The sequence below is a fragment of the Bombus vancouverensis genome, chromosome 17, assembly GCF_051014615.1.
Source record: "Bombus vancouverensis nearcticus chromosome 17, iyBomVanc1_principal, whole genome shotgun sequence".
NCBI lineage: Eukaryota > Metazoa > Arthropoda > Insecta > Hymenoptera > Apidae > Bombus > Bombus vancouverensis.
Window position 1 is genome coordinate 3156441 of NC_134927.1, and position 72089 is coordinate 3228529.

Consider the following 72089-nt stretch of genomic DNA (forward strand, 5'->3'; position numbering starts at 1 on the left):
CGCTCGCGTTCGCGATACCACCGACGTTCGCGCTCGCGAGATCGGCCACGGCAAGACGATCTGTGTTTCTATCATGCAAAGTTCGGAGAACGCGCGAGGAGCTGTCGTTTCCCATGCACGTGGAAGTCGGGAAACGAGACCAGCCGTCCGTAGACGCGGCAGACGACGACGGCCTGAGATCCCGCCGCATCTTCGTTACGGACAAAGGAACGAAGATCTCTTTCCTCGTAGACACCGGCGCCGACATCAGCGTATACCCCCGCAGTAAAATCCATAGGCACGTCAAGAAAAACACGTACGAACTATTCGCGGCCAACGGGACGCGCATCGCAACGTATGGTACCACTGCGATTGGCCTTAACCTGTCCCTAAGACGAGCCTTCAAGTGGAACTTCGTAATTGCTGACGTTCAAACGCCTATCATAGGCGTAGATTTTTTAAGCCATTATGGGTTGCTCGTGGACCCGCGAAACAAACGACTCCTCGACACGACAACCCAATTATCATCAAGGGGATATGCTGCCACGACGGAAGAAATATCCATCAAAACCGTAATCGGCGAATCGGTCTACCATCGACTTTTGGCGGAGTTTCCGGATCTAACTCGCCCACCGGCCTTCGGACGAGAGAAAATCCGACACAGTGTGGTACACCATATTGAAACCACACCCGGGCCACCCGTCTACAGTAAACCTCGACGTCTCGCACCGGATCGTCTCAAGCAAGTCAAGGCGGATTTTGCAGCAATGATCGAGCAAGGAGTGATGCGGCCATCGAAGAGTCCATGGGCATCACCCCTGCATGTCGTCCCAAAGAAGGACGGAAGTCTACGACCATGCGGCGACTATCGTGCGTTGAACGCTCGCACCATACCCGACAGGTACTCCCCACCACACATCGAAGATATCGCGCAACATCTGTACGGTAAGCGTGTCTACTCAAAAATCGACCTTGTCCGCGCTTACCACCAAATCCCGATCGCGCCAGAAGACGTTAAGAAAACCGCGATCACGACACCTTTCGGACTTTTCGAAGCAACCAACATGATGTTTGGGCTTCGAAACACCGCGCAAACGTGTCAAAGATTCGTTGACGAAATTACCCGTGGTCTGGACTTCGTGTTCGCTTACATAGACGATTTCTTAATCGCATCCGAAACCGAAGAACAAGATCGCGAACACCTTCGGATTTTGTTTGAACGCTTAAACGAGTATGGCGTAGTCATCAACCCAGTAAAGTGCGAATTCGGTATGAACGAAATCACATTCTCGGGACACACCGTAAACGCCGACGGGATAAAGCCGCTAGCCGAACGCGTTGACGCTATTGTAGAAGTACCGCTCCCCGGGACCGTTAAAGCACTACGCAGGTACCTCGGTATGATTAATTTCTATCGACGTTTCATACCGGGGGCCGCAAAAATTTTTCAACCCCTAAACGACCTATTAAAAGGAGGAAAAAAGGGCAACGCGCCCATCAAATGGACAGAGCAATCCGAAGCCAGCTTCCGCGAGTCGAAACGCGCCCTCGCTAACGCCACGATGTTAGCGCATTCGATACCTGGCGCACCTGTTAGCCTCGCGGTAGACGCATCCGACTATGCAATAGGAGCGGTCCTCCAGCAACGCGTCAACGACTCTTGGCAGCCGTTAGGTTTCCTTACCAAACCGTTGAACTCCGCGCAGCGAAAGTACAGCGCGTACGACCGCGAATTACTCGCTATGTACACTGCGGTAAAGCGATTTCGACACGCCATTGAAGGGAGAAATTTTATAATTTACACCGATCATAAACCCCTTACATATGCGTTCAACCAAGATCCTGATAAGTGTTCGCCGCGACAATTCCGGCAACTAGATTGCATCGGACAATTCACTACCGACATAAGATATATCAAGGGGTTAGACAATAATGTTGCCGACGCTCTGTCACGCATCGAAGCGATAGGAAAGTCTGTGGACCATCGAGCTCTCGCCGCCGCGCAAGAAGCCGACAAAGAACTAAGCAACATCGTCAACTCCGGTACATCCGCGCTACGGTTAAAGAAAATACGTTTCCCCGATCACGACGTAGAAATATATTGCGACGTATCGGGTGACTTTGTACGACCGTACGTACCGAAATCCTTGCGGCGCGACGTATTTAATTCGCTCCATGGACTTTCCCATCCAGGGATACGTGCCACTCAAAACCTGGTGACGACGCGTTTCGTCTGGCCGTCCATAAACAAGGACTCCCGAAATTGGACACGACAATGTATCCCGTGTCAACAATGTAAAGTCACCAGGCACGTATCCTCACCCGTCGGAACATTCGGAGAATTAGCGGGCCGTTTCGAACACTTACACATAGACATTATCGCGATGCCATATTCAAAAGGCTACCGATATTGTCTAACGTGTATCGACCGTTTTTCGCGTTGGCCCGAAGCCATTCCCATCGCCGACATGGAGGCGGCAACCGTCGCTTCGGCTCTCCTTTCCACGTGGATATCTCGTTTCGGCGTGCCTTTAAAAATAACGACCGATCAAGGACGCCAGTTCGAGTCGAACCTATTTAACGAACTATGCCGGTTGCTCGGCATCAGACATTTGCGCACGACAGCCTATCACCCCGCCTCCAACGGGATGGTAGGGCGCCTGCACCGACAACTAAAAGCAGCAATCAAATGCCACGATACGAGCAACTGGGTGGATATCTTGCCGATAGTTCTATTAGGCATACGAACGGCTATTAAAGAGGACCTAAACGCGACGGCAGCCGAAATGGTTTATGGCACCGGCATACGATTGCCGGCAGAATTTTTTGTACCGACTAAACAACAGGCCAATTCGGAATTCGCAAGTCGCCTAAAAGACCGAATAGGAAAAATCAGGCCTCATCCAATTACGCGACACGGCGAAAGGAGAACCTTCGTGTTCCGCGACCTCGAAACATCGCCTTATGTATTTCTGCGTCGCGACGCCATCGGAGACCCCTTACAACCACCCTACGACGGGCCGTATCAGGTTATAGAGCGAGGAAAAAAGACCTTCACTATTAAAATAAATAATAAAAACGTAATAGTGTCCATAGACCGATTGAAACCCGCATTTCTATTTAACGATAATATTGAACACCATAGCACGGAAAAGCGCAATGGAACGATACCGCCTGGTGCCCGAAACGAACAAAGCGAAGGGTACTCAAGAGTTCATCACACCACACGCGCGGGCAGGAGAGTTCGATTTCCTGATTGGTTTCAGGCGGGTCTCGGATAGGCGTTAGGAGCCTATTAGACACTTTAAAAGATTCTGCACCATCAAGGATTGTAAATGTTTCAAGTAGTGCACACAAGCGTGGCAAAATTACATTCGACGATTTGAATAATGAGAAAACCTATGAGCCTGGCGAAGCATATGCACAGAGCAAATTAGCTAACATTCTATTTACAAAGGAATTGGCAAATAAATTGAAAGGTTTTGTCATTTTAACAGAAAATAAAATTTATTTTTGAATAAATAATACAATCGATAAAGCATTATTTTTTATGTCATATAGGAACTGGTGTTACAGTGAATGCCGTCCATCCTGGTATAGTACGAACAGAAATAACGCGATATATGGGAATTTATCAAAACTTTTTAGGTAGATTGGCTGTAGATACTCTTTATTAAAACCAATAGTACATTAAAGTATGACATTCGAAGAATATTGTATAAAATTTTCACGGAGAAATATTAAAAAATACGGCAATGGCAGTAATTATTCGGACGTGTCTCGGAAAAAAGTAGAATTGCTCATAACTTGGTGCTGAATCATCTGAAATCAAAAACTCAAAGTTCATTCGTTAGGTAACAGTTTTCCCCAGGTAACGCTGGGAGGGTTTTTCGAAATTTCAATTTTTCACTTTTTTGGAACACTTTGAAGGGAAAATTAGCCGCAAATTTTTCAACAAATTTTCGCAAAATCGGCTAATGACAATAAATCATTCTTTCAAGCAGAAGGAAAACGGGAACTATTAATGCTTTTGAATTATATAGCTACCTCTTGTCCTCTCCCTGAACCTACCTAGAAGGAGTTTACCACTCGTCATCGTAACCCTCCGCCAAATACCGACAATAAGAAGCTGTCCCTTGATGATAAAATATATTCAAAGCCAACGATATTTACAATATAATCATCGGGATAGCTCAAGCGACCGACTACTATATCGATCAAATATTTCTCTGCTGTACTTACTATATACTTAATACGACGACTGTGTAATTAATGCATAAGAAATAATAAGGCGATGGTAGATGTATCGTTCAATGTTTCAATATGTCGGAGACGAAACGACGCCGGGGCCCCTCCTAACCTCCTAACATTGTAATCTAGAGTCTACTATAGCCGTAATGAAACAATCGCAGTTATCCAAGCCGATGGTAACTGTTCGGGATTAGTGACGGTGAGCTTTGGCTCGGGGCGACAGCCTGCCGCCCAACGTAGCCACGGTCAACGGGACGGGTGCTCCGCCTAACAAAGGTGCGGACCGGTGTTATGACCCTCATTAAAGGGGTAATAATAAATTAGAATCGCACTTTCCTCCAACTCTGTTGTCATTGTATATTCTCAGAAGCATTCTCGGACTTTCCGTAATTAAGAAGGTTTCGCAAACCTGGAGCACAATCCGTCTGTCCTTTAAACCGTGTTTCATACACCAAACAAATGAACAACTGTTTAGGCTTTACCTGCCTGTTAATTAGGGGGCCCCCTTAAAAGTCTTAACCCACGCAGTGGGGGCAAACATGAAGGGAAGTGGCGTCTATGTAAGCTCGACAACTAGCTTGGAGATCACATTCCCAATTCGACTATCGAACAGAACGTTTGAAAGTTCTTGACGCTTCGAAGTTCTTGACGTTTGAAAATTCTCGACGTTCGAAAGTTCTTCGTGTTTGGAAGCGCTTCGCGATTGAAAGAGTCCTTATACATCTTCACCACACTTGGAGCAGTAAGTATTTTATTTCCTTCAAATCGTTTCTTCCACTGATTTTTCAAACAATTTGTTTGAAATTATTTATTTTATTTCTTTATTTATTATTTATTTATTTTTTATTTATCTATCTTAATTTTATTTTTCCAGATTCTTCTTCGCATTTGGAAGTACTTCGAGTTCGAAAGTTCTTCACGTTTGGAAGCGCTTCGCGATTGAAAGCGTCCTTATACATCTTCACCACACTTGGAGCAGTAAGTATTTTATTTCCTTCAAATCGTTTCTTCCACTGATTTTTCAAACAATTTGTTTGAAATTATTTATTTTATTTCTTTATTTATTATTTATTTATTTTTTATTTATCTATCTTAATTTTATTTTTCCAGATTCTTCTTCGCATTTGGAAGTACTTCGATTTCGAAAGTTCTTCACGTTTGGAAGCGCTTCGCGATTGAAAGCGTCCTTATACATCTTCACCACACTTGGAGCAGTAAGTATTTTATTTCCTTCAAATCGTTTCTTCCACTGATTTTTCAAACAATTTGTTTGAAATTATTTATTTTATTTCTTTATTTATTATTTATTTATCTTTTATTTACCTATCTTAATTTTATTTTTCCAGATCGTGCCTTATAGCAAAACGATGGGAGAGTGCCCGCTTGGTTACAATAGCTTGCACATCAGAACACAATCTCGAGACAGTTTACCACCGAATTACGTTATGGTGAGCTTTATTTGTCCATGTGGTGAATTCATCTCGGAATTTGGCCTGCATCGCTACCTTTTATACCATCTGACGGGAAGTACGGGACGAAGATCAGGCAACCCAGCAATGCGTCCATATCTCCAGTTGCTCACCAGGTTGCAAGCAGAAGCAATTCTGCGGCGTCGCAGGAATACGAATGAAGATGAACAAGAAAAAGAAGAAGAAGAAGAAGAAGAAGAAGAATACTCTCCTGATCGCTAAACTAATTAGACTTGGGAACTACTTTATATGGGAACTACTACTTACTTTACTTGGGAACTGTAAATAGATGTTGTGTATAACAGGCTCATCACACATAAGTTGTATTGTACATTATAGTAAATAAATTTTATACTTCTACTTAAAAGATAGATTCTAAATTTTTCTTTATCCCTTCTATCCCTTCAATTCCAATTTATCATATAATAGATTATAACTTCTGTCCAGTTTGTTAAAATTTCTTTAACAACTTCTGCGCTTCCTGTTTAGCATCTCGATCATCTTCGTTCTTTGCAGGATAATCAAGGGCCATTTTTAAATATTTCGTAGCTAGCTCTTTTTGATTTAATTTTAAGTAGGTTTTTCCCAACATTAATAAATTTTGACTATAGAAATTGGGATCAATTTCCTCTGCAGTTTCAAAATATTTTAGAGCTTCCTCGAATGATGAAGATGGCGGTTCTCCAAATATTACAGATGCAATTTTTCTTTGATACCATGTTAAATCAGCAACTTGATAGCACCAAGTACCAAGCATGTACGTAAGTGTTGGTTCTTTTGGATTTAGTTCCATTGCTCTCTGCGACATTAAACATATTCGATACAATTTCTTGACATTGTGTCAGGGAATGAAATATTTATAAGTATATATATATATATATTAATATATTATCATGAAATATACCTGCATATGTTTCTTAATATTATATAACTCTTTTATTTGTGCTTTTACTCCTTCATAAAGAGTCTTAGAATTAAGAAGAATCGATGCCCATTTGTGTGCAGCCCAATTATCCTCTTTTATCTCAAGTGCTTCAAGTATTAAATCATAAGCTTCGAAAATTAATTTCTTTCCATCCACTTCACTCACAATTTTAGACAATTTATACATTGCTCTACACAAACGCCATATAATTTCAATATCACCGCTATCCTATAAAAATATTCAATTTTATTATCTACATTTATAAGTGATATACATAATGTCATTACTTATTAATTTATTAGAAGGTCATGTATTTCCTGGTATTGTTCTTGCTCGTATAATGCATCGGCTTTTGCTATTAGAACTTCTTTTGTAGTTATGATTGCTTCGTTGTCACCTCTCTTTTTTGTAAGACCCCAAATACCCATAGCAGTGAACGACGATATGGTACATAATTTTGTTGTTAACATGTACTGATTGGTCTAACAAAGGTGCGGACCGGTGTTATGACACTCATTAAAGGGGTAATAATAAATTAGAATCGCACTTTCCTCCAACTCTGTTGTCATTGTATATTCTCAGAAGCATTCGCGGACTTTCCGTAATTAAGAAGGTTTCGCATACCTGAAGCACAATCCGTCTGTCCTTTAAACCGTGTTTCATACACCAAACAAATGAACAACTGCTTAGGCTTTACCTGCCTGTTTATTAGGGGGCCCCCTTAAAAGTCTTAACCCACGCAGTGGGGGCAAACATGAAGGGAAGTGGCGTCTATATAAGCTCGACAACTAGCTTGGAGATCACATTCCCAATTCGACTATCGAACAGAACGTTTGAAAGTTCTTGACGCTTCGAAGTTCTTGACGTTTGAAAATTCTCGACGTTCGAAAGTTCTTCGTGTTTGGAAGCGCTTCGCGATTGAAAGAGTCCTTATACATCTTCACCACACTTGGAGCAGTAAGTATTTTATTTCCTTCAAATCGTTTCTTCCACTGATTTTTCAAACAATTTGTTTGAAATTATTTATTTTATTTCTTTATTTATTATTTATTTATTTTTTATTTATCTATCTTAATTTTATTTTTCCAGATTCTTCTTCGCATTTGGAAGTACTTCGAGTTCGAAAGTTCTTCACGTTTGGAAGCGCTTCGCGATTGAAAGCGTCCTTATACATCTTCACCACACTTGGAGCAGTAAGTATTTTATTTCCTTCAAATCGTTTCTTCCACTGATTTTTCAAACAATTTGTTTGAAATTATTTATTTTATTTCTTTATTTATTATTTATTTATTTTTTATTTATCTATCTTAATTTTATTTTTCCAGATTCTTCTTCGCATTTGGAAGTACTTCGATTTCGAAAGTTCTTCACGTTTGGAAGCGCTTCGCGATTGAAAGCGTCCTTATACATCTTCACCACACTTGGAGCAGTAAGTATTTTATTTCCTTCAAATCGTTTCTTCCACTGATTTTTCAAACAATTTGTTTGAAATTATTTATTTTATTTCTTTATTTATTATTTATTTATCTTTTATTTACCTATCTTAATTTTATTTTTCCAGATCGTGCCTTATAGCAAAACGATGGGAGAGTGCCCGCTTGGTTACAATAGCTTGCACATCAGAACACAATCTCGAGACAGTTTACCACCGAATTACGTTATGGTGAGCTTTATTTGCCCATGTGGTGAATTCATCTCGGAATTTGGCCTGCATCGCTACCTTTTATACCATCTGACGGGAAGTACGGGACGAAGATCAGGCAACCCAGCAATGCGTCCATATCTCCAGTTGCTCACCAGGTTGCAAGCAGAAGCAATTCTGCGGTGTCGCAGGAATACGAATGAAGATGAACAAGAAAAAGAAGAAGAAGAAGAAGAAGAAGAAGAATACTCTCCTGATCGCTAAACTAATTAGACTTGGGAACTACTTTATATGGGAACTACTACTTACTTTACTTGGGAACTGTAAATAGATGTTGTGTATAACAGGCTCATCACACATAAGTTGTATTGTACATTATAGTAAATAAATTTTATACTTCTACTTAAAAGATAGATTCTAAATTTTTCTTTATCCCTTCTATCCCTTCAATTCCAATTTATCATATAATAGATTATAACTTCTGTCCAGTTTGTTAAAATTTCTTTAACAACTTCTGCGCTTCCTGTTTAGCATCTCGATCATCTTCGTTCTTCGCAGGATGATCAAGGGCCATTTTTAAATATTTCGTAGCTAGCTCTTTTTGATTTAATTTTAAGTAGGTTTTTCCCAACATTAATAAATTTTGACTATAGAAATTGGGATCAATTTCCTCTGCAGTTTCAAAATATTTTAGAGCTTCCTCGAATGATGAAGATGGCGGTTCTCCAAATATTACAGATGCAATTTTTCTTTGATACTATGTTAAATCAGCAACTTGATAGCACCAAGTACCAAGCATGTACGTAAGTGTTGGTTCTTTTGGATTTAGTTCCATTGCTCTCTGCGACATTAAACATATTCGATACAATTTCTTGACATTGTGTCAGGGAATGAAATATTTATAAGTATATATATATATATATTAATATATTATCATGAAATATACCTGCATATGTTTCTTAATATTATATGACTCTTTTATTTGTGCTTTTACTCCTTCATAAAGAGTCTTAGAATTAAGAAGAATCGATGCCCATTTGTGTGCAGCCCAATTATCCTCTTTTATCTCAAGTGCTTCAAGTATTAAATCATAAGCTTCGAAAATTAATTTCTTTCCATCCACTTCACTCACAATTTTAGACAATTTATACATTGCTCTACACAAACGCCATATAATTTCAATATCACCGCTATCCTATAAAAATATTCAATTTTATTATCTACATTTATAAGTGATATACATAATGTCATTACTTATTAATTTATTAGAAGGTCATGTATTTCCTGGTATTGTTCTTGCTCGTATAATGCATCGGCTTTTGCTATTAGAACTTCTTTTGTAGTTATGATTGCTTCGTTGTCACCTCTCTTTTTTGTAAGACCCCAAATACCCATAGCAGTGAACGACGATATGGTACATAATTTTGTTGTTAACATGTACTGATTGGTCTAACAAAGGTGCGGACCGGTGTTATGACACTCATTAAAGGGGTAATAATAAATTAGAATCGCACTTTCCTCCAACTCTGTTGTCATTGTATATTCTCAGAAGCATTCTCGGACTTTCCGTAATTAAGAAGGTTTCGCATACCTGAAGCACAATCCGTCTGTCCTTTAAACCGTGTTTCATACACCAAACAAATGAACAACTGCTTAGGCTTTACCTGCCTGTTTATTAGGGGGCCCCCTTAAAAGTCTTAACCCACGCAGTGGGGGCAAACATGAAGGGAAGTGGCGTCTATATAAGCTCGACAACTAGCTTGGAGATCACATTCCCAATTCGACTATCGAACAGAACGTTTGAAAGTTCTTGACGCTTCGAAGTTCTTGACGTTTGAAAATTCTCGACGTTCGAAAGTTCTTCGTGTTTGGAAGCGCTTCGCGATTGAAAGAGTCCTTATACATCTTCACCACACTTGGAGCAGTAAGTATTTTATTTCCTTCAAATCGTTTCTTCCACTGATTTTTCAAACAATTTGTTTGAAATTATTTATTTTATTTCTTTATTTATTATTTATTTATTTTTTATTTATCTATCTTAATTTTATTTTTCCAGATTCTTCTTCGCATTTGGAAGTACTTCGAGTTCGAAAGTTCTTCACGTTTGGAAGCGCTTCGCGATTGAAAGCGTCCTTATACATCTTCACCACACTTGGAGCAGTAAGTATTTTATTTCCTTCAAATCGTTTCTTCCACTGATTTTTCAAACAATTTGTTTGAAATTATTTATTTTATTTCTTTATTTATTATTTATTTATTTTTTATTTATCTATCTTAATTTTATTTTTCCAGATTCTTCTTCGCATTTGGAAGTACTTCGATTTCGAAAGTTCTTCACGTTTGGAAGCGCTTCGCGATTGAAAGCGTCCTTATACATCTTCACCACACTTGGAGCAGTAAGTATTTTATTTCCTTCAAATCGTTTCTTCCACTGATTTTTCAAACAATTTGTTTGAAATTATTTATTTTATTTCTTTATTTATTATTTATTTATCTTTTATTTACCTATCTTAATTTTATTTTTCCAGATCGTGCCTTATAGCAAAACGATGGGAGAGTGCCCGCTTGGTTACAATAGCTTGCACATCAGAACACAATCTCGAGACAGTTTACCACCGAATTACGTTATGGTGAGCTTTATTTGCCCATGTGGTGAATTCATCTCGGAATTTGGCCTGCATCGCTACCTTTTATACCATCTGACGGGAAGTACGGGACGAAGATCAGGCAACCCAGCAATGCGTCCATATCTCCAGTTGCTCACCAGGTTGCAAGCAGAAGCAATTCTGCGGCGTCGCAGGAATACGAATGAAGATGAACAAGAAAAAGAAGAAGAAGAAGAAGAAGAAGAAGAAGAAGAAGAAGAAGAATACTCTCCTGATCGCTAAACTAATTAGACTTGGGAACTACTTTATATGGGAACTACTACTTACTTTACTTGGGAACTGTAAATAGATGTTGTGTATAACAGGCTCATCACACATAAGTTGTATTGTACATTATAGTAAATAAATTTTATACTTCTACTTAAAAGATAGATTCTAAATTTTTCTTTATCCCTTCTATCCCTTCAATTCCAATTTATCATATAATAGATTATAACTTCTGTCCAGTTTGTTAAAATTTCTTTAACAACTTCTGCGCTTCCTGTTTAGCATCTCGATCATCTTCGTTCTTTGCAGGATAATCAAGGGCCATTTTTAAATATTTCGTAGCTAGCTCTTTTTGATTTAATTTTAAGTAGGTTTTTCCCAACATTAATAAATTTTGACTATAGAAATTGGGATCAATTTCCTCTGCAGTTTCAAAATATTTTAGAGCTTCCTCGAATGATGAAGATGGCGGTTCTCCAAATATTACAGATGCAATTTTTCTTTGATACCATGTTAAATCAGCAACTTGATAGCACCAAGTACCAAGCATGTACGTAAGTGTTGGTTCTTTTGGATTTAGTTCCATTGCTCTCTGCGACATTAAACATATTCGATACAATTGCTTGACATTGTGTCAGGGAATGAAATATTTATAAGTATATATATATATATATATATATATATATATATATATATATATATATATATATATATATATATATTAATATATTATCATGAAATATACCAGCATATGTTTCTTAATATTATATGACTCTTTTATTTGTGCTTTTACTCCTTCATAAAGAGTCTTAGAATTAAGAAGAATCGATGCCCATTTGTGTGCAGCCCAATTATCCTCTTTTATCTCAAGTGCTTCAAGTATTAAATCATAAGCTTCGAAAATTAATTTCTTTCCATCCACTTCACTCACAATTTTAGACAATTTATACATTGCTCTACACAAACGCCATATAATTTCAATATCACCGCTATCCTATAAAAATATTCAATTTTATTATCTACATTTATAAGTGATATACATAATGTCATTACTTTATAATTTATTAGAAGGTCATGTATTTCCTGGTATTGTTCTTGCTCGTATAATGCATCGGCTTTTGCTATTAGAACTTCTTTTGTAGTTATGATTGCTTCGTTGTCACCTCTCTTTTTTGTAAGACCCCAAATACCCATAGCAGTGAACGACTATATGGTACATAATTTTGTTGTTAACATGTACTGATTGCTGCTCTAATAGTGAAAACTAATTGAATAATTTTGTATAATATATTAAAATTTATAGATCTGTGGCGGCACGGGCCACGGAACTTTCCAACGGCTCCGGATGCAAAGCGCGACGCCGCCAAAGCGCAACACCGACGTGCCCAATGTACCATCGATATCTTCACACTCTTTCCGCCGAATTCTCGGAAGAGCATACACGTGCCAGCACTGGCGGCACATCTAATGAATGCACGCTAGTGGGGGATATCGATGGGCTACGAAGGGAAGAATCTGCGCGATCCGAAACAAAAGCAGAGTCAGTCTGTCTTGCGCTATTAAATGTGTAACTCCTCGGTACTATTTGCATAGCAACGCGTCGAATGATCTCTCGGTGTCTATCGTTATTTGTTAGTTGTTACCTGTTGTCTGTTAAGTGTAATTGTTAGTTGTTAATTGTTAACTCTGATTGTTGATTATTTCTAATTAAACTATTGTTCGTTAAAAACACCAAGAGTAGTTCCTTACGCACCTATCACCATACCACCTCAAACTGGTGACCCCGACGTGATTTAACGTGACATTTTGTGAAAGAGGTGACCGTGATAGTGCTATCGTTTTTAACCACCGATTTTGAGTGCACCGCGACGATGGAAAGTAATACACAGGGAACCATAGCCAGCCAGGTGATCAGCATGTCTCCACTGCTGCCCACGAACACGGCGGCATGGTTTGCCCTTCTGGAGAGACAATTCGAGGCAGCGCGAATTACGGAAGACACCATTAAGTACGTTACGCTGGTAAAATGCCTCAACGATCAACAGCTCCAGGACGTCGAAGACCTGATGACGAACCTTCCAGACATCGGACGCTACGAGAAATTAAAACATGCGCTCATTCGCAAATTATCCGATACGGACGCGACCCGGATAAAGAAGTTGGTGGAAAGCGAGGAGATGGGAGATAGAAAACCATCCCAGTTTTATCAACATTTAAAAAAACTCTCCAGCCCCTCCACGCCCGATGATTTTACCCTCACGCTGTGGAGGAACCGATTACCCGCCCGCATCAGGCGTATCCTCGCGGCAGTCGACGATTCGGACCCAGAAAGGTTATTGCGGCAGGCGGACCTGATCGCTGAAGAATTCACGGAGGATTTTCAGCGCACCGCCCGAGTAACGGCAGTAATGGACCCACCAGCGCAAAACGCTGGAGTATACGAACCAATGGCCGCCGCAATCAACGTGTTGAGTGAGCGAATATCACAGTTGCAGGCACAGATGAACGCGTTGAGCATCATTAATCATCGTCGACCACGATCACGATCACGCTCGCGTTCGCGATACCACCGACGTTCGCGCTCGCGAGATCGGCCACGGCAAGACGATCTGTGTTTCTATCATGCAAAGTTCGGAGAACGCGCGAGGAGCTGTCGTTTCCCATGCACGTGGAAGTCGGGAAACGAGACCAGCCGTCCGTAGACGCGGCAGACGACGACGGCCTGAGATCCCGCCGCATCTTCGTTACGGACAAAGGAACGAAGATCTCTTTCCTCGTAGACACCGGCGCCGACATCAGCGTATACCCCCGCAGTAAAATCCATAGGCACGTCAAGAAAAACACGTACGAACTATTCGCGGCCAACGGGACGCGCATCGCAACGTATGGTACCACTGCGATTGGCCTTAACCTGTCCCTAAGACGAGCCTTCAAGTGGAACTTCGTAATTGCTGACGTTCAAACGCCTATCATAGGCGTAGATTTTTTAAGCCATTATGGGTTGCTCGTGGACCCGCGAAACAAACGACTCCTCGACACGACAACCCAATTATCATCAAGGGGATATGCTGCCACGACGGAAGAAATATCCATCAAAACCGTAATCGGCGAATCGGTCTACCATCGACTTTTGGCGGAGTTTCCGGATCTAACTCGCCCACCGGCCTTCGGACGAGAGAAAATCCGACACAGTGTGGTACACCATATTGAAACTACACCCGGGCCACCCGTCTACAGTAAACCTCGACGTCTCGCACCGGATCGTCTCAAGCAAGTCAAGGCGGATTTTGCAGCAATGATCGAGCAAGGAGTGATGCGGCCATCGAAGAGTCCATGGGCATCACCCCTGCATGTCGTCCCAAAGAAGGACGGAAGTCTACGACCATGCGGCGACTATCGTGCGTTGAACGCTCGCACCATACCCGACAGGTACTCCCCACCACACATCGAAGATATCGCGCAACATCTGTACGGTAAGCGTGTCTACTCAAAAATCGACCTTGTCCGCGCTTACCACCAAATCCCGATCGCGCCAGAAGACGTTAAGAAAACCGCGATCACGACACCTTTCGGACTTTTCGAAGCAACCAACATGATGTTTGGGCTTCGAAACACCGCGCAAACGTGTCAAAGATTCGTTGACGAAATTACCCGTGGTCTGGACTTCGTGTTCGCTTACATAGACGATTTCTTAATCGCATCCGAAACCGAAGAACAAGATCGCGAACACCTTCGGATTTTGTTTGAACGCTTAAACGAGTATGGCGTAGTCATCAACCCAGTAAAGTGCGAATTCGGTATGAACGAAATCACATTCTCGGGACACACCGTAAACGCCGACGGGATAAAGCCGCTAGCCGAACGCGTTGACGCTATTGTAGAAGTACCGCTCCCCGGGACCGTTAAAGCACTACGCAGGTACCTCGGTATGATTAATTTCTATCGACGTTTCATACCGGGGGCCGCAAAAATTTTTCAACCCCTAAACGACCTATTAAAAGGAGGAAAAAAGGGCAACGCGCCCATCAAATGGACAGAGCAATCCGAAGCCAGCTTCCGCGAGTCGAAACGCGCCCTCGCTAACGCCACGATGTTAGCGCATTCGATACCTGGCGCACCTGTTAGCCTCGCGGTAGACGCATCCGACTATGCAATAGGAGCGGTCCTCCAGCAACGCGTCAACGACTCTTGGCAGCCGTTAGGTTTCCTTACCAAACCGTTGAACTCCGCGCAGCGAAAGTACAGCGCGTACGACCGCGAATTACTCGCTATGTACACTGCGGTAAAGCGATTTCGACACGCCATTGAAGGGAGAAATTTTATAATTTACACCGATCATAAACCCCTTACATATGCGTTCAACCAAGATCCTGATAAGTGTTCGCCGCGACAATTCCGGCAACTAGATTGCATCGGACAATTCACTACCGACATAAGATATATCAAGGGGTTAGACAATAATGTTGCCGACGCTCTGTCACGCATCGAAGCGATAGGAAAGTCTGTGGACCATCGAGCTCTCGCCGCCGCGCAAGAAGCCGACAAAGAACTAAGCAACATCGTCAACTCCGGTACATCCGCGCTACGGTTAAAGAAAATACGTTTCCCCGATCACGACGTAGAAATATATTGCGACGTATCGGGTGACTTTGTACGACCGTACGTACCGAAATCCTTGCGGCGCGACGTATTTAATTCGCTCCATGGACTTTCCCATCCAGGGATACGTGCCACTCAAAACCTGGTGACGACGCGTTTCGTCTGGCCGTCCATAAACAAGGACTCCCGAAATTGGACACGACAATGTATCCCGTGTCAACAATGTAAAGTCACCAGGCACGTATCCTCACCCGTCGGAACATTCGGAGAATTAGCGGGCCGTTTCGAACACTTACACATAGACATTATCGCGATGCCATATTCAAAAGGCTACCGATATTGTCTAACGTGTATCGACCGTTTTTCGCGTTGGCCCGAAGCCATTCCCATCGCCGACATGGAGGCGGCAACCGTCGCTTCGGCTCTCCTTTCCACGTGGATATCTCGTTTCGGCGTGCCTTTAAAAATAACGACCGATCAAGGACGCCAGTTCGAGTCGAACCTATTTAACGAACTATGCCGGTTGCTCGGCATCAGACATTTGCGCACGACAGCCTATCACCCCGCCTCCAACGGGATGGTAGGGCGCCTGCACCGACAACTAAAAGCAGCAATCAAATGCCACGATACGAGCAACTGGGTGGATATCTTGCCGATAGTTCTATTAGGCATACGAACGGCTATTAAAGAGGACCTAAACGCGACGGCAGCCGAAATGGTTTATGGCACCGGCATACGATTGCCGGCAGAATTTTTTGTACCGACTAAACAACAGGCCAATTCGGAATTCGCAAGTCGCCTAAAAGACCGAATAGGAAAAATCAGGCCTCATCCAATTACGCGACACGGCGAAAGGAGAACCTTCGTGTTCCGCGACCTCGAAACATCGCCTTATGTATTTCTGCGTCGCGACGCCATCGGAGACCCCTTACAACCACCCTACGACGGGCCGTATCAGGTTATAGAGCGAGGAAAAAAGACCTTCACTATTAAAATAAATAATAAAAACGTAATAGTGTCCATAGACCGATTGAAACCCGCATTTCTATTTAACGATAATATTGAACACCATAGCACGGAAAAGCGCAATGGAACGATACCGCCTGGTGCCCGAAACGAACAAAGCGAAGGGTACTCAAGAGTTCATCACACCACACGCGCGGGCAGGAGAGTTCGATTTCCTGATTGGTTTCAGGCGGGTCTCGGATAGGCGTTAGGAGCCTATTAGACACTTTAAAAGATTCTGCACCATCAAGGATTGTAAATGTTTCAAGTAGTGCACACAAGCGTGGCAAAATTACATTCGACGATTTGAATAATGAGAAAACCTATGAGCCTGGCGAAGCATATGCACAGAGCAAATTAGCTAACATTCTATTTACAAAGGAATTGGCAAATAAATTGAAAGGTTTTGTCATTTTAACAGAAAATAAAATTTATTTTTGAATAAATAATACAATCGATAAAGCATTATTTTTTATGTCATATAGGAACTGGTGTTACAGTGAATGCCGTCCATCCTGGTATAGTACGAACAGAAATAACGCGATATATGGGAATTTATCAAAACTTTTTAGGTAGATTGGCTGTAGATACTCTTTATTAAAACCAATAGTACATTAAAGTATGACATTCGAAGAATATTGTATAAAATTTTCACGGAGAAATATTAAAAAATACGGCAATGGCAGTAATTATTCGGACGTGTCTCGGAAAAAAGTAGAATTGCTCATAACTTGGTGCTGAATCATCTGAAATCAAAAACTCAAAGTTCATTCGTTAGGTAACAGTTTTCCCCAGGTAACGCTGGGAGGGTTTTTCGAAATTTCAATTTTTCACTTTTTTGGAACACTTTGAAGGTAAAATTAGCCGCAAATTTTTCAACAAATTTTCGCAAAATCGGCTAATGACAATAAATCATTCTTTCAAGCAGAAGGAAAACGGGAACTATTAATGCTTTTGAATTATATAGCTACCTCTTGTCCTCTCCCTGAACCTACCTAGAAGGAGTTTACCACTCGTCATCGTAACCCTCCGCCAAATACCGACAATAAGAAGCTGTCCCTTGATGATAAAATATATTCAAAGCCAACGATATTTACAATATAATCATCGGGATAGCTCAAGCGACCGACTACTATATCGATCAAATATTTCTCTGCTGTACTTACTATATACTTAATACGACGACTGTGTAATTAATGCATAAGAAATAATAAGGCGATGGTAGATGTATCGTTCAATGTTTCAATATGTCGGAGACGAAAGGACGCCGGGGCCCCTCCTAACCTCCTAACATTGTAATCTAGAGTCTACTATAGCCGTAATGAAACAATCGCAGTTATCCAAGCCGATGGTAACTGTTCGGGATTAGTGACGGTGAGCTTTGGCTCGGGGCGACAGCCTGCCGCCCAACGTAGCCACGGTCAACGGGACGGGTGCTCCGTCTAACAAAGGTGCGGACCGGTGTTATGACCCTCATTAAAGGGGTAATAATAAATTAGAATCGCACTTTCCTCCAACTCTGTTGTCATTGTATATTCTCAGAAGCATTCGCGGACTTTCCGTAATTAAGAAGGTTTCGCATACCTGAAGCACAATCCGTCTGTCCTTTAAACCGTGTTTCATACACCAAACAAATGAACAACTGTTTAGGCTTTACCTGCCTGTTAATTAGGGGGCCCCCTTAAAAGTCTTAACCCACGCAGTGGGGGCAAACATGAAGGGAAGTGGCGTCTATGTAAGCTCGACAACTAGCTTGGAGATCACATTCCCAATTCGACTATCGAACAGAACGTTTGAAAGTTCTTGACGCTTCGAAGTTCTTGACGTTTGAAAATTCTCGACGTTCGAAAGTTCTTCGTGTTTGGAAGCGCTTCGCGATTGAAAGAGTCCTTATACATCTTCACCACACTTGGAGCAGTAAGTATTTTATTTCCTTCAAATCGTTTCTTCCACTGATTTTTCAAACAATTTGTTTGAAATTATTTATTTTATTTCTTTATTTATTATTTATTTATTTTTTATTTATCTATCTTAATTTTATTTTTCCAGATTCTTCTTCGCATTTGGAAGTACTTCGAGTTCGAAAGTTCTTCACGTTTGGAAGCGCTTCGCGATTGAAAGCGTCCTTATACATCTTCACCACACTTGGAGCAGTAAGTATTTTATTTCCTTCAAATCGTTTCTTCCACTGATTTTTCAAACAATTTGTTTGAAATTATTTATTTTATTTCTTTATTTATTATTTATTTATTTTTTATTTATCTATCTTAATTTTATTTTTCCAGATTCTTCTTCGCATTTGGAAGTACTTCGATTTCGAAAGTTCTTCACGTTTGGAAGCGCTTCGCGATTGAAAGCGTCCTTATACATCTTCACCACACTTGGAGCAGTAAGTATTTTATTTCCTTCAAATCGTTTCTTCCACTGATTTTTCAAACAATTTGTTTGAAATTATTTATTTTATTTCTTTATTTATTATTTATTTATCTTTTATTTACCTATCTTAATTTTATTTTTCCAGATCGTGCCTTATAACAAAACGATGGGAGAGTGCCCGCTTGGTTACAATAGCTTGCACATCAGAACGCAATCTCGAGACAGTTTACCACCGAATTACGTTATGGTGAGCTTTATTTGCCCATGTGGTGAATTCATCTCGCTATTTGGCCTGCATCGCTACCTTTTATACCATCTGACGGGAAGGACGGGACGAAGATCAGGCAGCCCAGCAGCGCGTCCATATCTCCTGTTGCTCACCAGGTTGCAAGCAGAAGCAATTCTGGGGCGTCGCAGGAATACGAATGAAGATGAACAAGAAAAAGAAGAAGAAGAAGAAGAAGTAGAATACTCTCCTGATCGCTAAACTAATTAGACTTGGGAACTACTTTATATGGGAACTACTACTTACTTTACTTGGGAACTGTAAATAGATGTTGTGTATAACAGGCTCATCACACATAAGTTGTATTGTACATTATAGTAAATAAATTTTATACTTCTACTTAAAAGATAGATTCTAAATTTTTCTTTATCCCTTCTATCCCTTCAATTCCAATTTATCATATAATAGATTATAACTTCTGTCCAGTTTGTTAAAATTTCTTTAACAACTTCTGCGCTTCCTGTTTAGCATCTCGATCATCTTCGTTCTTTGCAGGATAATCAAGGGCCATTTTTAAATATTTCGTAGCTAGCTCTTTTTGATTTAATTTTAAGTAGGTTTTTCCCAACATTAATAAATTTTGACTATAGAAATTGGGATCAATTTCCTCTGCAGTTTCAAAATATTTTAGAGCTTCCTCGAATGATGAAGATGGCGGTTCTCCAAATATTACAGATGCAATTTTTCTTTGATACCATGTTAAATCAGCAACTTGATAGCACCAAGTACCAAGCATGTACGTAAGTGTTGGTTCTTTTGGATTTAGTTCCATTGCTCTCTGCGACATTAAACATATTCGATACAATTGCTTGACATTGTGTCAGGGAATGAAATATTTATAAGTATATATATATATGTCGGAGATGAAAGGAAAGCCGAAGCCCTTCCTTGGAAATTTTGGGAACATCCTCTAGTACCTTGGCCTAGATTTTATTATAGTTGTAATTGTTTAAGATTTGTAATAAGCGAGATTGGGTTCGAGGTGACAATCGGTCGCTGAACGTAGCCACGGTCACGGGATGGATGTTTTATCTAACGGAGGTCTGGAGTGGTTGTATGTGTTTTCCGAGAAGTGTGGTTGTGGCGGCATGCGGCCTCGAGAGCGGGCCGAGCCACGTGTGATGTTGCCTCGGAGGTGCCGATGCAATGGGACATACATTGTATTTAGTAATCAAAACTCCAGGCGGAAACTGCCTAGCAACGGCGTTTGGAACTTCCTCGATGCTTCCAACGAGTGTGCCTAGCAACGGCGTTTGGAACCTTCTCGATGCTTCCAAACGGGTATAGAAACAAAATGCAATCGTACAGGGAGAAAAATCTCCACGAGGCTGGCATTCTTGCGATTGCCCTGGAGAGTGATACATCGAGCGTTTTCGAGGATCGCATTTGCGTCTAAGTTAGTTTCGCTTAGTAAGGAGTTATCCCGGTGACCGTGGATTCGTTTGAACTCAAACATTGCTAATAGTATTATTTAATTTAATTATTCGTAGATCGTATTATTCATTAGGCTTAGTGTTTGTTAGACTTATTATTAGTTGTACTTATTATTTGTTAAGCTTAGTGATAGACCTGTATATACGTGTAAATAAAATCTCGGCTTTGTGAAACGATGGCTAGTCCACATGAAGAGTCGTCGCGCGCCCAAAATTCGAATCCTGATCCGACATCAGAAGTGGGATCAGAACCGTTTAAAGTGCTACAAGGGCAAATGGACCTTATACGCGAGTTAATTCAGACGCTAGCGCACAAAACGGGGGAGCAACGACCGAGTACGGAATCTAAGGATGCAACGTTACCACGTTTTGACCCCGAAGGCGCGGGCGCCGATCCATCCGCGTGGTGCTCTCATGCTGATCTGATTTTGAAAGACCACCCGATGCAAGAGAGTGCGTTACTTTCCGCTCTAAATCGCGCCCTAAGGGGTTCTGCTGCGCATTGGCTTTCACAAATGGTGCGCGGTGGAAAGCTTACCTGGCCAACGTTTAAGGAACAATTTCTTTCGCGTTTTGGTGGCAGAGAGACAGCCGCTTCGGCGTTAATAAGGATATCCAGAGAACGACCGTCGGAGACTGAATCTCCGGGAGCGTACGGTAGTCGCCTCCGCTCCATGCTGCAGATGAAGTTGCAAGATCTAACGATGCCCGAAGTGATCAATGCCCTCGCCCTTTATATGCTGAGTTCACAAGATCGACGCTTTCGGCGACTAACGCTCGCGAATAATATCAGGACGGAGGACCAATTTCATGATGAAATGAGGATTCTCCCTTACAACGATCAGCCGACATTTTCGCCAAGAAATTCACTAACGGAACCTGAAGCTAAACGCAGCAGGCTATCAGTTCCTCGGATTAAGTGCTACCGCTGTGGTGCTCACGGACATAGGAGAACGGAGTGTCGCCTGCAAACACAAACGGGGAAGGAGCAGGATATACGAAACCCGAAGGAAAAACGACCAGCCGCATCGTCGAAGGTGACCTGCTTCAAATGCCACGAGGAGGGACATATCGCGCCTAATTGCCCATCATCGCGGAAAAGAAACTACGATTCCATTGACGAACGCCGGATCGACTCCTGTGTAGTAGAAGCTCCGGCTGGTAGATTAAGCCATCTGGGTGAGTCGTATCCATTTTACTTTGATTCTGGGGCCGAGTGTTCGTTAATCAAAGAGTCCCTAGCCTCGAAATTTTCGGGCAAAAGAATAACCGATGTGGTAGTGATGCGGGGGATCGGGAATACTTGTATTAAGAGTACACTTCAGATTTTGTCCACTGTTCGTATTAACGATCTTACATTGGAGATAGTTTTTCATGTCCTTGCTGACGATTACCTAAAATACGACATCATGATTGGTCGCGAGATTTTGAGCCAGGGATTCGACGTAAATATCGCGCAAGATAGCCTCGTTATTTGTAAAACAAAGGTCGTTAACGCTTGTGGTAAAGTCGCAGAAGATGCGGTCAACATTAACGAGGTTGACACTGATGTGATCGGTAACTATAAAGATCGATTAATCTCTGTTCTCGAAAAATTCAAAGAATCATTCATTACGGGTTTCCCGCGTACTCGCGTCAGTACGGGCCAGTTGGAAATACGGCTAATCGATCCCAACGTCACCGTGCAGAGAAGCCCTTACAGGCTTAGCGTGGAAGAGCGAAGAATAGTACGCGAGAGGATAGACGAGTTAATTAAAGCACAAATTGTAAAACCTAGTAATTCGCCGTTCGCGAGCCCTATAATACTCGTGAAGAAGAAGGACGGCTCAGACAGATTGTGCGTAGACTTTCGAGCGCTGAATAAAAATACGGTCGCGGATCGGTATCCCTTACCCCTTATTGCTGACCAAATCGCGAGATTGCAGAGTGCGAGATACTTCATTAGCCTGGACATGGCTAGCGGATTTCACCAGATCCCCATTCACCCTAACTCGACGGAATATACTGCGTTCGTTACCCCCGACGGTCAATACGAATACGTGACGATGCCGTTTGGGTTGAAAAATGCACCAGCCGTTTTCCAGAGAGCCATTTTCAAGGCCTTAGGCGACCTCGCTTATTCGTATGTCGTTGTTTATTTGGACGACGTTCTAATAATCGCCGACTCAATAGATCAAGCTCTAGAAAGGTTGCACACTGTACTAAACACTCTCGTAAACGCCGGATTTTCTTTCAATTTCGCTAAATGTTCTTTTCTGAAGACGTCGGTACTTTATTTGGGATATGTAATTCGTAACGGAGAAGTTCGTCCAAACCCGGGAAAAATACAAGCTTTGAATTCTTTACCTGCACCGTCGACCGTCACACAGCTTAGGCAGTTTATAGGTTTGGCCTCTTACTTCCGAAAATTTATTCCTAAATTTTCGCAAGTGATGAAACCCTTGTACGCACTCACTTCTAGTAACAAGCACATAACTTGGACGGACAGGCACGAAAAGATAAGACAACAGATAATTTCCGTTCTGACCGACGCGCCGGTGTTAATGATATTTGATCCCAATCGGCCCATAGAGTTACATACCGACGCTAGTTCGGAGGGGTATGGAGCTATTTTAATGCATAGAGTCGAAAAGGAAAACAGAGTCATCGAATATTATAGTAAAAGGACCAGTCCCGCGGAATCTAGGTATCATTCGTACGAACTGGAGACACTAGCAGTAGTAAGCGCCGTTAAGCATTTCCGACACTACTTACATGGACGGAAATTCTTAGTAGTTACGGACTGTAATTCTTTGAAAGCCTCCAGCAACAAAGTAAACTTAAACGACCGGGTTTATAGGTGGTGGGCTTATTTGCAAACATTCGATTTTGACATCATGTATCGAGAGGGTAAACGAATGGCCCACGTAGATTTCTTTTCGCGAAACCCCGTAGACTTGAATCGCCGTATGATAGACAAGGTCGCAGAGAAAGAGATTAATCTGGCCGAGATCTCCGAAGACTGGCTATTAGCGGAACAACGTCGCGATCCGCAAATCTCCGAAATCGTTAATAAATTACAGAACGAAGAGCTCGCGGAAGATATCGCGAATACCTACGAACTGCGATCCGGTACACTTTACCGTAAAGTACAACGAAAGGGCAGAACCCTTTGCTTACCCATTGTTCCGAGAGGTTTTAGATGGTCCGTCATCAACCATGTGCATCAGTCAATTATGCACTTAGGATGGGATAAAACGCTCGAGAAGCTCTATGAGTATTATTGGTTCGAGGGAATGGCGAAGTATGTTCGCAAGTTTGTCGAGAACTGCCATGCTTGTAGAGTTTCGAAGGCTAGTTCAGGTAAAATACAGGCTGAACTGCATCCTATACCTAAGACCGGCATACCGTGGCATACGGTGCATATGGACATAACGGGCAAGCTGAGTGGCAAGAATGACTCGAAAGAGTATGTCGTCGTCTTGATCGATGCCTTTACGAAATTCGTGCACTTATATCACACACGCAAATTGGATTCGCTCAGCGTTATCAAGGCACTTAAGTCCGCCGTGTTTTTGTTCGGTAGTCCCTGTCGAATAATAGCAGATCAGGGTAGATGTTTCACGGGCCGGGAATTTCAAGAATTCTGTGCAAGCAAACAAATCAAAGTTCATTTGATCGCGACCGGTGCAAGTAGGGCCAATGGGCAAGTAGAACGTGTTATGAGCACGTTAAAAAATATGTTCACAACGGTAGAAACGACCGGGCGTTCATGGCAAGACGCGATCGGGGAGATGCAATTGGCTTTGAATTGCACCATCAACCGCGTAACCAAATCGAGTCCTTTAGAGTTATTGATTGGTAGAGCAGCAAGACCGTATGACTTATTACTACCTGATAACATCGAGGAAAAAGAAATAGATATCTCCAGTGTAAGACAACAGGCAATAAAAGAGATGGAAACTAGTGCTAGGTATGACAAAGAGAGATTCGATAAAACCAAAGCTAAAGTAGTTAGGTTTAATCCTGGTGATTTGGTACTACGCCAAAATGAAGAAAGGAACCAGACAAAATTGGATCCAAAATTCAGGGGTCCGTTTGTGATATCGGAGGTCCTGGGAGGAGACCGATATACCTTGAAAACACTGGATGGGAAAAGGTCATACAAGTACAGTCATGACAGGTTAAGGAAAATGCCGGATAGTCGCATTCCTGCGGAGTTGGATGTCTGTTGTGATGACGAGAACAGTGACCATGGCGATGCGAGTACCCCGATCCCAGAGGATCGTAGAATTATATGAGCCCAGGTGCGGCCATGGGACGGAGTTCAGTGCGGTCAGGCACTGGGAGTGACGATGTCACGAAGCTGGGAGCCGGTTTAGTACCGACAGCGACGATGTCACGAAGCTGGGAGCCGGTTTAGTACCGACAGCGACGATGTCACGAAGCTGGGAGCCGGTTTAGTACCGACAGCGACGATGTCACGAAGCTGGGAGCCGGTTTAGTACCGACAGCGACGATGTCACGAAGCTGGGAGCCGGTTTAGTACCGACAGCGACGATGTCACGAAGCTGGGAGCCGGTTTAGTACCGACAGCGACGATGTCACGAAGCTGGGAGCCGGTTTAGTACCGACAGCGACGATGTCACGAAGCTGGGAGCCGGTTTAGTACCGACAGCGACGATGTCACGAAGCTGGGAGCCGGTTTAGTACCGACAGCGACGATGTCACGAAGCTGGGAGCCGGTTTAGTACCGACAGCGACAATGCCACGAGGTTGGAGCTGGTCTAGTACCGACAGCGACAATGTCACGGATTTGGAGCTGGTCTAGTACCGACAGCGACGATGTCACGAAGCTGGAGCTGGTCTAGTACCGACAGTGACAATGTCACGAGGCTGGAGGCGGTCTAGTGTTGACAGCGACGGTGTTACGAAGCTGGTTATGTAACGAACTTTGAGAGTATGTGCGATTCGAAGGATGAGACCCATTTGGGTGTGAAATCGAGAATGGTCCGTCATGTCATTACGACCCGACTGAAAGCACGCAGAATGCAACTGGCACTTTGAATGCTAATCACAATGACACTAATCTTGTTTCCTTTTGTTTTGTTAACGAAGGTACACCCGAGGACGTGTGATAGTCAGGATGGCCGTGTCGGAGATGAAAGGAAAGCCGAAGCCCTTCCTTGGAAATTTTGGGAACATCCTCTAGTACCTTGGCCTAGATTTTATTATAGTTGTAATTGTTTAAGATTTGTAATAAGCGAGATTGGGTTCGAGGTGACAATCGGTCGCTGAACGTAGCCACGGTCACGGGATGGATGTTTTATCTAACGGAGGTCTGGAGTGGTTGTATGTGTTTTCCGAGAAGTGTGGTTGTGGCGGCATGCGGCCTCGAGAGCGGGCCGAGCCACGTGTGATGTTGCCTCGGAGGTGCCGATGCAATGGGACATACATTGTATTTAGTAATCAAAACTCCAGGCGGAAACTGCCTAGCAACGGCGTTTGGAACTTCCTCGATGCTTCCAACGAGTGTGCCTAGCAACGGCGTTTGGAACCTTCTCGATGCTTCCAAACGGGTATAGAAACAAAATGCAATCGTACAGGGAGAAAAATCTCCACGAGGCTGGCATTCTTGCGATTGCCCTGGAGAGTGATACATCGAGCGTTTTCGAGGATCGCATTTGCGTCTAAGTTAGTTTCGCTTAGTAAGGAGTTATCCCGGTGACCGTGGATTCGTTTGAACTCAAACATTGCTAATAGTATTATTTAATTTAATTATTCGTAGATCGTATTATTCATTAGGCTTAGTGTTTGTTAGACTTATTATTAGTTGTACTTATTATTTGTTAAGCTTAGTGATAGACCTGTATATACGTGTAAATAAAATCTCGGCTTTGTGAAACGATGGCTAGTCCACATGAAGAGTCGTCGCGCGCCCAAAATTCGAATCCTGATCCGACATATATATATTAATATATTATCATGAAATATACCTGCATATGTTTCTTAATATTATATGACTCTTTTATTTGTGCTTTTACTCCTTCATAAAGAGTCTTAGAATTAAGAAGAATCGATGCCCATTTGTGTGCAGCCCAATTATCCTCTTTTATCTCAAGTGCTTCAAGTATTAAATCATAAGCTTCGAAAATTAATTTCTTTCCATCCACTTCACTCACAATTTTAGACAATTTATACATTGCTCTACACAAACGCCATATAATTTCAATATCACCGCTATCCTATAAAAATATTCAATTTTATTATCTACATTTATAAGTGATATACATAATGTCATTACTTATTAATTTATTAGAAGGTCATGTATTTCCTGGTATTGTTCTTGCTCGTATAATGCATCGGCTTTTGCTATTAGAACTTCTTTTGTAGTTATGATTGCTTCGTTGTCACCTCTCTTTTTTGTAAGACCCCAAATACCCATAGCAGTGAACGACGATATGGTACATAATTTTGTTGTTAACATGTACTGATTGGTCTAACAAAGGTGCGGACCGGTGTTATGACACTCATTAAAGGGGTAATAATAAATTAGAATCGCACTTTCCTCCAACTCTGTTGTCATTGTATATTCTCAGAAGCATTCTCGGACTTTCCGTAATTAAGAAGGTTTCGCATACCTGAAGCACAATCCGTCTGTCCTTTAAACCGTGTTTCATACACCAAACAAATGAACAACTGCTTAGGCTTTACCTGCCTGTTTATTAGGGGGCCCCCTTAAAAGTCTTAACCCACGCAGTGGGGGCAAACATGAAGGGAAGTGGCGTCTATATAAGCTCGACAACTAGCTTGGAGATCACATTCCCAATTCGACTATCGAACAGAACGTTTGAAAGTTCTTGACGCTTCGAAGTTCTTGACGTTTGAAAATTCTCGACGTTCGAAAGTTCTTCGTGTTTGGAAGCGCTTCGCGATTGAAAGAGTCCTTATACATCTTCACCACACTTGGAGCAGTAAGTATTTTATTTCCTTCAAATCGTTTCTTCCACCGATTTTTCAAACAATTTGTTTGAAATTATTTATTTTATTTCTTTATTTATTATTTATTTATTTTTTATTTATCTATCTTAATTTTATTTTTCCAGATTCTTCTTCGCATTTGGAAGTACTTCGAGTTCGAAAGTTCTTCACGTTTGGAAGCGCTTCGCGATTGAAAGCGTCCTTATACATCTTCACCACACTTGGAGCAGTAAGTATTTTATTTCCTTCAAATCGTTTCTTCCACTGATTTTTCAAACAATTTGTTTGAAATTATTTATTTTATTTCTTTATTTATTATTTATTTATTTTTTATTTATCTATCTTAATTTTATTTTTCCAGATTCTTCTTCGCATTTGGAAGTACTTCGATTTCGAAAGTTCTTCACGTTTGGAAGCGCTTCGCGATTGAAAGCGTCCTTATACATCTTCACCACACTTGGAGCAGTAAGTATTTTATTTCCTTCAAATCGTTTCTTCCACTGATTTTTCAAACAATTTGTTTGAAATTATTTATTTTATTTCTTTATTTATTATTTATTTATCTTTTATTTACCTATCTTAATTTTATTTTTCCAGATCGTGCCTTATAGCAAAACGATGGGAGAGTGCCCGCTTGGTTACAATAGCTTGCACATCAGAACACAATCTCGAGACAGTTTACCACCGAATTACGTTATGGTGAGCTTTATTTGCCCATGTGGTGAATTCATCTCGGAATTTGGCCTGCATCGCTACCTTTTATACCATCTGACGGGAAGTACGGGACGAAGATCAGGCAACCCAGCAATGCGTCCATATCTCCAGTTGCTCACCAGGTTGCAAGCAGAAGCAATTCTGCGGCGTCGCAGGAATACGAATGAAGATGAACAAGAAAAAGAAGAAGAAGAAGAAGAAGAAGAATACTCTCCTGATCGCTAAACTAATTAGACTTGGGAACTACTTTATATGGGAACTACTACTTACTTTACTTGGGAACTGTAAATAGATGTTGTGTATAACAGGCTCATCACACATAAGTTGTATTGTACATTATAGTAAATAAATTTTATACTTCTACTTAAAAGATAGATTCTAAATTTTTCTTTATCCCTTCTATCCCTTCAATTCCAATTTATCATATAATAGATTATAACTTCTGTCCAGTTTGTTAAAATTTCTTTAACAACTTCTGCGCTTCCTGTTTAGCATCTCGATCATCTTCGTTCTTTGCAGGATAATCAAGGGCCATTTTTAAATATTTCGTAGCTAGCTCTTTTTGATTTAATTTTAAGTAGGTTTTTCCCAACATTAATAAATTTTGACTATAGAAATTGGGATCAATTTCCTCTGCAGTTTCAAAATATTTTAGAGCTTCCTCGAATGATGAAGATGGCGGTTCTCCAAATATTACAGATGCAATTTTTCTTTGATACCATGTTAAATCAGCAACTTGATAGCACCAAGTACCAAGCATGTACATAAGTGTTGGTTCTTTTGGATTTAGTTCCATTGCTCTCTGCGACATTAAACATATTCGATACAATTTCTTGACATTGTGTCAGGGAATGAAATATTTATAAGTATATATATATATATATTAATATATTATCATGAAATATACCTGCATATGTTTCTTAATATTATATGACTCTTTTATTTGTGCTTTTACTCCTTCATAAAGAGTCTTAGAATTAAGAAGAATCGATGCCCATTTGTGTGCAGCCCAATTATCCTCTTTTATCTCAAGTGCTTTAAGTATTAAATCATAAGCTTCGAAAATTAATTTCTTTCCATCCACTTCACTCACAATTTTAGACAATTTATACATTGCTCTACACAAACGCCATATAATTTCAATATCACCGCTATCCTATAAAAATATTCAATTTTATTATCTACATTTATAAGTGATATACATAATGTCATTACTTATTAATTTATTAGAAGGTCATGTATTTCCTGGTATTGTTCTTGCTCGTATAATGCATCCGCTTTTGCTATTAGAACTTCTTTTGTAGTTATGATTGCTTCGTTGTCACCTCTCTTTTTTGTAAGACCCCAAATACCCATAGCAGTGAACGACGATATGGTACATAATTTTGTTGTTAACATGTACTGATTGGTCTAACAAAGGTGCGGACCGGTGTTATGACACTCATTAAAGGGGTAATAATAAATTAGAATCGCACTTTCCTCCAACTCTGTTGTCATTGTATATTCTCAGAAGCATTCTCGGACTTTCCGTAATTAAGAAGGTTTCGCATACCTGAAGCACAATCCGTCTGTCCTTTAAACCGTGTTTCATACACCAAACAAATGAACAACTGCTTAGGCTTTACCTGCCTGTTTATTAGGGGGCCCCCTTAAAAGTCTTAACCCACGCAGTGGGGGCAAACATGAAGGGAAGTGGCGTCTATATAAGCTCGACAACTAGCTTGGAGATCACATTCCCAATTCGACTATCGAACAGAACGTTTGAAAGTTCTTGACGCTTCGAAGTTCTTGACGTTTGAAAATTCTCGACGTTCGAAAGTTCTTCGTGTTTGGAAGCGCTTCGCGATTGAAAGAGTCCTTATACATCTTCACCACACTTGGAGCAGTAAGTATTTTATTTCCTTCAAATCGTTTCTTCCACCGATTTTTCAAACAATTTGTTTGAAATTATTTATTTTATTTCTTTATTTATTATTTATTTATTTTTTATTTATCTATCTTAATTTTATTTTTCCAGATTCTTCTTCGCATTTGGAAGTACTTCGAGTTCGAAAGTTCTTCACGTTTGGAAGCGCTTCGCGATTGAAAGCGTCCTTATACATCTTCACCACACTTGGAGCAGTAAGTATTTTATTTCCTTCAAATCGTCTCTTCCGCTGATTTTTCAAACAATTTGTTTGAAATTATTTATTTTATTTCTTTATTTATTATTTATTTATTTTTTATTTATCTATCTTAATTTTATTTTTCCAGATTCTTCTTCGCATTTGGAAGTACTTCGATTTCGAAAGTTCTTCACGTTTGGAAGCGCTTCGCGATTGAAAGCGTCCTTATACATCTTCACCACACTTGGAGCATTAAGTATTTTATTTCCTTCAAATCGTTTCTTCCACTGATTTTTCAAACAATTTGTTTGAAATTATTTATTTTATTTCTTTATTTATTATTTATTTATCTTTTATTTACCTATCTTAATTTTATTTTTCCAGATCGTGCCTTATAGCAAAACGATGGGAGAGTGCCCGCTTGGTTACAATAGCTTGCACATCAGAACACAATCTCGAGACAGTTTACCACCGAATTACGTTATGGTGAGCTTTATTTGCCCATGTGGTGAATTCATCTCGGAATTTGGCCTGCATCGCTACCTTTTATACCATCTGACGGGAAGTACGGGACGAAGATCAGGCAACCCAGCAATGCGTCCATATCTCCAGTTGCTCACCAGGTTGCAAGCAGAAGCAATTCTGCGGCGTCGCAGGAATACGAATGAAGATGAACAAGAAAAAGAAGAAGAAGAAGAAGAAGAAGAATACTCTCCTGATCGCTAAACTAATTAGACTTGGGAACTACTTTATATGGGAACTACTACTTACTTTACTTAGGAACTGTAAATAGATGTTGTGTATAACAGGCTCATCACACATAAGTTGTATTGTACATTATAGTAAATAAATTTTATACTTCTACTTAAAAGATAGATTCTAAATTTTTCTTTATCCCTTCTATCCCTTCAATTCCAATTTATCATATAATAGATTATAACTTCTGTCCAGTTTGTTAAAATTTCTTTAACAACTTCTGCGCTTCCTGTTTAGCATCTCGATCATCTTCGTTCTTTGCAGGATAATCAAGGGCCATTTTTAAATATTTCGTAGCTAGCTCTTTTTGATTTAATTTTAAGTAGGTTTTTCCCAACATTAATAAATTTTGACTATAGAAATTGGGATCAATTTCCTCTGCAGTTTCAAAATATTTTAGAGCTTCCTCGAATGATGAAGATGGCGGTTCTCCAAATATTACAGATGCAATTTTTCTTTGATACCATGTTAAATCAGCAACTTGATAGCACCAAGTACCAAGCATGTACGTAAGTGTTGGTTCTTTTGGATTTAGTTCCATTGCTCTCTGCGACATTAAACATATTCGATACAATTGCTTGACATTGTGTCAGGGAATGAAATATTTATAAGTATATATATATATATATATATATATATATATATATATATATATATATATATATATATTAATATATTATCATGAAATATACCAGCATATGTTTCTTAATATTATATGACTCTTTTATTTGTGCTTTTACTCCTTCATAAAGAGTCTTAGAATTAAGAAGAATCGATGCCCATTTGTGTGCAGCCCAATTATCCTCTTTTATCTCAAGTGCTTCAAGTATTAAATCATAAGCTTCGAAAATTAATTTCTTTCCATCCACTTCACTCACAATTTTAGACAATTTATACATTGCTCTACACAAACGCCATATAATTTCAATATCACCGCTATCCTATAAAAATATTCAATTTTATTATCTACATTTATAAGTGATATACATAATGTCATTACTTTATAATTTATTAGAAGGTCATGTATTTCCTGGTATTGTTCTTGCTCGTATAATGCATCGGCTTTTGCTATTAGAACTTCTTTTGTAGTTATGATTGCTTCGTTGTCACCTCTCTTTTTTGTAAGACCCCAAATACCCATAGCAGTGAACGACTATATGGTACATAATTTTGTTGTTAACATGTACTGATTGCTGCTCTAATAGTGAAAACTAATTGAATAATTTTGTATAATATATTAAAATTTATAGATCTGTGGCGGCACGGGCCACGGAACTTTCCAACGGCTCCGGATGCAAAGCGCGACGCCGCCAAAGCGCAACACCGACGTGCCCAATGTACCATCGATATCTTCACACTCTTTCCGCCGAATTCTCGGAAGAGCATACACGTGCCAGCACTGGCGGCACATCTAATGAATGCACGCTAGTGGGGGATATCGATGGGCTACGAAGGGAAGAATCTGCGCGATCCGAAACAAAAGCAGAGTCAGTCTGTCTTGCGCTATTAAATGTGTAACTCCTCGGTACTATTTGCATAGCAACGCGTCGAATGATCTCTCGGTGTCTATCGTTATTTGTTAGTTGTTACCTGTTGTCTGTTAAGTGTAATTGTTAGTTGTTAATTGTTAACTCTGATTGTTGATTATTTCTAATTAAACTATTGTTCGTTAAAAACACCAAGAGTAGTTCCTTACGCACCTATCACCATACCACCTCAAACTGGTGACCCCGACGTGATTTAACGTGACATTTTGTGAAAGAGGTGACCGTGATAGTGCTATCGTTTTTAACCACCGATTTTGAGTGCACCGCGACGATGGAAAGTAATACACAGGGAACCATAGCCAGCCAGGTGATCAGCATGTCTCCACTGCTGCCCACGAACACGGCGGCATGGTTTGCCCTTCTGGAGAGACAATTCGAGGCAGCGCGAATTACGGAAGACACCATTAAGTACGTTACGCTGGTAAAATGCCTCAACGATCAACAGCTCCAGGACGTCGAAGACCTGATGACGAACCTTCCAGACATCGGACGCTACGAGAAATTAAAACATGCGCTCATTCGCAAATTATCCGATACGGACGCGACCCGGATAAAGAAGTTGGTGGAAAGCGAGGAGATGGGAGATAGAAAACCATCCCAGTTTTATCAACATTTAAAAAAACTCTCCAGCCCCTCCACGCCCGATGATTTTACCCTCACGCTGTGGAGGAACCGATTACCCGCCCGCATCAGGCGTATCCTCGCGGCAGTCGACGATTCGGACCCAGAAAGGTTATTGCGGCAGGCGGACCTGATCGCTGAAGAATTCACGGAGGATTTTCAGCGCACCGCCCGAGTAACGGCAGTAATGGACCCACCAGCGCAAAACGCTGGAGTATACGAACCAATGGCCGCCGCAATCAACGTGTTGAGTGAGCGAATATCACAGTTGCAGGCACAGATGAACGCGTTGAGCATCATTAATCATCGTCGACCACGATCACGATCACGCTCGCGTTCGCGATACCACCGACGTTCGCGCTCGCGAGATCGGCCACGGCAAGACGATCTGTGTTTCTATCATGCAAAGTTCGGAGAACGCGCGAGGAGCTGTCGTTTCCCATGCACGTGGAAGTCGGGAAACGAGACCAGCCGTCCGTAGACGCGGCAGACGACGACGGCCTGAGATCCCGCCGCATCTTCGTTACGGACAAAGGAACGAAGATCTCTTTCCTCGTAGACACCGGCGCCGACATCAGCGTATACCCCCGCAGTAAAATCCATAGGCACGTCAAGAAAAACACGTACGAACTATTCGCGGCCAACGGGACGCGCATCGCAACGTATGGTACCACTGCGATTGGCCTTAACCTGTCCCTAAGACGAGCCTTCAAGTGGAACTTCGTAATTGCTGACGTTCAAACGCCTATCATAGGCGTAGATTTTTTAAGCCATTATGGGTTGCTCGTGGACCCGCGAAACAAACGACTCCTCGACACGACAACCCAATTATCATCAAGGGGATATGCTGCCACGACGGAAGAAATATCCATCAAAACCGTAATCGGCGAATCGGTCTACCATCGACTTTTGGCGGAGTTTCCGGATCTAACTCGCCCACCGGCCTTCGGACGAGAGAAAATCCGACACAGTGTGGTACACCATATTGAAACTACACCCGGGCCACCCGTCTACAGTAAACCTCGACGTCTCGCACCGGATCGTCTCAAGCAAGTCAAGGCGGATTTTGCAGCAATGATCGAGCAAGGAGTGATGCGGCCATCGAAGAGTCCATGGGCATCACCCCTGCATGTCGTCCCAAAGAAGGACGGAAGTCTACGACCATGCGGCGACTATCGTGCGTTGAACGCTCGCACCATACCCGACAGGTACTCCCCACCACACATCGAAGATATCGCGCAACATCTGTACGGTAAGCGTGTCTACTCAAAAATCGACCTTGTCCGCGCTTACCACCAAATCCCGATCGCGCCAGAAGACGTTAAGAAAACCGCGATCACGACACCTTTCGGACTTTTCGAAGCAACCAACATGATGTTTGGGCTTCGAAACACCGCGCAAACGTGTCAAAGATTCGTTGACGAAATTACCCGTGGTCTGGACTTCGTGTTCGCTTACATAGACGATTTCTTAATCGCATCCGAAACCGAAGAACAAGATCGCGAACACCTTCGGATTTTGTTTGAACGCTTAAACGAGTATGGCGTAGTCATCAACCCAGTAAAGTGCGAATTCGGTATGAACGAAATCACATTCTCGGGACACACCGTAAACGCCGACGGGATAAAGCCGCTAGCCGAACGCGTTGACGCTATTGTAGAAGTACCGCTCCCCGGGACCGTTAAAGCACTACGCAGGTACCTCGGTATGATTAATTTCTATCGACGTTTCATACCGGGGGCCGCAAAAATTTTTCAACCCCTAAACGACCTATTAAAAGGAGGAAAAAAGGGCAACGCGCCCATCAAATGGACAGAGCAATCCGAAGCCAGCTTCCGCGAGTCGAAACGCGCCCTCGCTAACGCCACGATGTTAGCGCATTCGATACCTGGCGCACCTGTTAGCCTCGCGGTAGACGCATCCGACTATGCAATAGGAGCGGTCCTCCAGCAACGCGTCAACGACTCTTGGCAGCCGTTAGGTTTCCTTACCAAACCGTTGAACTCCGCGCAGCGAAAGTACAGCGCGTACGACCGCGAATTACTCGCTATGTACACTGCGGTAAAGCGATTTCGACACGCCATTGAAGGGAGAAATTTTATAATTTACACCGATCATAAACCCCTTACATATGCGTTCAACCAAGATCCTGATAAGTGTTCGCCGCGACAATTCCGGCAACTAGATTGCATCGGACAATTCACTACCGACATAAGATATATCAAGGGGTTAGACAATAATGTTGCCGACGCTCTGTCACGCATCGAAGCGATAGGAAAGTCTGTGGACCATCGAGCTCTCGCCGCCGCGCAAGAAGCCGACAAAGAACTAAGCAACATCGTCAACTCCGGTACATCCGCGCTACGGTTAAAGAAAATACGTTTCCCCGATCACGACGTAGAAATATATTGCGACGTATCGGGTGACTTTGTACGACCGTACGTACCGAAATCCTTGCGGCGCGACGTATTTAATTCGCTCCATGGACTTTCCCATCCAGGGATACGTGCCACTCAAAACCTGGTGACGACGCGTTTCGTCTGGCCGTCCATAAACAAGGACTCCCGAAATTGGACACGACAATGTATCCCGTGTCAACAATGTAAAGTCACCAGGCACGTATCCTCACCCGTCGGAACATTCGGAGAATTAGCGGGCCGTTTCGAACACTTACACATAGACATTATCGCGATGCCATATTCAAAAGGCTACCGATATTGTCTAACGTGTATCGACCGTTTTTCGCGTTGGCCCGAAGCCATTCCCATCGCCGACATGGAGGCGGCAACCGTCGCTTCGGCTCTCCTTTCCACGTGGATATCTCGTTTCGGCGTGCCTTTAAAAATAACGACCGATCAAGGACGCCAGTTCGAGTCGAACCTATTTAACGAACTATGCCGGTTGCTCGGCATCAGACATTTGCGCACGACAGCCTATCACCCCGCCTCCAACGGGATGGTAGGGCGCCTGCACCGACAACTAAAAGCAGCAATCAAATGCCACGATACGAGCAACTGGGTGGATATCTTGCCGATAGTTCTATTAGGCATACGAACGGCTATTAAAGAGGACCTAAACGCGACGGCAGCCGAAATGGTTTATGGCACCGGCATACGATTGCCGGCAGAATTTTTTGTACCGACTAAACAACAGGCCAATTCGGAATTCGCAAGTCGCCTAAAAGACCGAATAGGAAAAATCAGGCCTCATCCAATTACGCGACACGGCGAAAGGAGAACCTTCGTGTTCCGCGACCTCGAAACATCGCCTTATGTATTTCTGCGTCGCGACGCCATCGGAGACCCCTTACAACCACCCTACGACGGGCCGTATCAGGTTATAGAGCGAGGAAAAAAGACCTTCACTATTAAAATAAATAATAAAAACGTAATAGTGTCCATAGACCGATTGAAACCCGCATTTCTATTTAACGATAATATTGAACACCATAGCACGGAAAAGCGCAATGGAACGATACCGCCTGGTGCCCGAAACGAACAAAGCGAAGGGTACTCAAGAGTTCATCACACCACACGCGCGGGCAGGAGAGTTCGATTTCCTGATTGGTTTCAGGCGGGTCTCGGATAGGCGTTAGGAGCCTATTAGACACTTTAAAAGATTCTGCACCATCAAGGATTGTAAATGTTTCAAGTAGTGCACACAAGCGTGGCAAAATTACATTCGACGATTTGAATAATGAGAAAACCTATGAGCCTGGCGAAGCATATGCACAGAGCAAATTAGCTAACATTCTATTTACAAAGGAATTGGCAAATAAATTGAAAGGTTTTGTCATTTTAACAGAAAATAAAATTTATTTTTGAATAAATAATACAATCGATAAAGCATTATTTTTTATGTCATATAGGAACTGGTGTTACAGTGAATGCCGTCCATCCTGGTATAGTACGAACAGAAATAACGCGATATATGGGAATTTATCAAAACTTTTTAGGTAGATTGGCTGTAGATACTCTTTATTAAAACCAATAGTACATTAAAGTATGACATTCGAAGAATATTGTATAAAATTTTCACGGAGAAATATTAAAAAATACGGCAATGGCAGTAATTATTCGGACGTGTCTCGGAAAAAAGTAGAATTGCTCATAACTTGGTGCTGAATCATCTGAAATCAAAAACTCAAAGTTCATTCGTTAGGTAACAGTTTTCCCCAGGTAACGCTGGGAGGGTTTTTCGAAATTTCAATTTTTCACTTTTTTGGAACACTTTGAAGGTAAAATTAGCCGCAAATTTTTCAACAAATTTTCGCAAAATCGGCTAATGACAATAAATCATTCTTTCAAGCAGAAGGAAAACGGGAACTATTAATGCTTTTGAATTATATAGCTACCTCTTGTCCTCTCCCTGAACCTACCTAGAAGGAGTTTACCACTCGTCATCGTAACCCTCCGCCAAATACCGACAATAAGAAGCTGTCCCTTGATGATAAAATATATTCAAAGCCAACGATATTTACAATATAATCATCGGGATAGCTCAAGCGACCGACTACTATATCGATCAAATATTTCTCTGCTGTACTTACTATATACTTAATACGACGACTGTGTAATTAATGCATAAGAAATAATAAGGCGATGGTAGATGTATCGTTCAATGTTTCAATATGTCGGAGACGAAAGGACGCCGGGGCCCCTCCTAACCTCCTAACATTGTAATCTAGAGTCTACTATAGCCGTAATGAAACAATCGCAGTTATCCAAGCCGATGGTAACTGTTCGGGATTAGTGACGGTGAGCTTTGGCTCGGGGCGACAGCCTGCCGCCCAACGTAGCCACGGTCAACGGGACGGGTGCTCCGTCTAACAAAGGTGCGGACCGGTGTTATGACCCTCATTAAAGGGGTAATAATAAATTAGAATCGCACTTTCCTCCAACTCTGTTGTCATTGTATATTCTCAGAAGCATTCTCGGACTTTCCGTAATTAAGAAGGTTTCGCAAACCTGGAGCACAATCCGTCTGTCCTTTAAACCGTGTTTCATACACCAAACAAATGAACAACTGTTTAGGCTTTACCTGCCTGTTAATTAGGGGGCCCCCTTAAAAGTCTTAACCCACGCAGTGGGGGCAAACATGAAGGGAAGTGGCGTCTATGTAAGCTCGACAACTAGCTTGGAGATCACATTCCCAATTCGACTATCGAACAGAACGTTTGAAAGTTCTTGACGCTTCGAAGTTCTTGACGTTTGAAAATTCTCGACGTTCGAAAGTTCTTCGTGTTTGGAAGCGCTTCGCGATTGAAAGAGTCCTTATACATCTTCACCACACTTGGAGCAGTAAGTATTTTATTTCCTTCAAATCGTTTCTTCCACTGATTTTTCAAACAATTTGTTTGAAATTATTTATTTTATTTCTTTATTTATTATTTATTTATTTTTTATTTATCTATCTTAATTTTATTTTTCCAGATTCTTCTTCGCATTTGGAAGTACTTCGAGTTCGAAAGTTCTTCACGTTTGGAAGCGCTTCGCGATTGAAAGCGTCCTTATACATCTTCACCACACTTGGAGCAGTAAGTATTTTATTTCCTTCAAATCGTTTCTTCCACTGATTTTTCAAACAATTTGTTTGAAATTATTTATTTTATTTCTTTATTTATTATTTATTTATTTTTTATTTATCTATCTTAATTTTATTTTTCCAGATTCTTCTTCGCATTTGGAAGTACTTCGATTTCGAAAGTTCTTCACGTTTGGAAGCGCTTCGCGATTGAAAGCGTCCTTATACATCTTCACCACACTTGGAGCAGTAAGTATTTTATTTCCTTCAAATCGTTTCTTCCACTGATTTTTCAAACAATTTGTTTGAAATTATTTATTTTATTTCTTTATTTATTATTTATTTATCTTTTATTTACCTATCTTAATTTTATTTTTCCAGATCGTGCCTTATAGCAAAACGATGGGAGAGTGCCCGCTTGGTTACAATAGCTTGCACATCAGAACACAATCTCGAGACAGTTTACCACCGAATTACGTTATGGTGAGCTTTATTTGTCCATGTGGTGAATTCATCTCGGAATTTGGCCTGCATCGCTACCTTTTATACCATCTGACGGGAAGTACGGGACGAAGATCAGGCAACCCAGCAATGCGTCCATATCTCCAGTTGCTCACCAGGTTGCAAGCAGAAGCAATTCTGCGGCGTCGCAGGAATACGAATGAAGATGAACAAGAAAAAGAAGAAGAAGAAGAAGAAGAAGAAGAATACTCTCCTGATCGCTAAACTAATTAGACTTGGGAACTACTTTATATGGGAACTACTACTTACTTTACTTGGGAACTGTAAATAGATGTTGTGTATAACAGGCTCATCACACATAAGTTGTATTGTACATTATAGTAAATAAATTTTATACTTCTACTTAAAAGATAGATTCTAAATTTTTCTTTATCCCTTCTATCCCTTCAATTCCAATTTATCATATAATAGATTATAACTTCTGTCCAGTTTGTTAAAATTTCTTTAACAACTTCTGCGCTTCCTGTTTAGCATCTCGATCATCTTCGTTCTTTGCAGGATAATCAAGGGCCATTTTTAAATATTTCGTAGCTAGCTCTTTTTGATTTAATTTTAAGTAGGTTTTTCCCAACATTAATAAATTTTGACTATAGAAATTGGGATCAATTTCCTCTGCAGTTTCAAAATATTTTAGAGCTTCCTCGAATGATGAAGATGGCGGTTCTCCAAATATTACAGATGCAATTTTTCTTTGATACCATGTTAAATCAGCAACTTGATAGCACCAAGTACCAAGCATGTACATAAGTGTTGGTTCTTTTGGATTTAGTTCCATTGCTCTCTGCGACATTAAACATATTCGATACAATTTCTTGACATTGTGTCAGGGAATGAAATATTTATAAGTATATATATATATATATTAATATATTATCATGAAATATACCTGCATATGTTTCTTAATATTATATGACTCTTTTATTTGTGCTTTTACTCCTTCATAAAGAGTCTTAGAATTAAGAAGAATCGATGCCCATTTGTGTGCAGCCCAATTATCCTCTTTTATCTCAAGTGCTTCAAGTATTAAATCATAAGCTTCGAAAATTAATTTCTTTCCATCCACTTCACTCACAATTTTAGACAATTTATACATTGCTCTACACAAACGCCATATAATTTCAATATCACCGCTATCCTATAAAAATATTCAATTTTATTATCTACATTTATAAGTGATATACATAATGTCATTACTTATTAATTTATTAGAAGGTCATGTATTTCCTGGTATTGTTCTTGCTCGTATAATGCATCGGCTTTTGCTATTAGAACTTCTTTTGTAGTTATGATTGCTTCGTTGTCACCTCTCTTTTTTGTAAGACCCCAAATACCCATAGCAGTGAACGACGATATGGTACATAATTTTGTTGTTAACATGTACTGATTGGTCTAACAAAGGTGCGGACCGGTGTTATGACACTCATTAAAGGGGTAATAATAAATTAGAATCGCACTTTCCTCCAACTCTGTTGTCATTGTATATTCTCAGAAGCATTCTCGGACTTTCCGTAATTAAGAAGGTTTCGCATACCTGAAGCACAATCCGTCTGTCCTTTAAACCGTGTTTCATACACCAAACAAATGAACAACTGCTTAGGCTTTACCTGCCTGTTTATTAGGGGGCCCCCTTAAAAGTCTTAACCCACGCAGTGGGGGCAAACATGAAGGGAAGTGGCGTCTATATAAGCTCGACAACTAGCTTGGAGATCACATTCCCAATTCGACTATCGAACAGAACGTTTGAAAGTTCTTGACGCTTCGAAGTTCTTGACGTTTGAAAATTCTCGACGTTCGAAAGTTCTTCGTGTTTGGAAGCGCTTCGCGATTGAAAGAGTCCTTATACATCTTCACCACACTTGGAGCAGTAAGTATTTTATTTCCTTCAAATCGTTTCTTCCACCGATTTTTCAAACAATTTGTTTGAAATTATTTATTTTATTTCTTTATTTATTATTTATTTATTTTTTATTTATCTATCTTAATTTTATTTTTCCAGATTCTTCTTCGCATTTGGAAGTACTTCGAGTTCGAAAGTTCTTCACGTTTGGAAGCGCTTCGCGATTGAAAGCGTCCTTATACATCTTCACCACACTTGGAGCAGTAAGTATTTTATTTCCTTCAAATCGTTTCTTCCACTGATTTTTCAAACAATTTGTTTGAAGTTATTTATTTTATTTCTTTATTTATTATTTATTTATTTTTTATTTATCTATCTTAATTTTATTTTTCCAGATTCTTCTTCGCATTTGGAAGTACTTCGATTTCGAAAGTTCTTCACGTTTGGAAGCGCTTCGCGATTGAAAGCGTCCTTATACATCTTCACCACACTTGGAGCAGTAAGTATTTTATTTCCTTCAAATCGTTTCTTCCACTGATTTTTCAAACAATTTGTTTGAAATTATTTATTTCATTTCTTTATTTATTATTTATTTATCTTTTATTTACCTATCTTAATTTTATTTTTCCAGATCGTGCCTTATAGCAAAACGATGGGAGAGTGCCCTCTTGGTTACAATAGCTTGCACATCAGAACACAATCTCGAGACAGTTTACCACCGAATTACGTTATGGTGAGCTTTATTTGCCCATGTGGTGAATTCATCTCGGAATTTGGCCTGCATCGCTACCTTTTATACCATCTGACGGGAAGTACGGGACGAAGATCAGGCAACCCAGCAATGCGTCCATATCTCCAGTTGCTCACCAGGTTGCAAGCAGAAGCAATTCTGCGGCGTCGCAGGAATACGAATGAAGATGAACAAGAAAAAGAAGAAGAAGAAGAAGAAGAAGAATACTCTCCTGATCGCTAAACTAATTAGACTTGGGAACTACTTTATATGGGAACTACTACTTACTTTACTTGGGAACTGTAAATAGATGTTGTGTATAACAGGCTCATCACACATAAGTTGTATTGTACATTATAGTAAATAAATTTTATACTTCTACTTAAAAGATAGATTCTAAATTTTTCTTTATCCCTTCTATCCCTTCAATTCCAATTTATCATATAATAGATTATAACTTCTGTCCAGTTTGTTAAAATTTCTTTAACAACTTCTGCGCTTCCTGTTTAGCATCTCGATCATCTTCGTTCTTTGCAGGATAATCAAGGGCCATTTTTAAATATTTCGTAGCTAGCTCTTTTTGATTTAATTTTAAGTAGGTTTTTCCCAACATTAATAAATTTTGACTATAGAAATTGGGATCAATTTCCTCTGCAGTTTCAAAATATTTTAGAGCTTCCTCGAATGATGAAGATGGCGGTTCTCCAAATATTACAGATGCAATTTTTCTTTGATACCATGTTAAATCAGCAACTTGATAGCACCAAGTACCAAGCATGTACGTAAGTGTTGGTTCTTTTGGATTTAGTTCCATTGCTCTCTGCGACATTAAACATATTCGATACAATTGCTTGACATTGTGTCAGGGAATGAAATATTTATAAGTATATATATATATATATATATATATATAAATATATTATCATGAAATATACCAGCATATGTTTCTTAATATTATATGACTCTTTTATTTGTGCTTTTACTCCTTCATAAAGAGTCTTAGAATTAAGAAGAATCGATGCCCATTTGTGTGCAGCCCAATTATCCTCTTTTATCTCAAGTGCTTCAAGTATTAAATCATAAGCTTCGAAAATTAATTTCTTTCCATCCACTTCACTCACAATTTTAGACAATTTATACATTGCTCTACACAAACGCCATATAATTTCAATATCACCGCTATCCTATAAAAATATTCAATTTTATTATCTACATTTATAAGTGATATACATAATGTCATTACTTATTAATTTATTAGAAGGTCATGTATTTCCTGGTATTGTTCTTGCTCGTATAATGCATCCGCTTTTGCTATTAGAACTTCTTTTGTAGTTATGATTGCTTCGTTGTCACCTCTCTTTTTTGTAAGACCCCAAATACCCATAGCAGTGAACGACGATATGGTACATAATTTTGTTGTTAACATGTACTGATTGGTCTAACAAAGGTGCGGACCGGTGTTATGACACTCATTAAAGGGGTAATAATAAATTAGAATCGCACTTTCCTCCAACTCTGTTGTCATTGTATATTCTCAGAAGCATTCTCGGACTTTCCGTAATTAAGAAGGTTTCGCATACCTGAAGCACAATCCGTCTGTCCTTTAAACCGTGTTTCAGACACCAAACAAATGAACAACTGCTTAGGCTTTACCTGCCTGTTTATTAGGGGGCCCCCTTAAAAGTCTTAACCCACGCAGTGGGGGCAAACATGAAGGGAAGTGGCGTCTATATAAGCTCGACAACTAGCTTGGAGATCACATTCCCAATTCGACTATCGAACAGAACGTTTGAAAGTTCTTGACGCTTCGAAGTTCTTGACGTTTGAAAATTCTCGACGTTCGAAAGTTCTCCGTGTTTGGGAGCGCTTCGCGATTGAAAGAGTCCTTATACATCTTCACCACACTTGGAGCAGTAAGTATTTTATTTCCTTCAAATCGTTTCTTCCACTGATTTTTCAAACAATTTGTTTGAAATTATTTATTTTATTTCTTTATTTATTATTTATTTATTTTTTATTTATCTATCTTAATTTTATTTTTCCAGATTCTTCTTCGCATTTGGAAGTACTTCGAGTTCGAAAGTTCTTCACGTTTGGAAGCGCTTCGCGATTGAAAGCGTCCTTATACATCTTCACCACACTTGGAGCAGTAAGTATTTTATTTCCTTCAAATCGTTTCTTCCACTGATTTTTCAAACAATTTGTTTGAAATTATTTATTTTATTTCTTTATTTATTATTTATTTATTTTTTATTTATCTATCTTAATTTTATTTTTCCAGATTCTTCTTCGCATTTGGAAGTACTTCGATTTCGAAAGTTCTTCGTGTTTGGAAGCGCTTCGCGATTGAAAGCGTCCTTATACATCTTCACCACACTTGGAGCAGTAAGTATTTTATTTCCTTCAAATCGTTTCTTCCACTGATTTTTCAAACAATTTGTTTGAAATTATTTATTCTATTTCTTTATTTATTATTTATTTATTTTTTATTTACCTATCTTAATTTTATTTTTCCAGATCGTGCCTTATAACAAAACGATGGGAGAGTGCCCGCTTGGTTACAATAGCTTGCACATCAGAACACAATCTCGAGACAGTTTACCACCGAATTACGTTATGGTGAGCTTTATTTGCCCATGTGGTGAATTCATCTCGCTATTTGGCCTGCATCGCTACCTTTTATACCATCTGACGGGAAGGACGGGACGAAGATCAGGCAGCCCAGCAGCGCGTCCATGTCTCCTGTTGCTCACCAGGTTGCAAGCAGAAGCAATTCTGGGGCGTCGCAGGAATACGAATGAAGATGAACAAGAAAAAGAAGAAGAAGAAGAAGAAGTAGAATACTCTCCTGATCGCTAAACTAATTAGACTTGGGAACTACTTTATATGGGAACTACTACTTACTTTACTTGGGAACTGTAAATAGATGTTGTGTATAACAGGCTCATCACACATAAGTTGTATTGTACATTATAGTAAATAAATTTTATACTTCTACTTAAAAGATAGATTCTAAATTTTTCTTTATCCCTTCTATCCCTTCAATTCCAATTTATCATATAATAGATTATAACTTCTGTCCAGTTTGTTAAAATTTCTTTAACAACTTCTGCGCTTCCTGTTTAGCATCTCGATCATCTTCGTTCTTTGCAGGATAATCAAGGGCCATTTTTAAATATTTCGTAGCTAGCTCTTTTTGATTTAATTTTAAGTAGGTTTTTCCCAACATTAATAAATTTTGACTATAGAAATTGGGATCAATTTCCTCTGCAGTTTCAAAATATTTTAGAGCTTCCTCGAATGATGAAGATGGCGGTTCTCCAAATATTACAGATGCAATTTTTCTTTGATACCATGTTAAATCAGCAACTTGATAGCACCAAGTACCAAGCATGTACGTAAGTGTTGGTTCTTTTGGATTTAGTTCCATTGCTCTCTGCGACATTAAACATATTCGATACAATTGCTTGACATTGTGTCAGGGAATGAAATATTTATAAGTATATATATATATATATATATATATATATATATATATATATATATTAATATATTATCATGAAATATACCAGCATATGTTTCTTAATATTATATGACTCTTTTATTTGTGCTTTTACTCCTTCATAAAGAGTCTTAGAATTAAGAAGAATCGATGCCCATTTGTGTGCAGCCCAATTATCCTCTTTTATCTCAAGTGCTTCAAGTATTAAATCATAAGCTTCGAAAATTAATTTCTTTCCATCCACTTCACTCACAATTTTAGACAATTTATACATTGCTCTACACAAACGCCATATAATTTCAATATCACCGCTATCCTATAAAAATATTCAATTTTATTATCTACATTTATAAGTGATATACATAATGTCATTACTTTATAATTTATTAGAAGGTCATGTATTTCCTGGTATTGTTCTTGCTCGTATAATGCATCGGCTTTTGCTATTAGAACTTCTTTTGTAGTTATGATTGCTTCGTTGTCACCTCTCTTTTTTGTAAGACCCCAAATACCCATAGCAGTGAACGACGATATGGTACATAATTTTGTTGTTAACATGTACTGATTGCTGCTCTAATAATGAAAACTAATTGAATAATTTTGTATAATATATTAAAATTTATAGATCATTAATATTAACATTACACTTACAATTTGCAAGCGGTCAGATTATCAAGTTAAAGCTAATATCGACTAAAATTAGAAAATTTCTCTGGTTGCAACGAAGTTTAAAAATCTTATGCAATAATAGAAAAGTAATAAAAAATAAAATCGTGCTTAGATATAATTCCAAACCTTTGAAATGTGTGGATTGAAATCTTCTATGAATAAGCGTTCTTTGTAATACTTTTATATCTCTGATAACGAATAACGCTCTCCGTAACGACATAGTAAATTATAGTATTTACAGAAAAAAATAAAAAATTTGTACAATATACAACGTGTTCAGATTTGATTAATTATGACAGATGTAATTCTGACAGCAAAATTAGAAAATTCCACGTCAGATGAGAATCGAATAAAGTACACAAACATTAACAGCATTGACAGATTCGATACTGAAAACTCGATATTTTCAATTCGATTTATCGTAAAGATGTTGTGTGCGCGCGTGTGTGTGTGTCTTCATCTATTTTCTGTTACTGTCTGATACGATCAAATACGATCAATTATATAAAATATGTCGGAGAGGACATTAGAATTAGGGTTAGGGGCGTGAAACGAATCTTCGTTTGGGTTACACGTTGTCGTTATGCAATAGAGAAGACATTGACTAGTGCAAATACGATTATTATAGAGCCGGACAAGTAACCGTGGTAGTTAGGCACTCGAGAAACTAATGACAATGATCCTAGGTTCAATAACGAATCCGCGGTCGACGGGATGATAGATGAACGTACTCACAAAATCTAAGTCGGATGCGTGATATTCACTGGTCGTAAAGGGTTACTCCTTTCATCAGTGAGATCGCGAACGAGAATGCCTTTCCCGTCCCGATGATGCCACAGAGGAAAACTATAATGGGGTGTGTCTAAGGATACGAGATCATCGGATTCGTCGAGAAAAGCCTTCGTTCAGGAAGTAAGGGAAATTGACGTTGCTGCTAATTGGTCAATCTCCATATCGGTGGTTAGAAAAAGATGCCAGCCGCCTTCGAGGGAAAGTTGCTAGTGGGAGACGCCGCTCGTTGAAAAATATGTCTCCCCTATCTTCCCGTAGTTGGGACAAAGACTGTCTGTCTGTTCGAAGGACTTTAGTTAACTAAACCTTAAGATTTATAACGGGCCCTCGGGCTAGCCGAACATGTACTGCGGAGACGCATCGACATCTGGCAATCATCTTACTCGAAGAATAGGGTCTGCGTGTGGCGAGCCACGGGACAGAAACCGTTGGAATGTTTACTGTCGCGTGTCGCCACGAATATTTCCTTTAAGGAGAGCTATAGAATTACTCCATACCTTTGCTAGGCAAAGCGTTCATCCCGTGACCGCGGCTACGTTCGGCGACTGACTGTCGCCTCGAGCCCAAGCTCATTATCACAACTCTCGAACAATTACAATCGGATTGAATAACTACAATTGTTCAATTACAGATTCCGGTGTTCTTTCATCTCCGACAAATATAAAGTATAGAATTTTGTATTTGCGATAAATACATTACACGTTTCTGAGTATTAAATTTCGCTCTTTATTTTGAATCATCCAATATCCATGACTTGACATGTATTCGAAACAGAATCCGAATTAATTATGATGAATTATGTGTAATTATGATTAAAATAATATAAATTAACAATGACAATAAACTAAGAAAAATTATAATATATAGAAATGGACTATTGCATTTTAATCAATATTATCAAAATCTATTGTATATTTGTTTCATGATTGAATTGTTACAAATTCAGTTATGCCGTTTACATTGTATATTACTTGAAGGAAAAAACAAATCGTACAATGTTTTACTAAATTATTGATAATTAATGCTATTGACTATTTCTAAAAAATTGCCGTTAATTATTGGTGCAGTTTTATTTATTTAGAAAAACGTTTGCGGCTGTTTCAAAACCTTATAAAATTAATCATCATTTTTTTAGACACGCCGTGACATAGTAGTAGAAAGTAGCAATAAATATGTTTATTGTAGACCATGTGATCTAGCATCTCAAAAAAGTATTAGGGATTTTGCAGAGCAATTTAAGAAAGGTATATACCATATCCTATGTTAGAGTATGAAATGAAATGAAATAACATAGCTTTGTTATATGTATAAAGTGTTCATCTATTTTTGAATACTAAATTGGGAAGAAATTCTTCGTGAACTTATTATATCTAAATCAATAGGTCTATAGCATAATTTGTATTATCTGTTTCCATTGTAGAACACAAGAAAAGAAAGCTTCACATTCTTATAAATAATGCAGGAGTAATGAGATGTCCTAAGATGTATACCCAAGAAGGAATTGAATTGCAATTTGGTGTGAATCATATAGGACACTTTTTACTAACAAATTTATTGTTAGACACTTTAAAAGATTCTGCACCATCAAGGATTGTAAATGTTTCAAGTAGTGCACACAAGCGTGGCAAAATTAAATTCGACGATTTGAATAATGAGAAAACCTATGAGCCTGGCGAAGCATATGCACAGAGCAAATTAGCTAATATTCTATTTACAAAGGAATTGGCAAATAAATTGAAAGGTTTTGTCATTTTAACAGAAAATAAAATTTATTTTTGAATAAATAATACAATCGATAAAGCATTATTTTTTATGTCATATAGGAACCGGTGTTACAGTGAATGCCGTCCATCCTGGTATAGTACGAACAGAAATAACGCGATATATGGGAATTTATCAAAACTTTTTAGGTAGATTGGCTGTAGATACTCTTTATTAAAACCAATAGTACATTAAAGTATGACATTCGAAGAATATTGTATAAAATTTTCACGGAGAAATATTAAAAAATACGGCAATGGCAGTAATTATTCGGACGTGTCTCGGAAAAAAGTAGAATTGCTCATAACTTGGTGCTGGATCATCTGAAATCAAAAACTCAAAATTCATTCGTTAGGTAACAGTTTTCCCCAGGTAACGCTGGGAGGGTTTTTCGAAATTTCAATTTTTCACTTTTTTGGAACACTTTGAAGGGAAAATTAGCCGCAAATTTTTCAACAAATTTTCGCAAAATCGGCTAATGACAATAAATCATTCTTTCAAGCAGAAGGAAAACGGGAACTATTAATGCTTTTGAATTATATAGCTACCTCTTGTCCTCTCCCTGAACCTACCTAGAAGGAGTTTACCACTCGTCATCGTAACCCTCCGCCAAATACCAACAATAAGAAGCTGTCCCTTGATGATAAAATATATTCAAAGCCAACGATATTTACAATATAATCATCGGAATAGCTCAAGCGACCGACAACTATATCGATCAAATATTTCTCTGCTGTACTTACTATATACTTAATACGACGACTGTGTAATTAATGCATAAGAAATAATAAGGCGATGGTAGATGTATCGTTCAATGTTTCAATATGTCGGAGACGAAAGGACGCCGGGGCCCCTCCTAACCTCCTAACATTGTAATCTAGAGTCTACTATAGCCGTAATGAAACAATCGCAGTTATCCAAGCTGATGGTAACTGTTCGGGAGTAGTGACGGTGAGCTTTGGCTCGGGGCGACAGCCTGCCGCCCAACGTAGCCACGGTCAACGGGGCGGGCGCTCCGTCTAACGAAGGTGCGGACCGGTGTTATGACCCTCATTAAAGGGGCAATAATAAATTAGAATCGCACTTTCCTCCAACTCTGTTGTCATTGTATATTCTCAGAAGCATTCTCGGACTTTCCATAATTAAGAAGGTTTCGCATACCTGATGCACAATACGTCTGTCCTTTCAACCGTGTTTCATACACCAAACAAATGAACAACTGCTTAGGCTTTACCAGCCTGTTAATTAGGGGGCCCCCTTAAAAGTCTTAACCCACCCAATGGTGGCAAACATGAAGCGAAATGGCGTCTATATAAGCTCGACAACTAGCTCGGAGATCACATTCCCAATTCGACTATCGAACAGAACGTTTGAAAGTTCTTGACGCTTCGAAGTTCTTGACGTTTGAAAATTCTCGACGTTCGAAAGTTCTTCGTGTTTGGAAGCGCTTCGCGATTGAAAGCGTCCTTATACATCTTCACCACACTTGGAGCAGTAAGTATTTTATTTCCTTCAAATCGTTTCTTCCACTGATTTTTCAAACAATTTGTTTAAAATTATTTATTCTATTTCTTTATTTATTATTTATTTATTTTTTATTTACCTATCTTAATTTTATTTTTCCAGATCGTGCCTTATAACAAAACGATGGGAGAGTGCCCGCTTGGTTACAATAGCTTGCACATCAGAACACAATCTCGAGACAGTTTACCACCGAATTACGTTATGGTGAGCTTTATTTGCCCATGTGGTGAATTCATCTCGCTATTTGGCCTGCATCGCTACCTTTTATACCATCTGACGGGAAGGACGGGACGAAGATCAGGCAGCCCAGCAGCGCGTCCATATCTCCTGTTGCTCACCAGGTTGCAAGCAGAAGCAATTCTGGGGCGTCGCAGGAATACGAATGAAGATGAACAAGAAAAAGAAGAAGAAGAAGAAGAAGTAGAATACTCTCCTGATCGCTAAACTAATTAGACTTGGGAACTACTTTATATGGGAACTACTACTTACTTTACTTGGGAACTGTAAATAGATGTTGTGTATAACAGGCTCATCACACATAAGTTGTATTGTACATTATAGTAAATAAATTTTATACTTCTACTTAAAAGATAGATTCTAAATTTTTCTTTATCCCTTCTATCCCTTCAATTCCAATTTATCATATAATAGATTATAACTTCTGTCCAGTTTGTTAAAATTTCTTTAACAACTTCTGCGCTTCCTGTTTAGCATCTCGATCATCTTCGTTCTTTGCAGGATAATCAAGGGCCATTTTTAAATATTTCGTAGCTAGCTCTTTTTGATTTAATTTTAAGTAGGTTTTTCCCAACATTAATAAATTTTGACTATAGAAATTGGGATCAATTTCCTCTGCAGTTTCAAAATATTTTAGAGCTTCCTCGAATGATGAAGATGGCGGTTCTCCAAATATTACAGATGCAATTTTTCTTTGATACCATGTTAAATCAGCAACTTGATAGCACCAAGTACCAAGCATGTACGTAAGTGTTGGTTCTTTTGGATTTAGTTCCATTGCTCTCTGCGACATTAAACATATTCGATACAATTGCTTGACATTGTGTCAGGGAATGAAATATTTATAAGTATATATATATATATATATATATATATATATATATATATATATATATATATACTTATAAATATATATATATATATATATATATATATTAATATATTATCATGAAATATACCAGCATATGTTTCTTAATATTATATGACTCTTTTATTTGTGCTTTTACTCCTTCATAAAGAGTCTTAGAATTAAGAAGAATCGATGCCCATTTGTGTGCAGCCCAATTATCCTCTTTTATCTCAAGTGCTTCAAGTATTAAATCATAAGCTTCGAAAATTAATTTCTTTCCATCCACTTCACTCACAATTTTAGACAATTTATACATTGCTCTACACAAACGCCATATAATTTCAATATCACCGCTATCCTATAAAAATATTCAATTTTATTATCTACATTTATAAGTGATATACATAATGTCATTACTTTATAATTTATTAGAAGGTCATGTATTTCCTGGTATTGTTCTTGCTCGTATAATGCATCGGCTTTTGCTATTAGAACTTCTTTTGTAGTTATGATTGCTTCGTTGTCACCTCTCCTTTTTGTAAGACCCCAAATACCCATAGCAGTGAACGACTATATGGTACATAATTTTGTTGTTAACATGTACTGATTGCTGCTCTAATAGTGAAAACTAATTGAATAATTTTGTATAATATATTAAAATTTATAGATCTGTGGCGGCACGGGCCACGGAACTTTCCAACGGCTCCGGATGCAAAGCGCGACGCCGCCAAAGCGCAACACCGACGTGCCCAATGTACCATCGATATCTTCACACTCTTTCCGCCGAATTCTCGGAAGAGCATACACGTGCCAGCACTGGCGGCACATCTAATGAATGCACGCTAGTGGGGGATATCGATGGGCTACGAAGGGAAGAATCTGCGCGATCCGAAACAAAAGCAGAGTCAGTCTGTCTTGCGCTATTAAATGTGTAACTCCTCGGTACTATTTGCATAGCAACGCGTCGAATGATCTCTCGGTGTCTATCGTTATTTGTTAGTTGTTACCTGTTGTCTGTTAAGTGTAATTGTTAGTTGTTAATTGTTAACTCTGATTGTTGATTATTTCTAATTAAACTATTGTTCGTTAAAAACACCAAGAGTAGTTCCTTACGCACCTATCACCATACCACCTCAAACTGGTGACCCCGACGTGATTTAACGTGACATTTTGTGAAAGAGGTGACCGTGATAGTGCTATCGTTTTTAACCACCGATTTTGAGTGCACCGCGACGATGGAAAGTAATACACAGGGAACCATAGCCAGCCAGGTGATCAGCATGTCTCCACTGCTGCCCACGAACACGGCGGCATGGTTTGCCCTTCTGGAGAGACAATTCGAGGCAGCGCGAATTACGGAAGACACCATTAAGTACGTTACGCTGGTAAAATGCCTCAACGATCAACAGCTCCAGGACGTCGAAGACCTGATGACGAACCTTCCAGACATCGGACGCTACGAGAAATTAAAACATGCGCTCATTCGCAAATTATCCGATACGGACGCGACCCGGATAAAGAAGTTGGTGGAAAGCGAGGAGATGGGAGATAGAAAACCATCCCAGTTTTATCAACATTTAAAAAAACTCTCCAGCCCCTCCACGCCCGATGATTTTACCCTCACGCTGTGGAGGAACCGATTACCCGCCCGCATCAGGCGTATCCTCGCGGCAGTCGACGATTCGGACCCAGAAAGGTTATTGCGGCAGGCGGACCTGATCGCTGAAGAATTCACGGAGGATTTTCAGCGCACCGCCCGAGTAACGGCAGTAATGGACCCACCAGCGCAAAACGCTGGAGTATACGAACCAATGGCCGCCGCAATCAACGTGTTGAGTGAGCGAATATCACAGTTGCAGGCACAGATGAACGCGTTGAGCATCATTAATCATCGTCGACCACGATCACGATCACGCTCGCGTTCGCGATACCACCGACGTTCGCGCTCGCGAGATCGGCCACGGCAAGACGATCTGTGTTTCTATCATGCAAAGTTCGGAGAACGCGCGAGGAGCTGTCGTTTCCCATGCACGTGGAAGTCGGGAAACGAGACCAGCCGTCCGTAGACGCGGCAGACGACGACGGCCTGAGATCCCGCCGCATCTTCGTTACGGACAAAGGAACGAAGATCTCTTTCCTCGTAGACACCGGCGCCGACATCAGCGTATACCCCCGCAGTAAAATCCATAGGCACGTCAAGAAAAACACGTACGAACTATTCGCGGCCAACGGGACGCGCATCGCAACGTATGGTACCACTGCGATTGGCCTTAACCTGTCCCTAAGACGAGCCTTCAAGTGGAACTTCGTAATTGCTGACGTTCAAACGCCTATCATAGGCGTAGATTTTTTAAGCCATTATGGGTTGCTCGTGGACCCGCGAAACAAACGACTCCTCGACACGACAACCCAATTATCATCAAGGGGATATGCTGCCACGACGGAAGAAATATCCATCAAAACCGTAATCGGCGAATCGGTCTACCATCGACTTTTGGCGGAGTTTCCGGATCTAACTCGCCCACCGGCCTTCGGACGAGAGAAAATCCGACACAGTGTGGTACACCATATTGAAACCACACCCGGGCCACCCGTCTACAGTAAACCTCGACGTCTCGCACCGGATCGTCTCAAGCAAGTCAAGGCGGATTTTGCAGCAATGATCGAGCAAGGAGTGATGCGGCCATCGAAGAGTCCATGGGCATCACCCCTGCATGTCGTCCCAAAGAAGGACGGAAGTCTACGACCATGCGGCGACTATCGTGCGTTGAACGCTCGCACCATACCCGACAGGTACTCCCCACCACACATCGAAGATATCGCGCAACATCTGTACGGTAAGCGTGTCTACTCAAAAATCGACCTTGTCCGCGCTTACCACCAAATCCCGATCGCGCCAGAAGACGTTAAGAAAACCGCGATCACGACACCTTTCGGACTTTTCGAAGCAACCAACATGATGTTTGGGCTTCGAAACACCGCGCAAACGTGTCAAAGATTCGTTGACGAAATTACCCGTGGTCTGGACTTCGTGTTCGCTTACATAGACGATTTCTTAATCGCATCCGAAACCGAAGAACAAGATCGCGAACACCTTCGGATTTTGTTTGAACGCTTAAACGAGTATGGCGTAGTCATCAACCCAGTAAAGTGCGAATTCGGTATGAACGAAATCACATTCTCGGGACACACCGTAAACGCCGACGGGATAAAGCCGCTAGCCGAACGCGTTGACGCTATTGTAGAAGTACCGCTCCCCGGGACCGTTAAAGCACTACGCAGGTACCTCGGTATGATTAATTTCTATCGACGTTTCATACCGGGGGCCGCAAAAATTTTTCAACCCCTAAACGACCTATTAAAAGGAGGAAAAAAGGGCAACGCGCCCATCAAATGGACAGAGCAATCCGAAGCCAGCTTCCGCGAGTCGAAACGCGCCCTCGCTAACGCCACGATGTTAGCGCATTCGATACCTGGCGCACCTGTTAGCCTCGCGGTAGACGCATCCGACTATGCAATAGGAGCGGTCCTCCAGCAACGCGTCAACGACTCTTGGCAGCCGTTAGGTTTCCTTACCAAACCGTTGAACTCCGCGCAGCGAAAGTACAGCGCGTACGACCGCGAATTACTCGCTATGTACACTGCGGTAAAGCGATTTCGACACGCCATTGAAGGGAGAAATTTTATAATTTACACCGATCATAAACCCCTTACATATGCGTTCAACCAAGATCCTGATAAGTGTTCGCCGCGACAATTCCGGCAACTAGATTGCATCGGACAATTCACTACCGACATAAGATATATCAAGGGGTTAGACAATAATGTTGCCGACGCTCTGTCACGCATCGAAGCGATAGGAAAGTCTGTGGACCATCGAGCTCTCGCCGCCGCGCAAGAAGCCGACAAAGAACTAAGCAACATCGTCAACTCCGGTACATCCGCGCTACGGTTAAAGAAAATACGTTTCCCCGATCACGACGTAGAAATATATTGCGACGTATCGGGTGACTTTGTACGACCGTACGTACCGAAATCCTTGCGGCGCGACGTATTTAATTCGCTCCATGGACTTTCCCATCCAGGGATACGTGCCACTCAAAACCTGGTGACGACGCGTTTCGTCTGGCCGTCCATAAACAAGGACTCCCGAAATTGGACACGACAATGTATCCCGTGTCAACAATGTAAAGTCACCAGGCACGTATCCTCACCCGTCGGAACATTCGGAGAATTAGCGGGCCGTTTCGAACACTTACACATAGACATTATCGCGATGCCATATTCAAAAGGCTACCGATATTGTCTAACGTGTATCGACCGTTTTTCGCGTTGGCCCGAAGCCATTCCCATCGCCGACATGGAGGCGGCAACCGTCGCTTCGGCTCTCCTTTCCACGTGGATATCTCGTTTCGGCGTGCCTTTAAAAATAACGACCGATCAAGGACGCCAGTTCGAGTCGAACCTATTTAACGAACTATGCCGGTTGCTCGGCATCAGACATTTGCGCACGACAGCCTATCACCCCGCCTCCAACGGGATGGTAGGGCGCCTGCACCGACAACTAAAAGCAGCAATCAAATGCCACGATACGAGCAACTGGGTGGATATCTTGCCGATAGTTCTATTAGGCATACGAACGGCTATTAAAGAGGACCTAAACGCGACGGCAGCCGAAATGGTTTATGGCACCGGCATACGATTGCCGGCAGAATTTTTTGTACCGACTAAACAACAGGCCAATTCGGAATTCGCAAGTCGCCTAAAAGACCGAATAGGAAAAATCAGGCCTCATCCAATTACGCGACACGGCGAAAGGAGAACCTTCGTGTTCCGCGACCTCGAAACATCGCCTTATGTATTTCTGCGTCGCGACGCCATCGGAGACCCCTTACAACCACCCTACGACGGGCCGTATCAGGTTATAGAGCGAGGAAAAAAGACCTTCACTATTAAAATAAATAATAAAAACGTAATAGTGTCCATAGACCGATTGAAACCCGCATTTCTATTTAACGATAATATTGAACACCATAGCACAGAAAAGCGCAATGGAACGATACCGCCTGGTGCCCGAAACGAACAAAGCGAAGGGTACTCAAGAGTTCATCACACCACACGCGCGGGCAGGAGAGTTCGATTTCCTGATTGGTTTCAGGCGGGTCTCGGATAGGCGTTAGGAGCCGGCGAACGTGCACCCTTGCCTGTAACATTTATATATTTTTCATTTATATAGCGTTATCACTGGTAAGGGGGTACTGTGGCGGCACGGGCCATGGAACTTTTCAACGGCTCCGGATGCAAAGCGCGACGCCGCCAAAGCGCAACACCGACGTGCCCAATGTACCATCGATATCTTCACACTCTCTCCGCCGAATTCTCGGAAGTGCATACACGTGCCAGCACTGGCGGCACATCTAATGAATGCACGCTAGTGGGGGATAGTGGTTTCTTATTAGCTTTAGGATGTGACAGTCTATGCGGTGAACGTTGGCTGGGTCGTATATTATTTTGTTTCTTACGTATTTTTTGAATCCGCTGTGTTCGGATCTGTAAGTACTCAAGCAAGCTCTGATGCATTTTCTTTCGAATATGCGAATTTTTTCCATTTGGGAGGCTAATATGTTGTACCAGATTGGGCAGCCGTAGGTTATGATCGGTCTGATTAGTGCTTAATAGCATATAATTTTTACTTTGCTGTCGAGATGTTTGGAGTGGAATAGTTTTTTCATTTTCCAAAATGCTTTATTGGCCTTGGTAAGTTGAATTTCGGTGTGCTGCTTGTAGTTTAATTTGTAATCTATGTTTACCCCTAAGTATTTTACGCAATTTTTGTGTGGTATGAGGGCCCCTTTGTCTGTTTTTTCTCTTATCTGAAATTTTTTGCAGTGTTCTCTTTCTATTGGGCCGATTTCACTTGACTTGGGTCTAAACAGTATGGTTTCGCATTTGCTTATGTTGATTTTTAGTTTCCATGCGTGGTAATAGTCGTTTATTTTCTCAAAAAGTTCTTGGAGTTCCGTTTTTATTGTTTTGGTTTTGCGGCCTGTTACGTATATGATTAGGTCGTCTGCGAAGGCTATGGAGCGTTTATGGGTGGATGTATTGAGATCAAAGAGGTTTAGTAAGTCGCTGTTGTAAATACTGAAAAGTAACGGGGAATTTACTGTACCTTGTTGTAGACCGTTTTTATGGAGAATTCTTTGCTTGATGAGTGTGAACCTTCAGTCATTACGAATGTTCTGCTTGTGATCATGTCCCAGACTATTTTAATCAGGTGTTTAGGGAACTTTTTTTTGATCAGTTTGTATATGAGACCTGGGATCCAGACTGTGTCGAAAGCTTTTTCGAGGTCTATTAAGCAGGCGGCTACTCGTTGTTTTGCGTTTAGAGCCCAGCAGATGTCCGACGTAAGTTTGTTTACTGCGTGAATTGTGGAGTGTTTGTGTCGGAAGCCGAATTGATTCTCTGGGATTATGTTATTTTTTGTGCAGAAGGAGGTTAGGGGGTTGTTTATGATTATTTCAAATACTTTGCTTATGTTGGGGAGCAGACTTATGGGTCGTAGGTTTGCGGGCGATGAGCCGTTTTTATCCTTTTTTGTTATAGCTATCAATTTGGCTTTTTTCCATTTTCTGGGGAAGTATGTGTTGTTTAGAGCATTGTTGAAGGGTATTGTGTAGTACCATTTTATTTTGTTCGGTAGGCGCTTGAGTAAGATGGTTGGGATGCCGTCAAAGCCGGAGGATTTTTTGTTGTTTAGTTTGGAGAGGATTATGTTTAGTTGATTGTAATTTGTGAAGTTTATTTCTGGATCTGGTTGTTTGGGGTTGTCTGCGGTGTTTTCGTTTGAGAATGTGCAGACTGTTTTGTTTAGCGTTTTGTCTTGTTCCATTTCATTTTTGAGTTTGTTTGTTTCTGCGATGATAATTCTATTTAGTTGTTCTCGGCCCATGTGTTCGTTTTGCGTATGTATTTTGGAAAAGTGGGTGCCGATGATGTCTAGTTTTTCTATTGTTTTAGGTATTATGAAGTTACCCTCGGTGTCTTTGATGGTGTTGTGTATCGTTATACCTGCTTCTTGGATGAGGGTGTAACGTCAATTCATATCAGAGACCAGGCCATACACCCCGGACAGGATGGCACCCAGATGCCTGCATATCCCTGGCGCGCACCCTCAATAGTCTTAAGTGCCTACCAGGGGCCTTGGCATTTTTATAGTTAAGGTCCTTCGGACCAAGCGAGTATTTCCTGTCGTAAATTCCGTCCCGTGTCCTTAGATACCCCCACCCCTAGCTTTCCTCAGACACAGTATCGTCAGTAAGACTTTCACTTATTCTGTATCCTTAGAATAGTCAACATATCTATGTCGGTCTCTACTCTTATAAGTCGCGTACTTAATGTATTGTTGTAACTAAGTCTTACATAACGTAGTTGGAGTGAATTGTGATTTATGTTAATTCAGTGCGTGTTACATTGTGATTGCTGAATTCATAATAAAGGTTGATTAAAACAAAGTTAATAGTTGTGTTACGACTCAACTATATTTTATTTTCACCAACCAACCCAAAAAATTACGTGACAAGGGAGGCATTTTCTGGGGGCAATTTGAGAGGTGGGATGGGGTTTTGTTCTTTTGGTCTAAAGATTTGATTTATTTGTGGGAACATGTTGGCTGAGTTGTATTTGGAGATGTTTTTTATTTTGTTTGTCCAGTTATGGTTTGTAGAATTTGCGAATTCTTGTTTCAGTTGCGCTTTTATTCTGTATCGTAGGTACTTTAGGAATTCTAAATCTTCTCTTTTGTCGTAAGAATAGTTAAATTTTATATTGTTTATTTTGGAGAGTATGTAGCTTTTATCTCGATGTAGATCTTTTATTTTATTGTTTATATAGGGTTCACATGAATTTTTTTGTTTTATGATTGGCACGGATTTTTGGAGAGCGATTTGTGTGTTTTTCTATTTCATCTATGAATGAGTCGATTTGTCTTTTTGTTAGCTTGACGTTGTTGTAGATGTTTAGGTCGCAGTTTTGTTCGAGTGTGTTTTGGAACTTTTTCCAGTCTGTCTTTTTGTAATTGTGCCTGGGTGTCTCGGTCTTAGTTTCGAGTGTTAGGAAGTCAGATGTGTTTTTGTTAACTTGAAATACTAGGGCGTTATGGTCACTGTCATAGGCTAAGGTTTTTAGGGTATTGTTTGGACGTAGGTTTTGGAATTTTAGTCGCGCATCTGCTAGGCATATGTCCAGGTATGAGCCTCCTTTTGGGTAAGAGGGTAGCTCGGAGCTGTATAAGTTTGTTTTGTAGTGGATGCTTTTATTGTCTAGCCAGTTTCTAATGAAGTTGCCTCTCGTGTTGTTTATTTCGTTTTTCCAGCTTGTGTGTTTTGCGTTAAGGTCTCCTGCTATTATATAGTAGTTTTCCGGTTTGTTGAGCTGCAAGAGTTCGAAAAGGTTATTGAATTCGTAGTTAAATTCTTTCTGGTTTCCGTAGGTTGCGTAGGCTGCAGTGATGAATAAATTTTCCTTATTGCTTATTTTTATTTTTATGATCGTTGTTTCTAAGGTTCTGAAACGTGTTATTTTATCAATTAGGATCGTTTTGTATTTTATAGGGTTTTTTATGAGGATCGCTGTTCCTCCTCCTTGACTGGCGTTCGGTCTGTCGTGTCTTATCATGGTGTAGTTTTTGAAGTGTACATTGTGTCTTTTGTTTAGTTTTGTTTCTGAGATGAGTACCATATCGGGGGCTTCTTTATTTATTAGGGTTAGCATACTGTATCTTTTTTGGTTTGAGATTAAAGAGTTAGCATTTATTGCGATTATTTTCAGATGCTTTAGGTTAAATTTATGTGTTTTTTGCTGTAATTGTTGGTTTAGCGTGTTTTGGTTATTCGTCATCTGTACTATTAAAAGTGCTGAAGATGGCGTCGAACCTTTCTTCGTGCGTTGATAGTGTATTTTTTATTTCCTTTAATTGCATTTGTTGTTCTTTTAACGCTTGGAGAATACCTTTTTTAAAGTCTTCAATAACGTTTATAATGTTTAGATGGGGGGAGTCATCGATTGTGATTGAGCTTTGGCTTGAGCGCGGATCTAAGTTTGTTAATTGCGATGTGTTTTCGATTGTTTGATTTAATTTTGTTTGTTGTTTCACTACGTCAGAGAACTTTAGTTCTGGGACGTATTTGCGGCTTATTTGGGCAATTCGTTTTATCTTTGTTTCTTTGTCTTGTGGCGGCACTTGGCAGTAAACTTCCCAACAGTCTACATCGCGTGACGCACGACACAAAGACCCTATACCTGCGGACAAGATGATTGCCAGATGTCGATACATTCGTACCGAATATTTCCAGCTAGCCTAAGGACCGCTATAAATCTTAGGATTTATTTTAGCTAAGGTCCTCCAAAGAGACAAACAGTCTTTGTTTATCAGTCTGGAAGTCGACCACCTACCACGGGGACACACAAGAAATCTGCTATCTCTCACGTACGATGCTGCCCGCTAGCAACACCCTCTCAAGGGCAGCTAGCATCCTTTTCCAACGACCAACACGAATTAGCCAATAAACATTAACGTACATTTCCCTCACTTTCCGAACCAAAGCTTTCCTCTACGAATCCGATGCCTTCGCATCCTGAGACACATCCCAACGCAGTCTTCCTCCGCAGCAGCATCGCGACAAAAAGTCAGTCTATTACAGCGAGTCAACACACAACGATCGTTACACTTACGCGGTTCATTGTCCGCACTCGCAGCGCATCTCGAATCGTAGCTATCCAAGCTCTATCTCATAACCGCGCATTCGCGAACCGAATATAATCGCGAATCCTGCGTCAAGTGTACTCATTGACATTAGAGTGAATAAACATTTATCGTTCAATAAATCTGAGTTTTCCTTCCGACCCTATCACGACATACCACCTCAGTCTTTTTTGTGTTTATCGGCTAGCTTTTTACGAAGCTCTACGAGTTTGGGGCAACCTTTGTATGACGCGGGGTGTCCCTAGTTTTTGCAATTGACGCAGAATATTTTGTCTTTGGTTACTGCGTTTTCCCTTTTTATTTTGCAGTCGCCTGGACCATGGGGCTCACTGAATTTAACACAGCGGTAGTTTAAGTTGCAGTTTTGTGCTGTGTGACCTAATCGCTGGCATTTGTGGCATTGAGTTATGTCATCCTTTTTTTTTTTTTCTTTTGACTATTTTTTCCCATTTTATTCTGAAGTAGTTAAAATGGTTTATTTTTAACAGGTTACTTATATTGCTGTCAGGGGATAATTGTATTATGCAAATTGGGAGCAATATATTGTTCTCCCTTGATCTTTTTGTCGTGAATCGTGTGACTTTTGAGAATTTTACGTCGTCTCGAATTTTACGAGTCTATCCCGGTGAGGGCTTGGGATAGGTAATGGTTCGTCATTGAAGTCATCCATCGTCTTACCGTACGTAAGGGACTTTTATTGTCACAATTAAGGATGTTACAAAGTAGCCGCGAACTCACGGCGGACACACGCACTCGACACTAGTGACGATGGTCTCAGGCTCGATAACGAATCCATGGTCAACGGGAGGATAGATATCCTTGCTCTAACTCAAACGTGTACCCCTCCCTGATCGTAAGACGCTACTCTCTTCGTCGATCAAATCTCAAGCAAGACTGAATCTTCGTCCCAACGACGCCACCGAGACAAACTCTGGTGGGGTGTCTAAGTACACAAGATCCTTGGATCGACGTCGCTGTCGGTTGGTCGATTTGGGACAACAGCTGCTTGTCCGTTTGCAAAAATCTTAATCGCCGAAAAAACTCTGGTTTTATAGCGGGCCCTCGGGCTAACTGGACTTGTGCCGTGTACGTGCCTCAACTTCAGGAATTCATTGTCCGAAGGAACCGTTGGCATGTTTTACTGTCAGGTACCTCTATGGGTAATTCCTTTAATGAGAGTCATAACACCGCTCCGCACCTTTGTTAGACGGAGCGCCCGTCCCGTTAACCGCGGCTACGTTGGGCGGCAGGCTGTCGCCCTGAGCCAAAGCTCACCATCACTAATCCCGTATAATTACTATCGGTTTGGATAACTGCGATTGTTTCATTACGGCTATAGTAGGCTCTAGATTACAATGCTAAGGGGTTATCCTGAAGTTCTAGAAGGGCTCCGACGTCCTTTCGTCTCCGACGTATATATAGAAAATTAACAAAATTCTTTAATTTATTTATCAATCTCACGCTAAAAATTTTATTCTCGATGTATTTATGTTGTCTTATTATTTTTTTTTTTGCAAATCACTAATAAGAGGAAGCAATTTAATGAATAACTCAGAAGAATAAGTAAAATCATCGCTCTTATAATGATAATTCATTTATCATAATAAATGTGTGTATAAAACGTTTACAGATTTAATTTTTAATTTTTTTTTTGCATTGCTTCTTTTTTCTCAATGGGGATTGCCTTGAAATCCTCCCATGACATAAATAACACCGTTACAACTATTCTTACTGGCAGCGTATTTTATTCCAAATCTAATTTATATCTATTCAATGGGCAAATAGCCATGATTTTCTTTTTTTTCCCGTATGCGTTGTCACTTTAAAATATAATCGCTCATTATTATTGGCGTTAAGATTTCTTCCCAGATAATTGTCGAAGGTGACATTATTTTGAATAAATCTATGCAACAGCATCTGAATTTCAAGTAATATTAATCGTAGGTCTAAAAAAAAAAAAATTGAAATTTCATTAAACATCGTGCTAGCCTAACCCGACGTCTAACATATACATACATAGAAAGTGTTCAACTACACATGTAAAAAAATTTAAGAGATGATTCTTGAAGCTAAAATAAGATGAAAATCCAGAATAAAAAAATTGCGTTTTCGGCTTCGTTTTCTATTGGCAATTAAAAATTAGCCGAAATATCACCCTGTGCGCGAGCAAACCTCCTTACATGAATGAAAGTAGGTCAGCCTAAGCTGCAGGGTGTACAGGGTTTCTCAAATCGGACGATACATGAGCTTCCCCCGTACGAGTCATAGAGAAGAAGATAATGGACATTCGAAGACATAAACCATCTTGTATGACGTTTTGTAAGAAAAATCGTAGATTAAACATTATACATACCTATATAACGTTAAAATCCATAACAGGATGTCGAAAACCCCTTCATGGAACTTTCGAGTAAAGAAGATTAATGTTCCCTTCAATCTTTTGTCTCCATACATAATTAAATAATAGCATGTTGAGGAAAATATTAGATTGGTATGATCACTAGTTCCTACATGCAAAGTTGGTACGACTTCCAACGACGCTTTTTTGTTTTGGCGTCCGCCACGTGTTAATTATCAGAGAGTATCCGGTGTGTTCATATGACTGTACATGATGGTGAAATATAGAAAGCTAAAATTGAATCTGTGTGAATCAATTAAATATCGAACTCTAAAACCTATTTAATAATCACACACATATCTTGACGCATTAGTTGGGCATGCAAATAGGACGTGTATCGCGACAGGAGGAATGTGTTTTGCATAAAATAGAACATTTTCTTGGAAACGATGCCTCTGCATTATTATTTTTAAAAAGCTCGTCTATCTTTGGGACAAAATGTGTACGTACTATTATATATAAAGTAAAGAAATCATTCAGTTTGGTAATAAGTGGCACTTTATTTAGCAGACTACGCCAATGTTGTCGAGTCATCGTTTTACGTTACTTAGGTTCGATATAGTCGCCGTCGATTTCTATCACCGTAATCGATCAATAGCGACGACGCCACGTAAAATTAAGGTTTAGTTTTTAAAGGCGTATGCCACGTAAAATTAAGGTTTAGGTTTTAAAGGTTACAAGAAGGTTGAGCCGTAACTCCGCTTTGTTTCTTTATTAAATAACACAAGTACAGTTTACGCGACTGATCAGAGAGATGTTGACTGATGAGAGTTAGTAGTTTCAGTGTCGAGGTGTTCTCGTATTATTACGGAGGAAAGCTCGGTGTCTCTTTGCACTAACAACGCGGATTCGTTGTTTATACTTTTCGTTGGGAAAAGTGAGGGTAACGATCCGCGATGCCAATTGGTTATAGCGCACGTTAATAAATGAAGATAGGAGGAGGAAGCCTCCTACCAACGTGGCTTTTCGTTAGCCAAATATTCGGTTTTCCCATTAGGTAACTACCTGCTTCCTCCGTAATTTGTAGGAACGTATTAAACCTAAGGACTGTTCAAGGACCCTTCCATACATAAACTACAGAAATAAACTAAAAGTTTAAGTTTATAGTGGAGCCTTGAGGTTATTGAGGGTACGCGGTGATGACCTGCACACATCTGGCCTCTAATGTCACAGTGGCCTGGTTTCTGATGTGAATTGACGTTACACGTGCGATGGTAGGAGAGGTGGGATAGGATGAAAACGAAATTGTACTTTGCCTCTAGTCTCTCCAATAAGATGAGAGAGTAAACATAAGCAACACGTGATTTTTGCGACTGCGCAGTTGTTAGCTGCCGATTAGTGACACTCGATTGTCTCTCTCGTCTCTTTGAACAGACTATAGAACTGCATATAAATTACATATACGTATATGTGTGGAACTTTCATGCCATGTGACATAACCACGAGAATAAAGTGGCAGTGGTGGTATAGATAATCGAATGGTCGCGACCACGATTACGGTCGTATATACAATAAGAAGCTGAGATTTTACTTGGAAGAAATGCGAGCTAAGTGCTGAGCTGCAGTTCTGCCCAAGCAGCCCAGTTAAATAGGCGTACAAAACAGTGCTTCTGACAAAGTGCGGTAAGTGGGGAAAAGAAAGTTACAAACGTCAACACCCATAGCCAAGTGTTGGAAAACCGTGTCTTCTACTAAGAAGGCTATTATCAAATCTATAATCTAGGCTCATATTCCACCAATAAAAATATCAAGTAAAGACGAAATATACTGCATAAAGAAAACAACAAATATTTTAAAACCAAGCCAATCAATAAACAAAGAACAAGAATGCTTAGCTACAAACGAAATTGAAAGGGAACCCATTCAAAACAATGAAGAGAATAAATGCAGTAACGAACCACCAGGATGAAAGCTGAAAGGTGGCAAGTCACAACAAAAAAACGGAAAATAAAAGCAAACACAAACGGTACGAAAACTATAGAAGCAGAAAAACAACAATTTTTTTCTTATTTAGTTATTTACATTCACAATTTGTCCGATTTGGACATTTGGCAGAATTTTTTGGCTGTTTGATTATCATGTGGGTGGCTACCCCAGCGGAGTACCATCTTCGTGCTTGTTAGGTTATATCCTGAATGAGATCTATTTCTATGCTTGATGTGTTGATCGTTTCCGCTGCCAGCCGGTTTAGATGCGTTGCTATTCTTTCTCGGTACCTTCTTGCGCGTCTGCTAATTGAAAAGAAAAAAAGAAAACAACAACCAACACTGCTGGTAGCCGAAGCTGCGCGCAAGTAGTCAAGTAGACACTACAGAAATCAAAGAACTGCTTAAGGAATCTATCAAAAACACTGAAATGCTAATAAAAATGATAAGCGAACAAAACGCAGTTCTCAAACAGCAAACGCAACAAATCACTGTCATGTTACAACTTACAAACATGCTAAGCAAAAAATAAAAACGGCTAAGCTAAAAAAAAAAAAAAAAAAAGCAGCCTAGAACTCAGACGGCCTACAACAACGGGTCCTAGAAACTAAAACATTCCTGTATAACAACAATATAGACATATTATTCGTTTCAGGAAAGCAGTTCGCCCCAACCAGCCATATGAAAAAACCATACTACACCATGATACCAAATACCCCTCAAAATCACAAGGAGGGACCGCAGTGATGATAAGAAACGATATTAAACATCACTTACACAGCCATGTAAGAAAGGAATATACCCAAGCAACCACCGTTACACTACAAACTAGCAGCAACCACTTCCAGTTGTCAGCAGTATATGTGCCACCGCGACACAAAATGACAACACCAATGTGGAAAGAGTACTTTCAACACTTAGGTGACAAGTATATCGCAGCGGGAGACTATAATTCGAAGCACACACTATGGGAATCAATCATCACTACATCTCGAGAACCCTGGAAAACTACATTAGAAACAATAACCTCAATATATTATCCACGGGAAGGCCGACATACTGGGCGACAGATCTGAGCAAAATTCCTGACCTACTCGATTTTGCAGTTACAAAACCACCAAATGGCAAACTTTTGAAGAAACAATCGAGAGCAAAACCAACTGCAACATCCCATTGAAAACACCTGAACACATCGGACAGGCAGTAACAGCATCGACAGAAACTATTCAAAAAGCAGCATGGACAACCACTATATATCTGAACCAACCAACAGACAAACAAAAATAATTCCATTAGACATCCTCGAAAAAATTAGAGAAAAGAGAAAAGCGAAAGCAAAATGGCAAAAACATAGAAGAAAAGAAAACAAAAACACCTAAACAAACTTGCAAAGGAAATAAAAAACAAAATAAAAGAGCACAACAATAATGAATTCACAAAATTTATGGAGTGACTCTCTGCACACGAGAACTCCAACTACTCCCTATGGAAAGCCACGAAAAAAATAAAGAAGCCAATAAAACTAGTCCCAGCAATCAGAAAAGCAGAGAACGCATAGGCAAGAAACAACGAAAAGCAAGCTGAAGAATTTTCCAACCACCTATGCAACACATTTACACCACATAATATCAATAACAGCAACCACAATAGTCATACGGACGAGGTTGCTCTAACCACTAATACATCAACTGACAAACACTGTACCATAGCTAAAACAACAGCACAAGAAATTAGAAACATAATCGAGAAAACAAAAAATAATAAAGCACCAGGAATCGACCTAATCAATGGCAAAATCTTGAGAAATCTTTCGCCAAAAGCGATAAGGCTAATGACAATAATATTCAATGCAATACTAAGAATCCAATACTTTCCTAAACTATGGAAACTGGCACAGATCATAATGTTTTGCCTAAATCATGCAAAGGCCCACATCAAACTACATCTTACAGACCAATATCACTACTTCCTGTGTTTTCCAAAATACTAGAGAAAATAATATACGGCCGCATAAAACCAATAATAGGTAATAATTTTAATCAGAAAAAGCTCATTGTAACATTGTAACATTGACAAAACTTTTACTCGACAAATATTCAAAATAATATTAACATTGTCTTACCTTACACTACTCACCTGTCGAGTTTCGCGTTATGTTAAAGAGAGCACTAAGGCCAGGGCCTCTTGAGGGAAACTCCTCCATCAGTGAGCGATGATTTTCATGTAATTAGGAGGACCATCGTGACCGGCAAGTATCATAGCATTACTGTAAATGTAATCCATCTACTTTACTCATTGTTACGTCGCGTGATTGGAACCATGCGACGTCCCTCGGTCGTCCATTGGGTCGCTAAGGGTCCGCTGACCGTTATGTACACCCTCAACAAACCTAAGGCCCCGCTATACCTGAGTCTTATTAGCTTGCAGAAACCATTAATCCTGCAAATATTTTCGGTTTATAGAAAGTATATAGTTTATAGAAAGTTTTATACAGCTGGTAGTTATATAATGGGAAAAATCGGTCATTTTCCTAATAAAAATGTCTGAATTTTTTCATAACGAAAAGTGTGAACAACGAATCAGCTTCCTTCGTTCAATACTTACACACATACCGAGCTTTCCTCCGTAAGTATATAAGAGCGGACAGTTCGAATTCTAAAACAGTACGAAAACAATTCACTTCCAGATTAGTACATATCCAGTTCTCAGTACGAGACATCCAGTACAGTATATTACCAGTACGAGTTCGGTTCAACCCGAATACGCTTACATATCAAGACTCCTTCGAAGACCACATAACTACCCGTACTCAATCTCGGTCTTCAGATCAGACTGCATATCTACTCGGATTCTCTAATGTCAGAGCAATCCATTTCCTCGTCACCTATATCTTAAGCAGTGTTCTATATCTAGCAGTATCTAGCTTGTGTTATTGTACAAAGTTGTTGGACATATATATATATATATATATGTCCAACAACTTTGTACAATAACACAAGCTAGAATATATATATATATATATGTTAATCGCAGCGTTATACCACAACAACCATGCGTATTATCTTAACGGAAATCAGGGGATCGATCGACTCGCGGGGTCGATTCTTAGAATCGTGAATTTACCACTCCTATTGACGCGCTTCCTCACGATCGCGTCTCCCCACGATCGGTCGAAAATACGCTCATTTTAACAATATTCACGTGGATTTAGAGAACGAAAGAAAGCATGTGAAATAAAATGGTAAAGATTTGCCAATAATTGAAACAAAAGTTATGTAAAAATAAGTATATTTCTCATACATATTAATTTTTATTCAATGATAAAATCCAATTTAAAATTAATAAAGTGCTGATATAGTAGAATATATACATACAGCCAAATAATCTCAAAAATAATAATCAATAATAATAATAGCCAAATAATCTAAAAAATCTCAACATTAGTTGTGGTTGGAATTTAAGTGAAATTTTACTATGAAATTGTGAAGAATACAATTGCAATATGAATATGCAACTCTACCATAGTTGGATTTAATATATTCTAGGTTAAACTTGAAAAGATATAGTGATAACTTTTAAAATTGTTGAACATGATACCTCATTAAAATAACTATGAGATAAAAATCTATCCTTATACAGAAATCAATGAAACTAGCTGATAAATACTCTAACTATGTAATACAACCGCGATCGCAACCAATCAGCTCATAACGTTATTTATAATACAACTCATAACTCTATCATGTACGATGCTACAATTAGTAATTGTATGCAACATAATACCAAGTATCTACTAAAAGTGCCTATTAAGTGCATTAATTTTCACTGTATGGAAGTTGCTGTGAGTGAAGATTCTGCCTGTCCACGGTCTGATCCACTTCCTTTTTACGCAAAAATATGCTAGTTCCGAATTAAAAATTTCAAGCAAATTCTTTTCTTCATGTACGTTTACAAAATGTTCATTCTTGTGATTATTGCCCGAAAAAAAAATCGGACGGAAAAAAGCCGACATGAAGAGCTAAACCAACGCTAATGGCTGAAAGTAAAAGATGAATTAAATCTTAAACTAAATTATGCTTATTTATGATACGGTATTTCGAATGAACATCAATATTTCATAAAAATGTGAAATATTTGATGCCATTTACCTGCGTTACTTTATGTATTACATTATGTATTCGCATGGTCGGTCACGTGAGGTTTATCAGACCCCATATGATAAACATGGTATGTGACACAAGCTGTAATCTACATTATTATTATTAATATTTATTTTTATTAAGAACGTCCATTATGACTAGTATGTTATGTTTTTTAAATTAAGAATATAACGTAATGTATATTAGTTTTATTGTTATATTCCAAAAGAAAGGTTAATCTAAAGCTCTCACGAGTCCTAACCGCCATATGTAAATATAATAAAGGAAAGGGAAAAGATGGTATTTTATGAAATGATTCCTTCAAAGTTTTGCATCGTGAAATACCTCTTTCTAAGTATCTCGAAATACTTCGAGTATCTCTTCCCATTTTTTCCCAGTTTCGCAGTAATTTTTGAAACAAACTTGAATTCAAATCAATTTAAACAAAATTAAAAATTCTCTTATAAATTCTACCTATCAGAGATCTGGAGAGGTCTCTGATTTTGTAGATCCTCTTTTTCTTTTTCTTCGCCAGAAGGTGCTTTACGCATACAACAGCCTGTGCTTTTGGTTTATATGGGACTCGCCTAGTGGCAATATCATAAAAATCCTTCTTCATATTCTAGCCCTAGTATGATGCAGGAAGAACTAACCTCGATTGCCATGTTATTTATCTGCACCGCTGTATCTACAAACATCTGTGTCAGCCATTTTTCTAGCTTTCCCACCGACCAATTAGCGAACGTTTACCACAGGCCAATCAGCGCAGGCCACTAAATTGGCTGCTTTGCAGCGCAAAGCAGCGCCACGGCACCACGCAGTGCGCATGCTCTGATCAGCCTCAACAATATGGTCGCCGTGTCATGTCAACGTCGCTTTCGTTAAGCTTAGTTGATCCAAGTGATATACATAAACAAATAATTCGATAATCGCTAAATAAAACACGTTATTTCAGCATCTTACTAAATGGATTCGTTCTTTGCTATATCCCCCGTTTCTTCAGTGCCAGGAAAACACTTGCGGCGGGTAGTTGCACAACGTTGCCATTTGTAGGCGTGGGCATATTTCGATATGGTAAACAGTCGTGTTATGAGATTTAAGACTAAAGTTACCGCGTTCCTTACAGACAACGTTATTGCACAACCATGTAGCCTCACAACTTTTTTGTAATTCTAGTCTCTCGATATAGCAAAGATAATAACAATAAGACAATATTTGTCTTTGAAAACATTGGATCGCCGAAGAAGTTCACTCGAATTTACATTTCGATTCGATATACATTTGATGAATTATATGGGTGCCACTCTGTTCCAAAACCTCTCCCCATCTTTCACGCAACTTGAATATGTCATCTTTGCAGAATCTCTCAGGTCATTCCTCAAAAAACTTTTCGTAATAATACATAATATTAATACATAATATTACAGAGGCGGAACGATGTGAAAAGTTAAAAGACGAGATCGTTGGCTGATACAGCCGCCGGCATGAGGTCACGCAGGCTGCTAACCTCCGAAGAGATAGGCGACCGAAAGTCGTCCTAATTCCTTCAGCATCTGAGGAGACTAGCCGGCCCCTCCATGCCGGACGATTTCCTCCTCACGTTCTGGAGGGAGTGACACCCGGAATACCTTGACAACGCCCTGGCCACGGTGGATAAAACCGACGTAGAGAAATTGACGCGGGCAGCTGACCGGATCTACGAGACATTCGTTGAGAAGACAGAAGGTCGCCGTTATCGAGACCGGCGAGATTGCTCCCCAGAATCGTCGGACGACAGGCTCTCCAGAATATAGACACAAATCGAGGCACTGCGCCTCGACCGGCGCCGCCATCAACGTCCAAACACGAGACGGCACAGACCGCGCCCAAGAGAAGACTCACAGAACTCCGGTCTTTGCCATTATCATACGACGTTCCGAGCACACGCTAAGAAATGCCGTTTACCATACAACTGGAATCAGGGAAACGAGACTGGCTGTCCGTAAACGCGGCAAGCGACGACGGCCTAGCATGCCGCCGCATATTTGTGAGGGACAGGAGCTCAAAAATCTCCTTCCTAGTGGACACCGGCGCCGACCTATGTGTATTTCCTCGCAACAAAATACACGGGTCCGTGAATAAAGATACGTACGAATGTTCGCGGCTAACGGGTCAGGCGTCGCGACCTACGGCACCACCTTAGTGTCCCTCGAATTGGCATTGCGTCGAGCGATGAAATAGCGTTTCATACTAGTGGACGTTGATACACCCATCATCGGTGTGGACTCAATCATTACGAATTGTGGGTGGACGCGAGGAATAAACGCCTCACAGATTCTAACTCGAACCGGTCGACGGAAGAATACACGGCCTAGACTCAGACGGAGTCGATTA

The 72089-nt window shown here is 40.3% G+C and overlaps 6 protein-coding genes and 5 pseudogenes across 6 annotated transcripts; 2 read left to right on the forward strand and 9 right to left on the reverse strand.

Annotated features, from left to right (window-relative positions):
- Positions 1-6150: 6150 nt before the first annotated feature.
- On the reverse strand, positions 6151-7094 carry LOC117165125 (regulator of microtubule dynamics protein 1-like; annotated as a pseudogene).
- A 1665-nt stretch (positions 7095-8759) lies between these two features.
- Positions 8760-9754, reverse strand: LOC143303951 (regulator of microtubule dynamics protein 1-like; annotated as a pseudogene).
- Positions 9755-11383: 1629 nt separating this feature from the next.
- LOC143303893 (regulator of microtubule dynamics protein 1-like) lies at positions 11384-12348 on the reverse strand. The gene is made up of 3 exons (XM_076626030.1): positions 12193-12348; positions 11885-12133; positions 11384-11731 (listed from the first exon to the last, which is right to left on the reverse strand). Exons 1-3 carry the CDS (start codon positions 12331-12333, stop codon positions 11384-11386), a joined length of 738 nt encoding a protein of 245 aa, XP_076482145.1. The 5' UTR covers positions 12334-12348.
- Positions 12349-13055: 707 nt separating this feature from the next.
- On the forward strand, positions 13056-13841 carry LOC143303952 (uncharacterized). Its single transcript, XM_076626168.1, has one exon. It carries the CDS (start codon positions 13056-13058, stop codon positions 13839-13841), a length of 786 nt encoding a protein of 261 aa, XP_076482283.1.
- A 5994-nt stretch (positions 13842-19835) lies between these two features.
- On the reverse strand, positions 19836-27355 carry LOC143303953 (regulator of microtubule dynamics protein 1-like; annotated as a pseudogene).
- A 1611-nt stretch (positions 27356-28966) lies between these two features.
- Positions 28967-30147, reverse strand: LOC117165157 (regulator of microtubule dynamics protein 1-like; annotated as a pseudogene).
- A 1425-nt stretch (positions 30148-31572) lies between these two features.
- On the reverse strand, positions 31573-33238 carry LOC117165114 (regulator of microtubule dynamics protein 1-like). Its single transcript, XM_033348569.2, has 4 exons — positions 33206-33238; positions 32374-32526; positions 32066-32314; positions 31573-31920 (listed from the first exon to the last, which is right to left on the reverse strand). Exons 1-4 carry the CDS (start codon positions 33236-33238, stop codon positions 31573-31575), a joined length of 783 nt encoding a protein of 260 aa, XP_033204460.2.
- A 6781-nt stretch (positions 33239-40019) lies between these two features.
- Positions 40020-47740, reverse strand: LOC117165156 (regulator of microtubule dynamics protein 1-like). The gene is made up of 4 exons (XM_076625965.1): positions 46456-47740; positions 46031-46229; positions 45723-45971; positions 40020-40367 (listed from the first exon to the last, which is right to left on the reverse strand). Exons 1-4 carry the CDS (start codon positions 46542-46544, stop codon positions 40020-40022), a joined length of 885 nt encoding a protein of 294 aa, XP_076482080.1. The 5' UTR covers positions 46545-47740.
- LOC117165115 (regulator of microtubule dynamics protein 1-like) lies at positions 42626-43758 on the reverse strand (annotated as a pseudogene).
- Positions 46617-48910, forward strand: LOC117165163 (retinol dehydrogenase 11-like). The gene is made up of 3 exons (XM_033348625.2): positions 46617-46625; positions 48252-48360; positions 48537-48910. Exons 1-3 carry the CDS (start codon positions 46617-46619, stop codon positions 48893-48895), a joined length of 477 nt encoding a protein of 158 aa, XP_033204516.2. The 3' UTR covers positions 48896-48910.
- Positions 48911-51031: 2121 nt separating this feature from the next.
- On the reverse strand, positions 51032-52770 carry LOC117165162 (regulator of microtubule dynamics protein 1-like). The gene is made up of 4 exons (XM_033348624.2): positions 52738-52770; positions 51906-52058; positions 51598-51846; positions 51032-51422 (listed from the first exon to the last, which is right to left on the reverse strand). Exons 1-4 carry the CDS (start codon positions 52768-52770, stop codon positions 51075-51077), a joined length of 783 nt encoding a protein of 260 aa, XP_033204515.2. The 3' UTR covers positions 51032-51074.
- Between the last annotated feature and the right edge of the window lie 19319 nt (positions 52771-72089).

Bases quoted from the DNA above. Each gene is read 5' to 3' on its own strand.
- LOC143303893 (XM_076626030.1), bottom strand. From the start codon at position 12,333: ATGGGTATTTGGGGTCTTACAAAAAAGAGAGGTGACAACGAAGCAATC. The intron at 12,134-12,192 runs GTAATGACATTA...ATATTTTTATAG, and splicing joins ACCTTCTAATAAATTATAAA to GATAGCGGTGATATTGAAAT. The intron at 11,732-11,884 runs GTATATTTCATG...TTAATGTCGCAG, and splicing joins ATATTAAGAAACATATGCTG to AGAGCAATGGAACTAAATCC.
- LOC143303952 (XM_076626168.1), top strand. From the start codon at position 13,056: ATGTCTCCACTGCTGCCCACGAACACGGCGGCATGGTTTGCCCTTCTG.
- LOC117165114 (XM_033348569.2), bottom strand. From the start codon at position 33,238: ATGCTGATCACCTGGCTGGCTATGGTTCCCTGT. The intron at 32,527-33,205 runs GTATTACTTTCC...TGTACCATATAG, and splicing joins GGCTGGCTATGGTTCCCTGT to TCGTTCACTGCTATGGGTAT. The intron at 32,315-32,373 runs GTAATGACATTA...ATATTTTTATAG, and splicing joins ACCTTCTAATAAATTATAAA to GATAGCGGTGATATTGAAAT.
- LOC117165156 (XM_076625965.1), bottom strand. From the start codon at position 46,544: ATGTCGTTACGGAGAGCGTTATTCGTTATCAGAGATATAAAAGTATTA. The intron at 46,230-46,455 runs CAAAGGTTTGGA...TTTTCATTATTA, and splicing joins AGATTTCAATCCACACATTT to GAGCAGCAATCAGTACATGT. The intron at 45,972-46,030 runs GTAATGACATTA...ATATTTTTATAG, and splicing joins ACCTTCTAATAAATTATAAA to GATAGCGGTGATATTGAAAT.
- LOC117165163 (XM_033348625.2), top strand. The intron at 48,361-48,536 runs GTATATACCATA...TTTCCATTGTAG, and splicing joins TGCAGAGCAATTTAAGAAAG to AACACAAGAAAAGAAAGCTT.
- LOC117165162 (XM_033348624.2), bottom strand. From the start codon at position 52,770: ATGCTGATCACCTGGCTGGCTATGGTTCCCTGT. The intron at 52,059-52,737 runs GTATTACTTTCC...TGTACCATATAG, and splicing joins GGCTGGCTATGGTTCCCTGT to TCGTTCACTGCTATGGGTAT. The intron at 51,847-51,905 runs GTAATGACATTA...ATATTTTTATAG, and splicing joins ACCTTCTAATAAATTATAAA to GATAGCGGTGATATTGAAAT.